The sequence below is a fragment of the Impatiens glandulifera genome, chromosome 6, assembly GCF_907164915.1.
Source record: "Impatiens glandulifera chromosome 6, dImpGla2.1, whole genome shotgun sequence".
Taxonomy (NCBI): Eukaryota; Viridiplantae; Streptophyta; class Magnoliopsida; order Ericales; family Balsaminaceae; genus Impatiens; species Impatiens glandulifera.
Genome location: NC_061867.1, coordinates 49,206,443 through 49,267,390, shown reverse-complemented (window position 1 = coordinate 49,267,390; position 60,948 = coordinate 49,206,443). Strand labels below are relative to the sequence as shown.

At 28.9% G+C, this 60,948-nt stretch overlaps 3 protein-coding genes and 1 pseudogene across 3 annotated transcripts; 2 read left to right on the top strand and 2 right to left on the bottom strand.

The window, feature by feature from the left end:
• Nucleotides 1-8,472: 8,472 nt before the first annotated feature.
• On the top strand, nt 8,473-9,249 carry LOC124943754 (myosin heavy chain, skeletal muscle-like). Its single transcript, XM_047484225.1, has one exon. It carries the CDS (start codon nt 8,473-8,475, stop codon nt 9,247-9,249), a length of 777 nt encoding a protein of 258 aa, XP_047340181.1.
• Nucleotides 9,250-10,411: 1,162 nt separating this feature from the next.
• On the top strand, nt 10,412-12,751 carry LOC124943753. Its single transcript, XM_047484224.1, has 2 exons — nt 10,412-11,870; nt 12,453-12,751. The coding sequence occupies exons 1-2, from the start codon at nt 10,412-10,414 to the stop codon at nt 12,749-12,751; spliced, it is 1,758 nt and encodes a 585-aa protein (XP_047340180.1).
• Nucleotides 12,752-13,734: 983 nt separating this feature from the next.
• On the bottom strand, nt 13,735-16,421 carry LOC124943752 (annotated as a pseudogene).
• Nucleotides 16,422-30,837: 14,416 nt separating this feature from the next.
• LOC124943750 lies at nt 30,838-31,479 on the bottom strand. The gene has a single exon (XM_047484223.1). The coding sequence runs from the start codon at nt 31,477-31,479 to the stop codon at nt 30,838-30,840; it is 642 nt and encodes a 213-aa protein (XP_047340179.1).
• Nucleotides 31,480-60,948: the final 29,469 nt, after the last annotated feature.

The following is a 60,948-nucleotide window of genomic DNA, read 5'->3' as shown; positions in this document are numbered from 1 at the left end:
GTGACATTTAATTGAAAATTTGATTTTATTTAAAATTCGCTGTGGATTCTTGCTTAAATTTTATTAATGTTGCTTATAATTTTCTAATTTTTAATGTTAGTGTTTAATTTAAAATAAAAATATCTCCAAAGCTTAAACTCTTGAAAAGGTAAGAAGAGGAGGTTACGGGTTTAACTATTAATGAAAGAAAAAGTGTGGCATTTTATGGAGGCGTAAATGACGAAACGAAGCAGAACATCTTCAACATTATAGGCATCAATGAAGGAAGTTTTCCCGTAAGGTACTTAAGAATTCCGTTAACCGCGAAGTAGATCGAGATCTCACACTACAAGCTGCTGATTGAAAAGGTAAAAAATACGATATCTGGTTGGGCAGCGAAAAAACTTTCTTATGCAGGGAGGATCAAACTTATCAAAACAGTGGTCATAAGCATAGTTGGCTACTAGGCGCAGCAAATGGTCATTCCGAAGAAGGTAATGAAGGAGCTCGGTACACTGATGAGAAACTTTATCTGGAGCAGTAGCGGAAGAGGAGGAAAAAAGTCAATTGGACCGCTCTCTGCAAACCGAAGGACGGGGGAGGCATCGGCTTGAAGAACTGTATCGAGTGGAACAAGGCTATCACCTTTAAGCATCTGTGGGCTTTAGAGCGCAATTAGGAGTCAATATGGATCAAATGAGTGCATACGAGGTTTATGAAATACGAAACCAGCATCTAGACCTGCAAAATTCATGAAGGTATGAGCTGGTCTCTAAAAAAATTTCTTAAACTAAGAAGCGATATTGCAGATCTTTATGACATCCGACTAAAGGACGGGAAAGGCACTCTATTCTGGCACGACCCCTGGTTCGAAAACCAGCCTATCATCTACAAGGAGGAGTTTCAAAATACCTGCATCAGAAGGGACTACACAGAAGCGAAAATCAGAGACATTAAAGACGAAAATTGAGACTCACTCCTGAGTAAAAATCTAGAAGGACAGAGGATACTTGATCATATAAGTAACATACAACTACACGATAGACCTGATATTCATGAATGGAAAGCTGAGGACAATGGGAAGCTGGTATCGAAGAAAATATGGGAGGTAACCCAAGAAAAAGCACAAAAAGTAGAATGGGCTTCTCTTGTAAGGTCAACGAAGATTATCCCTAGACACCAGTTCATCCTATGGCTCGCCTTCTAGGAAAGACTCAACACTCGTGATCGTATCAGAAAGTATATGAGCATCCCGGATACGAACTGTCTTCTATGTAGAGTAAATGAAGAAACCATATATCACCTATTCGGGAGTTGATGTATTGCTTCAGAGGTTTGGGACAGATTCTATAAAAGCCTAGAGCTGATCAGTTTCTCAAGCGAATGGAATGAAATCAAAGATGCATCACTACTCAAAGCGAAGGGAAATAGATTTGCAACAAGCGTGTTCAAGTGCGGCTTTGGAGTAGTGGTGTATAACATTTGACAAGAACGGAATGCAAGGGTATATGACAGAACCCGCAAAAGCATTGAAGAGTTATGGAAAGATATTGTATCGGATTGCAGCGCCCTCGTAGGAACGTGGATAAGAATTCCAAGCACGGAGAAGAACTGGAATATCTGTAGGAACTAGAATTTACCGTTTTTTAAACTCACTAGAATTTAAAGCATTATAATCAGATAATTCATTTACGTTTTTAGCTTTTTAGCTTTTACTCAGAATGTTACGACTTCAAAATCATTCTAGGCCTGTCTAAAATGATCATTTAAAGCCGTGGGTTTTTTTTTCTCATTTTTTAAAATTTTTAATAAAATGACGATAAGTCGTTTTTCCAAAAATAAAAATATGTCAATAGGATTTTTACTTGTAGCGTAAACTCAATTTATTGAATGATTTTTTAAATTATTTTATTAATTATATGTGACTGTTAAAAAAGTTGATATATATATTTAAAAACTTGATACATGTATTTATTTGTATTAATTATAATTATTTATTCATATCATTAAACTTTAAAAATGAAAAATCATGAATTATAACACATATTAGAATTGTTTCATTGTTCTTAATTCAGTTTAATAAATATATTTGACTTTAATTTAAGCGTAATAATTTATAAAAAAAAGATGAAATATTGAAAATGTAGAAAATGTTTCTGCGGATATAAATCAATACAATTATAAGAAATTTGACTAATAAAATACTCATTTTCTAACTCAAATTGAATTTACTTCAAAATTCATCTATCTTTATGCCTCAGCATCGAAACTTCTCTCCACATTCAATCACACATTGCTCTACTTCATCTACGTCTGTAAATAAAAGTAAAAAAACATATTAATAACAAGTATTTATTTTATCAAATGTTAAATAAGTTTATAATAAACTAATCAATAATATATCGGTAAACGTACCTTCAATAAATTGAACGCATTTATCGACAGAACACTTAATATTGCAACCATCAACTACTTTCATTAGGGTTGGTGGTCTGGCTATCATACATTTGGGAATGCATAATGCACCACAAATAGCCATCTTTCTAGTGTTAGGAGTAACACACCATACTAAATAATTTTCAAGACAGGTACGAAAAGGCATTGCGTTTATAAATTTATCATCGAAATATGTATCAAAGTAAGTACAAGTACAATTCTATTGAACATTGTCATCATATTGGTCCCTCTTCCACTACTCTCACTATGTTGCAATATATGGAACAATTTATATGACTCTATGGGTAAATGACTTGATTATATATAGTAGAATAAATTGTACTTAATTTTTTTTTTAACTCTATGAAAGGTATATAATCATGATATTAATTATATAATTTGACTAATTTTATTATTTTGGGAATTCTTTTATATATTCTTATTGATAAATATTTTTATTCATTAATTAAATAATGATTTTAGTAATATTCATAAAACAATATAAGTTACTTAAAAAATAAAGGTTGAGTCCTTAGATTTAACCATAAAAATCATAATGGTTAATTATAAAGTAAATTTTAGATTGAGTAATATTAATGGTTATGAGATATTATTAATATTTGTAAATTATTAAAATAAATATATGAAATAGATTATTTAGGTCATACATTTTCTAAATTACAGAAATATAACTAATTACGTTGATATTAGCCTAATATTTGTGTACTATGAAATTTATTCTTTATTCAAGCGAATTAGAAAAAATATATATATATAATTTCCGTATCGGTACCACACTTTATAAATTTTTTGGTTTTATTAAAAAATTAAAATTTTCAATAATTTAAGGTACGTTATTTTTAATATACCAAAAATATCGATAATTTTATCAATGTCAAACATATTACCACTTATTAAGGTGGGTAGTTTGAAAAAGTGAATAAAAATGTAAGTTGTTATGGTAAATTGTTATTTGAGTATCAAACCTATGTCATTTTTATAAAATGAGATTTGAAATTTGAATTGTGTTATATATTATTCGAACTATTACAATTACACGGACAAAATGTGTGTATTTATTCTAATGTATCATTTTTTCTAATTAATTTATTATATTTGTAAATAAAATATTTACTCAAGTATTTTTTTAATATTTAATATTCTTTTGAAACTTTTGAATTCTACTTTGTCGAATGTATTTTTGGTGACTAAAAATTTGTGATTTGAAGAAATATTTTTGAAAATTCGAAAATATATGTGTTTTCTATTGATTTTTAAAAATTATAACGATATAAATTCGTTTACCTGTTTCTAATTTTAGACATATTTGTGTTTTAAGATAACTATTTCTTTTAGATACATGCTTTTTAATTTGTCAATTGCAGTTTAAATGTTTATAAAAATAAAAGGAAATTTATCAAATAAATAGAAAAAAAGTTAAATACGAAGTAATTAATATATCTAAATAAATGTCATAAAATAAATGAGAAAACAAATATACCTTTAATGTATAATATGTGCACGTACATTTGTTTGTAAAAAATGACTCAAATAGTTAAAATAGTGAGATTTCAAATCGTATGACACAATTCAAATTACATGCCCGTTTAATAAAAATGATTTAAATTTCGAGTTTAAATAGCCATTGTGACGTTAAATTGCATGTTTGTATGCTCAAACTATTAGTACAAATATGCATTTTTTTAAATCAATTGTAGCATCATTTATTAATTTATTATTGACAATTATTTAATTTACTCATTTTTACAAAGGAGCCTCTTCGTAATAAAACATACTTTAAGCATATTTTTATTGACAAATATTTGTTGTCCAAAGATTATGTTAGATATTCATTTGATTGGAATTCATTATTTGGTTGGAAATTAATACATTTTTAAATTGCTTGATAATATCACATTTAAATCAATTATATTCCGTTTTGTAAAATTGAAACTGATATTTAATACAAATAATAGCATTTCAGGTAAATATAGTATTATGACAAGGGGTGGGTCGGTCCAATATACCTTAATGTTTTATTCTTACAGAAGATTTTAGTATAAAAAAAATTCATACATTTATCTTATCTTGATTTCGGTATACCATAATTTCGGTACGGTATCGATATTATACTTTTGATACCTAAAAAACATATTAACTTAAAAAAATTAAATTTAATATAGTTTTTTTGGGGGGAAAAAGACTTAGGCGTCATTTCATTAAAAATTCCCAAAAATGGAAAAAAAAAAAAAAAAAAAAAAAAAAAACACGAGTTTAAGAGATCATTCTAGACAGGCCTATAATGATTTTGAAGTCGTAACATTCTGAATAAAAGATAAAATGCTAAAAACGTAAATTATATAATATATTAAAATTCAATTTAATATAGTTATTACATACATGATTCACAAAACTAAAAAAAAAGATATTTATCATAAATTAAAATAATCGTTTTAAAATATAACTTGTAAAAACTAACCAAAAAAAATTAAAAATTAAACTTAGTTAAAAAAAATTGTAATTAACAAAAATAAACATATTTATTGTCATCAAGATTAAAATGAATACGATAGAGTGAAATCAAAAAGGTTTTTAATCATATATAAATAATAAATATTGACATAAATTAATACTAAAAACGATTTACTTGCAACAAAATTTCCATGAATATATATAGCAACATATTGAAACTCTTGACTAAATTCTTCATACCATAAAGAAAACATTTTCACTAGATTTTTAGCAACAATAAATATATCAAATGAAAAATATAGTGACATTTAATGAAAAAATGGATTATATTTAAAATTCGATGTAGATTCTTGCTTAAATTTTATAAGTGTTGCTTATAATGTTCTAATTTTTAAAGTTAGTATTTAATTTTAAATAAAAATATGTCAATAGGTATTTTATTTGTAGCGTAAACAAGATTTATTGAATGATTTTTTATTTTATTTTATTAATTATGTGTTATTGTTAAAAATTTGGTATATATATTTAAAACTTGATATATGTATTTTATTTGTATTAATTATAATTATTTATTAATATCATTAAACTTTAAAAATGAAATAATATGAATTATAATACATATTAGAATTGTTTCAATGTTTTAAATCAATTTAATAAATATATTTGACTTTAATTTAAGAGTAACAATTTATAAAAAAGATGAAATATTAAAAATGTAGAAAATAATTCTACGTATATAAATCAATACGATTATAAGAAATTTGACTAATAAAATACTCAATTGCTAACTCAAATTGAATTTACTTCAAAATTCATCCATTTTTATGTCTCAACACTTCTCTCCACATGCAATCACACATTTCTCTACTTCATTCACGTCTGTAAATAAAAGCATAAAAATCATATTAATAACAAGTATTGATTTGATCAAAAGTCATATTAATAACAAGTATTGATTTGATCAAAAGTTAAATAAATTTATAATAAACTAATCAATAATTATAAACATAATTAAGATTTTATGCAACTCTAACACATTAAATAGTAATCAACAATATATAGATCAACGTACCTTCAATGAATTGAACGCATTTATCGACAGTACACTTAATATTGCAACTATCAACTACTTCCATTAGGTTTGGAGGTCTGCCTATAATACATTTTGGAATGCATAATGCACCACAAATAGCCATCTTTCTAGTATTAGGAGTAACACACCCTCCTAAACAATTTTCAAGACAAGTACGAAAAGGCATTGCATTTATAAATTTATCATCGGAAATATGTATCAAAATAAGTACAAGTACAATTCTATTGAACATTGTCATCCTATCTGTCTCTCTTCCACTATTCTCACTATGTCGCAATATATGGAACATTTTATATGACTCTATGGGTAAATGACTTGATTATATATAGTAGAATAAATTGTACTTAATATAATTTTTTTTTAAACTCTGTGAAAGGTATATAACCACGATATTAATTATATAATTTGACTAATTTTGTTATTTTGGGAATTCTTTTATAAATTCTTATTGATAAATATATTTAGTCATTAATTAAATAATCGATTTTAGCAATATTCAAAAAAACAATATAAGTTACTTAAAAATTAATGGTTAACTGCTTAAATTTGACCATAAATATCATAATGGTTAATTATAATCTAAATTTTAGATTGAGTAATATTAATGGTTATGAGATATTATTGATATTTGTAATTAATAAAATAAATATAAGAAATAGATTATTTAGGTCATATATTTTCCAAATTCAAGAAATATAACTAATTATGATGTCAACTATTACAATTACACAGACATAATGAATGTATTTATTCTAATGTATCATTTTTTTTCTAATTAATTTATTATATTTGTAAATAAAATATGCACAAAAGTATTTTTTTAATTTAGTATTCTTTTGAACTTTTGAATTCTAGTTTGTTGAATGTATTTTTGGTAACTATAAATGTGTGATTTGAAGAAATATTTTAGAAAATTCGAAAATAGATAGGTTTTCTATTGATTTTTAAAAAAATATTATAACAGTATAACTTCGTTTACCTGTTTATAAATTTAGACATATTTGTATTTTAAGATAACTTTTTTTTAGATACACGCTTTTTAATTTGTAAATTGCAGTTTAAATATTTTAAAATATATGTAAGGTATTAAATGAATAGAAAAAATTTAATAACGAAATAATTGTTATTTTCTAAATAAATGTCATAAATTAAATAAGAAAACAAATATTACGTTAATGTAAAAAATGTGAACGTACATTTGTTTGTAAAAAAATGATTCAAATAGTTAAAATTGTGAGAGTTCGAACCGTATAGGATACAATTCAAAGTACAATCCCGTTTAATAAAAATGATTTAAATTTCGAATTTAAATAGTCATTGTGTCGTTAAATTGAATGTTTGTATGCTCAAACTATTAGTACATATATGGATTTTTTTTAAACCAATTGCAGCATCATTTATTAAATTATTATTGTTAGTTATTTAATTTACTCATTTTTACAAAGGACCCTCTTCGCAATGAAACATACTTTAAGCATATTTTTATTGACAAATATTTGTTGTTCAAAGATTGTGTTAGATATTCATTTGATTGGAATTCATTATTTGGTTGAAAATTAATACATTTTTAAATTGCGTGATAATATCACATATAAATAAATTATATTCGATTTTGTAAAATTGAAACCGACATTTAATACAAATAATAGCATTTTATGTAGATAAGTATAATGACAAGGGGTGAGTCGGTCCAATATACCTTAATGTTTTATTTTTACCGAAAATTTTAATATACAAAAAAATCATACTACATTTATCTTACCTTAAATTTGATATACAAAAAATTCATACATTTATCTCTTGATTTCGGTATACCATAATTTTGATACGGTATCGATATTATACGTTTAATTACTTAAAAAACATAATAACATAAAAAAATCAATTTAATATAGTTATTACATAAACGATACACAAAATTAAAAAAAAAAAGATATTTATTATAAACTAAAATAATCGTTTTAAAATATAACTTGTAAAAACTATTAAAAAAAATTAAAAATTAAACTTAGTTAAAAAAATTGGAGTTAACAAAAATAAACATATTTATTGTTTTAAAGTTAGATGATTTTATAGTTATTTTTAACATCTAAATAGTTTATTCATTTATAATTATATCATATTTTTTATACAAAGATTGAAATATTATATGTTATAAATTTGATAAGACATATTTTTTTTTTAATAATTTCAAAATAATTGTTGATTATAATTAACCCAAAATAAATATTTGCAAAAGCTCTTCATCTTCTTCTTTATAAGTTACACGGTGACAGCTGGTGATGACTACTGGATTTAAAGCCAATTTATGAATGATTAAGATCACTTGAAAATTCAAAATTGAATTAAATCTCATTCCTAATAAAATATAATAAATAAAAAAAACCTTCAAATTTCCATCACCCCCTTCCAAATTCCAATACTCTTACCACCCTGTATATAAACAAATCCAAACCACAGTTTCTGATACATCTATCTAGCTTAATTCTTCAATGGCTTCCGACAGTGAGAGCATCCTTAAATCACTAAACACCCTCTTCCTCCACGAGTCAGTTGAGCATCGCCGGCAGCTCGATTCTCTCGTGAACTCCAAATCCTGTCTCGAATCGGATCTGAGTCGGGCCCAAAATGTTAATGCCGCCCTAGTGTCTGAGTTGACCAGGTTGCATGTTCTTCTTTCTCGTTCGAAATCGGAGGGGACTGATCGGAAAGAAGCTCGTATGGAGCTGAAAGTAGACCGTTTTATTGTTGAGTTTGAGAAGAAATTAGAAGAATTGAGAAAGATGGTTGTTGAGGCTCAAATGAAGGATTTGAAACTGAAACTAGCTCTGGCGGAGAAGTTGGCTGAAGAAAGGGAATTAAAGCTCATTCAAACGATTGACTCTCTCCTCAAGTCTAAAGCTTCTCTGGAAACTGAGAACTCAACCCTTGTCTTAGAGTTGACCATGTTGCAAGCTGATCGTATCTCAAGGTTGAGTCAGAAGACCGATTTGAAAGAGGAGGAGGAGGAGAAGAAGAATGCCATATTGTATCGGAAAACAGATGAACTAAAACGGGTTGTTGATGATTTGAAATTGAAGCTAGATCAAAAGGAAATATTGGTTAAAGAGAAGGAATGTGAGTTTGAGAAGATGGAGACTCGAATGAAGGAGAAACAATTGTTACACCAGATACGACAATTGGAGTCGAATTTCGCCGATGAGAGTGACTACAGCTCAATGTGTATGATCGGTCTTTGGTTAGCAGTTTTATTAATCACTAGTATTTAGCACGTGCATTTGCACGAGTAATAATATAAAAATCGTAAAAAAAAATTACGGATAACATTTTTTATTTTATTTTTAACCGTTTTAAGTTTATGCTTGAGTCAACCCACAATCCGACCCAATTATCCATTTATTCAACATCATTATATATTAGTTAGTTAAAAAGTTGAACTTATATTAATATTAAAACGTCTCGCGTTTATCAAATTTGGTGTTGAATTTAAAATATAAAGTCTGTATAGCCTAGTTGGTTAAAAAGTTGTACTTGTTTTTGTTAGTTTGCAAGTTCAAAACATACCTCTAGCATTTTTAATTTTATTTTTAACCGTTTTAAATTTAAAAACGGGTCAACCCACAATCCGACCCAAGTATTCAAATTAACCACAGCTCTCGACCCGGAAATCCGGACACTTTAAAAACTAAGCATTATTATATATATATAGATTAGTTAGTTAAAAAGTTGAACTTATATTAATATTAAAACATCTCGCGTTTATCAAATTTGGTGTTGAATTTAAAATATAAAGTCTTTGTAGCCTTGTTGGTTAAAGAGTTGTACTTGTTTTGTTAGGTTGCTAGTTCGAAACATACCTCTAGCATTTTTAATTTTATTTTTAACCGTTTTAAATTTAAAAACGGGTCAACCCACAATCTGACCCAAGTATATCCAAATTAACCACAGCTCTCGACCCGGCAATCCAGACACTTTAAAAATTAAGCATCATTATATATATATATATATATATAGATTAGTTAGTTAAAAAGTTGAACTTATATTAATATTAAAACGTCCCACGTTTATCAAATTTGGTGTTGAATATAAAATATAAAGTCTTTGTAGCCTAGTTGGTTAAAGAGTTGTATTTGTTTTGTTATGTTGCAAGTTAGAAACATACCTCTAGCATTTTTAATTTTATTTTTAATAGTGACGGTGAAGAAGAGAATATTCAGACTAATGACCCAACAAATATGGATGGACATATTCCTAATGTGCCATGGTTTACAACAGAGAAGATCCTCAACAACGTTGCCATGAATAATTCATGTCAAAAATGATTGGAAGTGTTATAAAGCAACAAGTAAGAATATTTTTTATATCTAATATTGTTGATCTTTTATATATTTTGAGTTGTTATTTATTATTTTAAATTTACATATTTAGATAATGGAGGGGCCATACTTGAAAGTGAATAACATAAGGAATCAAATACTGGCAATGTATAAATATCATGTTAGCTACAAGAAGGCTTGGTTGGCAAAACAAAAGGCAATATCGGAGGTGTATGGTGATTGGACGATCTCTTATTCTAAACTTCCTAAATTTTTAAGTGCTTTGATGCATTTTAATCCAGGCACGAGTGTTTCGATTGAAGCTGTGGTCGATGTTACAAAACTCCACACGTCGGTGTTTAAGCGTGCATGGTGGGCATTCAAACCGATAGCTGATGGGTGGCAACATGCTCGGCCAGTTATCAGTATAGATGGTACATTCTTGAAAGGAAGATATAACGGGAAATTATTAATTGCAATGGGATTTGATTCTAATAACCATCAATACCCACTTGCTTATGCTATAGTCAATGAAGAAACAACAGCCAACTGGTCATGGTTTCTACGTCGCCTTCGTAGATTTATATGTCGAAGTAGAACGGGAGTGTGCATAATTTCAGACCGTCATGCTGGAATCATTGAAGCAATGAAGAAAGAACAAAATGGCTTCACTAGAGACATGGGTATACATCGTTTTTGTCTCTACCATGTCCGTAGTAATTTTAGTTCAGCTTATCCTGGATCACATTTGAAGATGTTATGTTGGGTGGCCGGAAATAATAGTCAAGTGAGAAAATTCGAAGATGCGATGAGACAAATCAAAGAGCTTAATCCCGATGCTGAAAAATGGTTACGAAATATTCCATTAGAGATGTGGACTATGTCTCACGATGGAGGATATCGTTACGGTCAAGCAACAACAAATATGGTCGAAAGTTTCAATGGTATCTTAAGGTCTGCTCGTTTTCTTCCGATCACGTCAATGGTGGAATATATATATTATCGCTCTGTAAAACTTGTTGCAGAAAGGCGTACTCAAACTTTGAATGATCTTCAAAATGGGTATACTTATTGCAATATGTCAAGAAAATTATTTGAAAATATCGAAAGCAAGGCATCAGCACACACAGTTATTCCATACAATGAGCAAACTGGAATCTTTGAGGTGACTATTGCACGTTACAGAACTAATAATGGTTTTTGGAAAGGTGGCAACAAACATATCATTGACCTATGTAAAGGTTTTTGTTCTTGTGGAAAATGGTGTCGTTATCACTCTCCATGTTCACATATAGTTGTTGGTTGTATAGTGTGCAATCTCGATTGGGTTAAATACATCGATACATATCACAATCTAACAACACTTTCTGAGATGTGGCAGTATGATTTTCACCCCATACCTAATGAATCATATTGGACGTTCCCAATAGCACATGATTGGGAGAAATATGGTAATCTTGTTCCCAATGAAAATTTGAGAAAGAAGAAAAACCAACGAGGTCAAAGCCAGCGTATTCGAACCGAAATGGATAACCCACGAAGAACCATCATTTGTGGGAGATGTGGCCAAAAAGGTCATACGAGACGTAGCCAACGTTGTCCTGAGCAAAATCGTCAATAATTTAGATAAATGATGATTGTAATAGTTTTTAAGAATATTTAATTATTATGAGCAAAATCGTCAATAATTTAGATAAATGATGATTGTAATAGTTTTTAAGAATATTTAATTATTATATTATTATGGTTAAAATGTTTTAAATTTATTAGTATTTATCAATTATTTATTAGAATACTAAATAAAATATTTATTACACTATATAAATGAGAATTGAAATGTAAATATATATATATATATATATATATATATATTTATATTAAAATATAAGTAATTAAATTTATAAAAAAATAATTTAAATTATATATCAAAATATAAATAATCAAATTTATAAAAATAATAATTTAAAATATAAATAATTTAGTTTATATAAATAATAATTTAAATTTGAAATGTAAAAAAAAAAAAAAATGAGTTTAAATAGTAAACTAGGTTAGTTTGGAAATAAATGAACAAACTAGGTTAGTTTAGGAAAGTGAACGCCAAACAAGGTTAGTTTAGGAAACTGTTCACAAATGGTAACCATATTCACAACCAGCTATCCTATCTAGAATAGTGGGAGATGGGTCCTTTGTTTCCGAAAGTACCCTTGAACCCCTCCTTGAATGTATTGACTATCTCGTCAAATATAAACCTTCATCGTATAACCCAACATGGTCGCCCAGTGGATCGTGTTACTCGCTGAAATTGCTAGAATGGAAAAAGAAAGCTGTTGAGGAGGAGGAGAAGAAGGTCATGGCTCGGAAAATTGAAGAATTGAGACGGGTTGTTGATGATCAAACAGAAGAGACTAATGATTTGAAATTGAAGCTTGATGAGATGGGAAAAGTTGGTTGAAGAGATGGAAGATGAGTTTGTGAAACTTAAGGTTGAGAATAATGATCTGAATCTTCTGATGGAGACTCAAAGTGAGGAGAAACGAGCTCGCCTTGATCAGCTGTTGAAGCATAATAACTATCTCTTAAGTATCATTCAGAAGAAATCTATGGTTTAGAAAATAAGCTTTTCTAAGAATCTAGAATTTAATTATCTTCTTTTGATTATGTTCCTTCACTTTCACTTGTTTCTCTAGTTTTTGCCTGTAAGGTTTGTTCGGTTTGGATTTATGAGTATGAATCTGATATATTTTTAATATTGTTTCACTAGTAAAAATAAGAGAAACAACAACGGTAAACACCGTCGCTAATGGTAATTTCCCATCGCTAAATAGCAACAGCGACAGTAAGGATGCCTGTTGCCAGTCGTAGCTATTGCTGCCGTAGCTAATTTTGGCTACAGGATTCATATACCGTGGCTAATTTTGGCTACAGGAATAATATACAGTCGCTAAATATGCCCTTTATCAATTTAGTATTTTAATTATTATATTTTTTATTACTATACATTATTAATCTTTTTAAAACTATAAAAATATATTATCAAAATTAATTAATAATAGACAATATTATTATTAAGTAATCTAAAGAATAATATACATTAGATTTCATTCACAAATAATTTCTTTAAAAGAATAATATTAGGTGATATTATTTTTGCAAATGATTCTAGAAAATATGAAATTTGACATTATGCCTCCATTCGGACAATATTCTGTGAAGTAGAATGCAAACAAAAATGGAAGAACATAAGCTGGTTATTTCCTCCTGCTCTTCTTCTTGATTCTTCCTCATATTTATCACCTGATATTTATTAATTTTCACTCAATTGATTTTATTTTCAACTGAGAATATAAAAGATTGCAAACTAACTAAGAAACGGAGAGTCAATCTATCAATTCAATCATACCTTATTAGATTCACCCATTGTCTTCTTTATAATTTCTCTCTTTGTAAAAATCAGATAGTATCTCAACATTTGTCACATTATTATGTCTCAACCTGGTCACACTTATATATCAATAAGAACCTTCATCAATTTCATCAATTTCACAACCTGATGACAAGAACAACTACTAAGCAATCATGTACCCTTCTTTTTCATCAATATCACAACCTAGATTATAAGAACAACTACTAAGGAATAAAAACGTGTAACTTTGAAAATCAAAATATATTTAGTACCTTGCAACAAATATACTAAAAAATATATATACATAAATGGACTCTTTTAATCTTCTATACTGAAAAACAAGCAGAAAATAGAGAACAATTAACATAATTTGTTTGCATTAAATCAAAAAATGCATGCTTTTTAAGGGGATCCCACCTGATGATTCATTGGATTCAAAGCACTTAGCATTTCCAATAAAACATATGTCAATCCCTCAACATTTTGAATCTCAGACAAGCTCCATATGAAACAAATATGAAAACTCTAGCCAACAACACAAACAAACTCCATATAAAACAAATATTAAAACTCTAGCCAACAACACAGACAAACTCCATATAAAACAAATATTAAAATTCTAGCCAACAACACAGACAAGCTCCATATGAAATAAATATTAAAACTCTAGCCAACAACACGTACAATAACTAACCCTGAGATAAAAAAAAACTATTCATGGAACTGAGGCATGTAAATCAACCTATCAAATAAAGAATAAATGTACATTATTACTGTTCAACCAGACAACCAGCATGTTACACCTTTTACATGGGTTCTTTAATATGCAATTGGTTGCAGACCTCAAATACTATAACTTTTCATCCACACAAAAATATTCCAAAAAAGTATAAACACATTCTCTAAACTGAGGCTTTAAACCAAGATAAAAATCAGGAGAAGTTTGAATATATAGGGTCCTTTATGGTATGTCAAGTAAAGGACAACCAAATGAAAAAATCAAAAATCAAAAGTGACAAAATATGAAAAATAAATACTGATATAGATGGACATGTCAGTATTACCTCATTGCAACTATATAATCAGTCTCAAGAGAGGCCTGACCAGCCGCTTATTCATATATTGAGTGAGGGTAAGCTGCAGAAGGAGGGTGACTAATTGGTTGGGTCTGTGGTGGAATAAATATCGACATAGTGTTCTCTTCTCGTGGAGGAAATTCCACTCCAGTAGCCTGCAATTCACAAAGTATCCAGTGAGCTTTAAAAGATAACTACATAATCACATATTCACATACAAATTAAATTTTAGATCATGATCCAAATTATAATCTATTTTGTTTTTATTTCATTTGGTATATAGATTTTTTTAACGATCATAATCATATTATTATTTGGAACAAATAAGTGTTAGGATTCGTTTGAAAATTTTGGGAACAAGAATAGTAGGGATTTGACAAGAAACAATATGTGCAAATAAAAGACTCTCATCCAAATCGACAAAGAGCCATTACTCAAGTTTGATACGAAAAGAGAAACTGAATTTTTGTGCACTAAGTCAATATGACAAAAGAAATTTGAAATTCGTGAAAAACATATCAGATGAACCCAAAAAAGGGGTAATTAATGCATTTACTCTCAGTTCAATGAATGCACCGTAATATTGGGGAAATTTCCCTCTTGACCCTCCTAAAGCTTCTTGCTATGTATCAATCAAAATCAATGTATTCTCTCTTATACTTAAATCTAGCTGCATAGTAGAAGATAGTAGCCACAATGTTAGTATCAAAAACATTTTTGCATCTATAGATGAGTTCTAGAGCAGGAGGTGAAAGAGTAGAGAGAAATAAGAAAGTAGAAATTGCACCTTCTTCTTTACTATCTTCACCATCTCATGTAAGATATCTCACTCAACAATTTGCTGAAAAACATGCTCCCCGCAATTTTTACTCAGGTCTCCAATACCTAGTCAAAATATTTAAAATTTTACCACACTAGCTTCCCGTATCTTTATTTAGCAGGGAAAAAATATTATATAAAAGATGCTCACAAAAAGAGCAAGGAGTTGGGTTTTAGGACTCTTACTGCCCAACCATTTCTTTAGCAGCTTCAGGGCATCTTTTGCTTGCCTACAAGCAAGAACAAACAGACAAAGTAACAAAGTACATAAATCGTATCATTTTTACAAATCAAATGAAACCAAGAGAATATATGATGCATAATTAGTGAAAAAAGGAGGCAAAGAAGAGTACCCAGGAATAGGATCAATGTTTATGATGCCACATTGTTCAATGTTGATCGCCAAGTCTGGACCAATCAACATATCACTCGTTACCCTTTCAACACAGGCGAGTGCATTATTAACCACATATGCCCTATCACTGATCTTCCTAAAATTAAGCAAAATCCAATTCACAGCTTAATTCTCTATATTCCGAACTCATAAGCTCATACAAACAACAATTACCAAGGAAAAGGATGATCCACCGGAAGTGCTACGGTTTAACCTAAATTGAACCTAGAATCTAGCAATAACTCAAATCCTAAGTCGATGAAATGATCCTTAACCACACCAATAACAAGAAAGAGGAACTCCTTCGACTAAGCCAATCAATAAAGAAGATGATCAAATCAACAAAGATGATTAGTTATGTCCAAAATGCCAATTGCAGTTTGTAATTTGTGAATATGACCAATAAACCCCCAGCACCCCATGAACACATGTGAAAGTGATCGAAGAATTATGATTTCTTCATTCTTTCTGAAGATATAATTGGATAACCAAATAATTTTCTTATGTGAATAATTAAAGAAGAAGATCACAACCTGAAGACCAGTCAGGGATAAGTTGGAAGTAGTATAATTTGGGGATACTTCTCTTCCAAATACTGCCACAAATTGTTTCGAGATCAGAATTCAATCAAATGATTGAATCTAAAGCAATGAACAAGAAAATTATTAATTACAAACCAGAAAAATTGTAAGAGAGTCAAATGTCCAAGACATCAAATACCATACTTTTAATACTAAGAAAGTAAATATATAAAATTAGTTAAATGAACAAATCCATATAATACCTTTTTCTGTCCATAGAGATTAGTTAAATTAGTTGGATGAACAAAGTCTAAATCAAATGAATTTGACTCGAAAATTTTCCCTTCTTCAAATCCAAGCGAATTCAGCAACTACACAACTAAATAATCGAATATGGGATACCGCACATCAATATATTCATCTAGCTCCACCGTCTTCTATTTCAGTCAAAAACTTCTAAATATTTAGTTGTTTGTAATTGTAGAAAATTTTATTTCTATAAAAACGGAAAAAAACATCAGAAGAACTCCAATATATATATATTATAATTTAGATTAAAAATTATAGTTTATATCACCTCTCAAAGATGGCTAGTATTTGTCGTTCATCGTCATTAAAAAACCCTTATTCCCTCTTCACACTAGAAGAATAAAAAATTAATACAAAACTAATACAATGAGTCTTGTTCTTCTTCATGTTATTACACTTTTGGTTCATTTGTGAAGCATTAATGTACACATAAAACAAGTATCATAATGAACTCAGACGTTTTGATTACTATCACAAGTATCCACAAGTTGAGCAAACTCTTTTATTAATCTAGCATCTTTGTTTTCTAATAACAAATATATACAAAATAAGAAATATTGGAAATGTACTGTATTATTAGTATAGTGGTCTTTTAAAGAGTCTGCACTTAATGTAAGAAGATATTAAAATTTGATTCATTGTGAAGATTTTTCATTATCAAATACATTAAAACCTCTGTTTTCAAAGATATACTATTAACATTGAAATTGATTGAATAGAAAATGAAATATCAATACTTAAGACAACAAAAACATGTGAACAGGAAAGTGTATAAGAAATTATGTGTATTTATAATGACAAATTATCTAAGACTTTTTATCAAACACTTGGCGCACATACTTAAATATTTCAGAAAATTGATATTTGTTACCTAACAAGGAGCAAGCTGGTGCTATGTGATAGAATTTAGAAGGAATATGAAGTCCTCCTCAAACTGAAAATGTGAAAGACCTTAGAAATAAATAGATGAGAAAGATGATTCAAGGAAGAAGAACGTAACTAATGATGGTTGATATGTTCAATAATGTTGCATAACAAGAAGCCGATGTGGTCACCAATGTCGATGAATGTTGTCTAGGGAAGCCGTTCAAGGTCAACGACTGTGGAAGAATCCATTGCGAGTTGCGACAATGAAACATGCGAGAAGAACATTCGATGTGCAAGACAATGTCAATGTGTGAGTCGACGTGGGAAAATACGAGGAGTTCTCCATCACAAGAACAACGATGATGTGGGAGAAGATCAAATTATTTTAAGTAAATTTCCTCTGTAAGTTGTCGCTTGGGAGGAAGCCCTGTATAAATATGAAGTGTCTGTATATATAATTAATATTAAAAAAAGGTATGGTCACAGTATAAAAGTACGGTGGCTATTTAAGTTAGTATTTTTTTTTATTCCAGTTTTCTTTTAATAAATGGCAACGGGTAATAAGAAATTGTCGCCAATTTTGTCGCTATTAAACACTTTTTTACTAGTGTTTCTCTAGTTTTTGCCTGTAAGATTGAGTGTGATTATTTTTATTTTAAATATATATATATATATATATATATATATATATATATTAAAAAAACTTTAAAAAGTATTAATAAATAATAATAAAATATATAAAAAAATTTTAAATAAAATATATTTTAGTATATAAGTATGAACTCAATATTTTGAGCATGTTTTTGTGAACATGTATTCATGAGTCACAAAGACCACTCTATCGTTTTAGTCTAATCAAAATTTGTATTTCGGATTTTTATAATAGAATTATATTTTTATTTTTTTAGTAATTTTTTTGTTTAAATTCTTAAATTGTCTTGGTGATTTTTTTTTAGATGATTAATTTGAAGTTGATGGTTGCGGATGTGAGGACAGTTTTGTGGAATAACTCTTCATGATGTGGAGAAAGATTATCTTTTAATAAAAAAAAATTAAGTTTTCTAAATTGTAAGGTTAGTCTTGGGGAAAGACAACATGGCCGTATCAACTGAATTTGTCAAGAAAAGTGAAATTTTGTATAGTCAAATATGTTTTTGTCCTTAAAAAAATGTAAAAATAAAAAAAAAAAACAATTTAAATCGGTTAATTAGTTAGTTTAAAAACTGCTAATTAATTTTAAAAATTAATGTATTAATTTTTGTTTGTAGAATTTAATTAAGAGATGTATACACTAGCAAATAGCTAGCAAACATAGTGATTGGTATTTAGAACAATCGCTACTACTGTTGGAATGAAATCAAATCGCAACTACTCATGTAATGGCGATTGGTCCTTTAACCAATCGCTACTAACTTAAATGAAATACGATTGGTTATAAAACCAATCGCCATATTTATATATTATTACTTAAAAAAAAAATTGAATAACCAAAGCAAATCCTATTTATTAATTCTAATTGAATTTAGATCTCACCAAAATAGGATTTTTGCAATAAGGAATAAACTAAACAAACCATGGATAAATCTAAGCGACCTTTTCTTAAATCGAAGCGATTTTTTCGGAGACGTTTGCCCCCGATCCAATCGGGAGATCGAATTGATTATAGAAACATGAGTTTAATTAGTCGATTTATTAGTGAACAAGGAAAAATATTATCTAGACGAGTGAATAGATTGACTTTAAAACAACAACGATTAATTACTATTGCTATAAAACAAGCTCGTATTTTATCTTCGTTACCTTTTCTTAATAATGAAAAACAATTTGAAAGAACTGAGTCGACCACTAGAACTCCAGGTCTTAGCGCCCGAAATAGATAGGCTTACTTTTTTTTTCAATTAAATTAATATTCTAATTCGAAATCAAACAGAGATTGGTGTTTTGCCGCGTTTTTGAAGATTAGTAGCGAATGGAAAAGTAACCAATCGCTATGATTTTATTAGTGACGATTGGATAAGTAACTAATCGTCATTTCTTAAATATATGAATGATTGAAACTAGACCGATCGCTATAACATGGAATTGCCTTAAAAAGTTTGAAATGAATGTATACCTATCAATACCGATAATACTAAATGATTTTGAGATTGATTTGAAAAAAAATTACATGGACATACATGTGTATAAAATTTTTATTGATAATATTAAAAAAAATATTTAAATTAACGATCATGGAACTAGAACCCATTAAATTAATATAACATATCGGGGATTGATATATTGCCAATCGCAATTATTAAGTGATAACAACAATTGATAAATTGCCAATCACAATTATTAAGTCATATTGAAATTGATTGTCATGTTATTCTTAATGCTATGAATTAGAAGGTTTTAATGACTTCATAAACCTTTACTGCAATACAATGATTGTATTTTTCTTCATATAAACTGTTGTTTTTAACTGGAAATATGCTTGGACATTATTGTATATATTTGTGTGTTCTTTATTAAATATTAAAAAATGTCTCTTCTAGAGAGAGCTTTTTTTCATGACCAAGCAACCCATTCCATCTCAGAAAGAGTTATACTTTCGATATATAGTTACATTACGTCATTCAAATTTAGTTTCTTCTGTATATAATCTTTGTAATGGTTCCTAATTTGTGTTTTAATTTCATTTCTTTTTGGTTGAGTGCTAGATTAAGAAGTTGTTGAAGACGTGTTTTCTTCGCGTTACCTAAGTTTTTTTTGTTCCACTTGATACCGGAGTTTCCCTTAAATCTAGGTATTTAAATTTAAATTCTTAGGTCATAGTTGAAATTGCTAATAATAGATTAGGCATGATTTGATATTGAATATAAGTTTGGATATATATTGATTTAGGTTTTGATAGATATTGATTTATTTTTTAGATAGATATTGATTTAAGTTTTGACATGATATATTGATTTAGGTTTGACTTATGATAGATATTTTTGATATAAATGACTTTTTGATATATATTGATTTAAGTTTTTATATTGATTTTGAATTCTTGTAAAGTGGGTGGAGTTTCTCGGTGGAAAACTGAAAATCGAGTAGAGAACCTAAGAAGAAAGCGAATGGAAAAACTATCTCCAATAAGGTGTTACGTTACAAGAAAGATGGTTGTTGAGCCTCAAATGAAGGATGTTGAATAAACTTTAATTAATAAGGTATTTAGTTTTTTGATGTTTAATAATCCTAGAGTAATAACTAGGGGTGAGTGGGATAACCAAGAGATTTGGGTGAGAGCTATTTAATATGCAGAATAATTTTGTTTTGTAATTTGAAGAGTCAAGCATATGAAGAGTCTATGCTTTCCTATAAAGAGTTGTAAAAATCTATTTGAGATAATAAGAAAGATATATTTTGGCATCTTGTTATCAACAAATTGGTATCAGAGCTATTGTGTGTGAGGTGAGCGTGAGAAAACCTGTTAGTCTCAAAAGAGAACGTCGCGGTGTGCGCTGGCCGAGAGAGAAAAACAAGAGCGATCGAGAGCCTTGTGAGGTGTGTGTGTTGAGTTTAAACACTTGAGAGGAATGGCAGGTCTAACCAATGGCATCCCGTTACCCAAGTTGACAAAAGGCGTCAACTACGACAACTGGAAGGTGCAGATGAAGGCCCTTTTCGGTTCCCAAGATAACTGGGATGTGGTCGAGACTGGGTATGAGGAACCGGAGAACACGGATGGGTATTCAAATGCCCAGTTGAACGCGTTGAAGGTCGTTCGAGCTAAAGATAGGGCGGCTCTATATCTACTATACCGATCTGTCGACGAATCTGGTTTTGAGAAGATAGCTGACGCAAAATCTTCCAAAGTGGCATGGGATACACTCGAAATAGCAAACAAAGGAGACGAACGGGTGAAGCAAGTCCGGCTTCAAACCCTAAGGGGCGATCTGGAAAACATGAGGATGAAAGAGTCTGAAAGCGTATCTGAGTTCATTACTCGAGTGGAGACCGTGGTGAACAAACTAAATCGGAATGGTGAGAGTCTTTCATCAAACCGAGTTGTTGAAAAGATTCTGAGGTCATTGACAGATAGTTTCGAAAATATTGTGTGCGCAATAGAGGAATCTAAGGATCTATCAACGCTCACCATTGAAGTGCTTGCTGGGTCCTTGGAAGCGCATGAGCAGAGAAGGAAAAACAAGAAGGGGGGATCTCTTGAACAGGCTCTCCAGGCGAAGGCGACAATAAAAGAGGAGAAGGTGTTTTATGCTCAGAGTACCAGAGGCAGAGGAAGAGGCAGAAGCCTAGGTGGTAGAGGAAGAGGTGGACGAGGAAGTGAGCAAGTCGGCCAACAGAACTGGCATGGCAGAGGTCAAGCTCGGGGTGGCCGGACAAACACAAATAATAATATTGAGTGTTATAACTGTGGAAAGAATGGACATGTTGCCAAGGATTGTTACTCGATAAAATTTTACAATTGCGGAAAGTTGGGTCATATTTCCAAAGATTGTAGATCCGAGAAGAAAAAGGAGGAACCAACAAACTTTTTTGCTGAGAAAGAAGATGAAGGGTTGTTGCTGGTGACAAAAATTCCAGAAACTGAGATCAAACCAAGCTGTTCTGATAACTCATTTTGGTACTTGGATACTGGGGCAAGTAACCACATGTGCGGCGACGAGAGCTTATTCAAAATACTCTCAAAGGTGGAGTCCGGATCCATTTCTTTCGGCGATGCTTCAAAAGTAGCCGTCAAAGGTCGAGGAACGATCAGGTATCAACAGAAAAATGGGGGAATCGGAGAAATCAGAGATGTTTACTACGTACCTGATCTCAAAAGCAACATACTGAGCATGGGACAGTTGATGGAGAAAGGATACTCGGCTATAATGAAGGACCGAGAAATGCAACTGAAGGATAAACTTGGGAGACTCATTGCCCAGGTAGAAATGAAGAAAAACCGTATGTACAAACTTGAGCTTAAAATAGTTCAAGATAAATGTATGCAACTTGATCTAGAGGATGAGGCCATGAAGTGGCATTATCGGTTCGGTCATCTTCAGTTCGGAGGGTTGAACGAGCTGGTGAAAAAGGAGATGGTGGTTGGACTGCCTAACATTATATTCGAAAAGAGGTTCTGTGAAGAATGTGTGATCGGGAAACAAGCGAGGACTTCTTTCCCAAACAGTTCTGAATACAGAGCAAAGGAGCAACTCGGACTGATTCACACAGATTTATGTGGGCCAATAACTCCAGAATCATTTAGTGGTAAAAGATACTTCCTTTCTTTAATTGATGATTTTTCGAGAAAGACGTGGGTTTATTTTCTGAAGGAGAAGTCAGAAGTGTTTGAAAACTTCAAGAAATTTAAAGTGATGGTGGAGAAAGAAACAAACAAAGTTATCAAAGCAGTCCGATCTGACAGAGGAGGTGAGTTCACTTCTAACGAGTTCAACAAATACTGCGAAGAACATGGAATCAAGCGTTTCTTGACTGCTCCATATTCTCCGCGGCAAAACGGTGTAGCAGAACGAAAGAATCGAACTATACTCGATATGGTTCGATCTATGTTGAAAGGAAAGAATATGCCGAAACAGTTTTGGGCAGAGGCAGTGCAGTGCGCAGTTTATGTGCAAAATAGATGTCCACATGCCAAGCTAGGAGAGAAGACACCTCAAGAGATTTGGAGTGGTATGAAGCCGAGTGTCTTTCATCTCAAGGTATTCGGTAGTGTGGCTTATGGGCAAGTACCAAGTCAGAACAGGACAAAGTTAGAAGATCGAAGCAAGAAGTACATATTTATCGGGTATGATGAAAAATCTAAGGCATATAAATTGTTTGATCCTATTAATAAGAAATTGGTGGTGAGTCGAGATGTTCACGTGGAGGAATCAATGACATGGAACTGGAGTAACCTGATTGAGGAAGAAACTAGTTCAGAGACTGTTATGCCTACGATATCAACAACCACCGAACTTTCAGAAGATGAATCTGAGCCTCTACAGCCCAGAATGAGAAGTCTACGGGAGATATATGACACTACAAATGAAGTCCACATTGTATGTCTTCTCGCCGACTCAGAAGATTTGAATTTTGAGAAAGCTGTACAAGACGAGAAATGGAGATCGGCTATGGATGAAGAAATTGGGGCAATTGAACGCAATAAAACCTGGGAGCTAACCGACCTTCCTGAAGGAACTCGACCCATTGGAGTAAAATGGGTGTACAAAAAAAAGATGAATGTCGAAGGAGAGGTTGAGCGTTATAAGGCTCGACTTGTGGTGAAGGGCTATAGACAAAAGGAGGGAATCGATTATGATGAAGTTTTTGCTCCTGTCACGAGAATGGAGTCAATCCGACTTCTGATCTCGTTAGCTGCTCAAAACCAATGGCCAATTCTACAGATGGATGTGAAATCAGCATTTCTAAATGGAGTGTTGAAGGAGGAGGTGTACGTCGAGCAACCACTTGGGTATATGAAGAGAGGTGATGAGAAGAAGGTGTTGAGATTGAGAAAAGCCCTCTATGGGCTGAAGCAGGCTCCTCGTGCTTGGAATGAGAGAATTGACGAGTATTTCAAGAAAAATGGGTACCAGCAATGTCCGTACGAGCATGCCTTGTACACAAAGAAATCAGAAAATGATATGATGGTAGTCGCTCTTTATGTCGACGACCTCATATTCACCGGAAGCAACACAAAACTGATTGAGGAGTTCAAGGAGGTAATGAAGAAGGAGTTCGAGATGACAGACTTAGGTTTGATGAAATATTTTCTTGGCCTAGAAGTGAAGCAGTCAGAGGAAGGGATTTTTATATCCCAAGAGAGGTATGCGCTTGAAATTTTAAAGAAGTTTAAAATGAAGGACTGCAACCCAGTTTCAACTCCAATGGAACCAGGCACTAAACTCTCAAAGTTTGATGGAGGAGAACGGGCTGATGCTGGGAGATATCGAAGCTTAATCGGAAGTCTAAGGTATCTTACAAGCACGAGACCCGACCTAATGTTGAGTGTTGGGATAACAAGCAGATTCATGGAGGATCCAAGCTATACACATTGGAAGGCCTTGAAGAGAATTCTGAGATATGTTCGAGGAACTCTTTCACTTGGTATCTTCTATTCAAAATCAGATAACTACCGATTAGTGAGTTACTCTGATAGTGATTGGTGTGGTGATGTTGATGACCGGAAAAGTACTTCGGGTTATGTATTCCTACTCGGAAATTCAGCTTTTACTTGGTTGTCAAAGAAGCAGCCTATTGTAGCTTTGTCGACCTGCGAGGCAGAGTATGTGGCGGCCTCTTGGAGTGTGTGTCATGCAGTATGGCTTTCAAATTTACTAAAGCATTTGGGAGTGACCCGAGACGAAGGGACTGTGATTCGAGTTGATAACAAGTCAGCGATCGAGTTGGCAAAGAATCCAGTTAATCACGGAAGGAGCAAGCACATTGACGTCCGATTTCATTTCATTCGAGAACAAATCAAAGAAGGAAAGGTTGAGTTGGAGCATGTTGAAAGTCGAGCTCAAGCCGCTGACATATTCACCAAGCCATTACCGACCACACTGCTGGAGAGTTGTAAAAGGCTGATTGGAATGAGAGATGGGAAGAATATTTAAGTTTAAGGGGGAAATTTGTTGAATAAACTTTAATTAATAAGGTATTTAGTTTTTTGATGTTTAATAATCCTAGAGTAATAACTAGGGGTGAGTGGGATAACCAAGAGATTTGGGTGGGAGCTATTTAATATGCAGAATAATTTTGTTTTGTAATTTGAAGAGTTAAGCATATGAAGAGTCTATGCTTTCCTATAAAGAGTTGTAAAAATCTATTTGAGATAATAAGAAAGATATATTTTGGCATCTTGTTATCAACAAAGGATTTGAAACTGAAACTGTCTCTGGCTGAAGACAAGGAATTAAGGCTCCTTCAAACGATTGAGTCTCTCCTCAAGTCTAAAGCTTCTCTGGTAACAGACAACTCAACCCTTGTCTCAGAGTTGACCAAGTTGCAAGCTGATCATCTCTCAAGATTGAGTCAGAATACAACATTGGATCGGAAAATAGAAGAACTAAAACGGGTTGTTGATGATCAAACAGTGGGGACCAATGATTTGAAATTGAAGCTAGATCAAAAGGGAATATTGGTTAAAGAGAAGGAATGTGAGTTTGAGAAGATGGAGACTCTAATGAAGGAGAAACAAGTACACAATGAACAACTGATACAGGAGAAAAATCTATTGAATGATATGTTACTTGAACATGAGTATTTGCATATGAGTATTATGCAAGGTTTTAAAATAGGCAGTCCCGGTTCCAACAGGTATTATGAATAAAAGTATAATGTTTCATTCAAAATATTTTGTTAGTAATATTATTAATCATTATCTATGAGAGTTTTGAATATTTCTATTCATTATGTTTGGATTTATTATAAAGAAATTATTAATATTATTTTGTAAAAATTTAGTATTAATATTTTTATTATATTTTTTATTATATTTTATTTATTTAAAAATATAAAGTATTATTTTTTTTTATGTTTAAAATTTATAAGATATTTAAGTGTATTATATTTTGATAAAATATAAATATTTAGTATCTTATCGTACTAATTATATATTTTTCTAATTATAAATATTTAATATATAATCACTAATTTTTCATCCATAATTAATTTATTAATATTGGAATGATTCAAATATTTTTTAATTATTAATTAAAATTTATCTATCCAACATAAATAATATAATATAAAATCATTAAAATATTATATATTAATAATTGATTCAATTAAATATAACTATTTTACTTAATAACATATATTATAACATGATATTATATTTAAAGACATTTTGTATTAAAATATTTAATATTTATTTTTTTTAATATATTTTTATATAAAATTATTATTTTATTTTTAAATTTTAATTTATTTATTATAATTTTATTATTATAATATAATATTTAAAATTAATTATATAAAAATGATTATATTATTATTAGTTATTGTAATTATATTTATCTTTGCTACATTCATTTTTTCACTTTTATAATATTAGTTCAGATTTTGTTTTTAATATTAATAAAATCTTTGTCATTTAAAAATATTTAAATTTAAATAAATATATTTTAATATTATGATATTATTCTACTAAATAAAAATAAAATTCATATATTTTAAATAATAATATATTATAAATAGATATATTAAAAATAAAATTATTAAACTTATTAAAAAAATATTCTAAAAATATCAATATTTAAGTAATTTTTATTTTATTTATTTTAAATAAAATGCATTATATATATATATATTATTTTAAAAAATATTGTTTGAAAATATCTTCAATTGATTTTACAAGTTATAAATATTATATATATATATATATATATATATATATATATATATATATATATATATATATATATATATATATATATATATATATATATATATATATATATATATATATATATATATATATATATATATATATATATATATATATTAAAATTATTAATCTTTTAAAAATTTAATAAAAATAATAATTTCAATATATTTAATTATTTATTAAATGTTTAAATTGAATAAGTATATAGTTTAAACAAATATAATTAACAATATAATTATTTAGTGCAGCAGTTTCTTAGACTAACTTTAATTTTTGTATGTGAGGATAGTGTTCAAATCTTGCTGATGCATATTTTTATTTTCTTTGAATTTGAATGTCATGTCTACATGTTTAGATGAAAATTATAATAATAAAAATATTTAATGACGAAACTCACATGTAAAAAAAAGTTAACTCTATTAACATGTAAAAAAGTTAACTCCATTACATTTTTTCTGGCTAATTTTTAAATATGACATGACAAGTTCATATGTTTAAATATTGTAGATAAATATGGTATTATTTTTTTTTGTTCCTCGGTTTCCAGCAGAAATAATATCATAGTGAGAAGATCATTAAACTTTTTCTTCTTCTTGAAATTTAATAAAAATAAAATAAAAAGTAAAACCTTTCAAATTCCATATAACGGCCCTCTATTTAATGGTCATCGGCCTTGTTTATTTTTTTTTTTTTATTTAAACAAAATCTAAAATAACACATTAACTAATATATCAATCAAAACCCTCTATTTTTTATATGTTTTTTCAATTAAAAAACCCTAAATAACCTATTTTCATAATTAATTAACCAAGACCAACAAGTTTGATAATAACTCGATATGAAATAACCATATAATGTAACAAGGCCTAAATCTCATCTCAATAGCCAACAAAACTCTAAATCTAACAATTTGATACAACTAAACCATATAAACAAAAGAAAATTTTATATTATAATTTAAATTCATTTTTCCAATAAGAAATAAAAAACAATATTCAAATAAATTTATAAATAACTTTTTGGAACCGGCTCCTCGTTCCTAGAGTAATTTTCATTTTCTTCCATGCACGATAGTAAATAGCATTAAATATTAATTAATAAATAAATGAAAACTAAAAAGCTTATTGAACATATTTAAGGAAATCAATCAAACCAATGTTTGGCCAAACCTAATCGCAATGGACGATCTTAAATCTCTCATTATCAAGTCCAAAGCATCTCTTGAATCGTACCTAGCAAACCTCCAAACCTACTCTTCTTCTTCTTCTTCTAATAACGTTCTTCAGACCGATTTGATCCTTTTGCGATATGCCAAGGCACGATTGGATTCATTAAGTTGCGTCTTCTCTCTATTTGCAGATCAAAAATTTCAGGACGTAAACGCGAATCTGCAGTTGAACGATGAGATGGTATTAATAAACAAGACATTAAGAGAGAGTGAAGATTGCATGGAGAAGAGAATAGAACAGGCGATCAAACGGGCTTCCATTTTTAATGATCAATCAGAGGTGATAAATGGTTTGAAACTGAAGCTAGCTGAGAAGGAAGTAGAAGTTGAGGAGTTGAATGACAAGATGAATGCTCTCTTTAAGTTCATTTTTCAAATGATTAGAGGCCAGTGATTATGAGTGTGGTTCTATGGGAATCTTTTATTTCGATCTCAATATTTATTCTACTTTTCCTTTGTTTTTAATCTTCAAAATTCAATCAAGAATAATTAGAACAAGAACACTATAAAGGAACCAATTATAAATTGGTTGATTTTTTTTTTTTTTTTTTTTTAAGACTTATATTAAAACTCAAAAAAGGAAAAAATTGAAATGAATCATTTGTATCAAGCTAGACAAACCTTTAAAAGAAACAACAACACAACGTGAATAAAGACATAATCCAAACACTTATCATGAATATAAACACAAACGCAATTGATTGATTTTTATTGATAACTAGTCTAGAAGTGCTTAATTATTTGCTATTTTTTAAGGATAAAATTTATTCAAATGACTTAATTAATCACAGTAAGAACTCAAAAAATAAGTAAACATCAATGTCAATATACTCTCTTCTTTTATGATAATAGGTTTTTCAGAAATATGTAAAGGACTTTTATTATCACAATATAATGCGCGCTATTGTTAATTAAGAATGTAAGATCCATCTCAGTTTCAAAATAGCAGGAAGATAAAATATTCAGATTTTATATAGATCTAGAAATAATTTTTTAATTTTTGGCTTTTTAAGATATTATTTATTTATCAAAACATATTAAATAACATGTTAAAGACTTTCTGATTTCACAATAACCCAAATTAGAATATGTAGTTATGGGTAAAGGGATATCCTAAGATGTATTAACTAATTAAGTACAAAGTGCATGCATTTCAATGACCAAAAAGAAAATTTTCCATAATTAATTGAGATAATGATTTAAAAATATGCCCAAGGTCGACTCAATGGTGGTGCAATATATACATCTGCAAAAACATATTTAAAAAGTTTGAACAATAAACTTATAGTCTTTACACAAATAAAAATAATAATTAATCAACTAAGTTAAAGTTTAATTTATTAATTCTTACATTAAACTATCTATTAAAAAAACAAAAGTTGTAGGCCTAGCTACATGAATATGCATTTTTTAGAGTAGGACCTACTATTCAATATCTAGTTTAGTATAATTTAAATATAAAAATCTCTCAAGTATTATTTTTATACATGTAACATACTTAGAAGGATAGATAAAGGATCTTGAGATTAATCTTCAAAATAGTCTCTTAAAGCATCATTTCATTTGTGAATTTACAATGTATCATGAAGTAGATCTAATGTATTTCTATGGTTTACATAAATATTAAGATTATTTTGCACAATTTAAAGACTCATAAAGAACTTTTCATTTCCAATATTTTTTTGATAGGAGTGCAATGAGAGCATCAGCGGTGCACAAGACCTCTGTCCTCTTATTTTGTCACCGCCCTCTTATCTAAATAATTTAAAAAATACTTCAATGCTTCTCCGTTCTCTTATTTGAATAATTCACCCTTAATACTTAAAACATTTTAATGTAATTATAACTTAAAATATTTTTATAATTTGAAATATATAATAATATTTTTATAATTAAATATATAATTAATATTCTTATATTATAGTAAAATTTTAGAATATATATTTATTTAATGTTATTATAATGTTACTTAAAAGTAAAAAATAGTATAATTAAATATATAACTAATATTCTATATAATAATGAAAGGCATGACCGGTATAGCGGCATAGAGGGCACTGCCCTTTTTTTTTTTTTTGGGAAAACAACTTAGTGTCATTTTATTAAAATCCCAAAACGGGAAAGAAAACGGACATAGTTTCCTCTAACTTTCTAACAAACCTAAAAAGTTAGAATAAAGTTCAAGAACCAAACAATTTTAACAAAGCAACATACATGACTTACAAACAAAACATAAAGAACTAGCTAGCCTTAAAACATTTAAAAGATGTGACTTCATTATAATTGACTTTCCATTCGTGACAAAGGACCCATTCCCGCTCGCCTTTAGGCACCCGTCTCCACGTTCTATGTAGTGCACCACACTCAAATACAATATCGCTCCACACATGATCAACGTTTCAACGAACTCTACCAAAGACTCTAGCATTTCTCTCAGCCCAAAAATGATAAACGATGGCAGCAAACCCACACTTAAAAACGTTAGCATGAAATTTACTACCTTTAGATAAGACTTGGGCAGCAACTTTTATATCCTCCCAGGACCCCGGCAAGCTCACAATTCCCATGAATAAAGTAAAAAGATTCCAAATAGACCTAGCGCAAAAAAACAGCCACCCAAAAGATGATCAATGGACTCCGCAAACCCACTAGAAAGAACACAATTGGCGTCCGGAATATCCATATAAGCAAGAATACGATCACGGGTACTAAGTCTACCACGAAAAGCCAACCAAAGAATAAATCGGTGTCTCGGAATGATTTTCAAGGACCACACAAGTGAAGCCCAACTTACAATTTGACCTCTTTCCCTAATAACATTCCAAATTGCACTTGACTTAATTTTCCCATTTTCTTCCGCTTTCCACAAGTACACATCAGCCATATTACAAATGTTGAGACCGTTCAAATGACCAATAGCTCTTTTGCCTTCCAAGACTCTAGTAATAACCGAAACCCAAAGTCCGTTATGAATGTTATGAACCGTGGCAGCCGCACAATCCCTCCGGATCTTTAGGCCTCGGAATTCGTCTCTACTAATCAATGGTTTGTTTTCGAACCATGGGTCGTGCCAAAACAGAGTGCCACGCCCATCACCAATTCGGATGTCAAATATCGAACAAATGCTGTTTTTGAGCTTCAATATCTTTTTAATGACCAAGCCATATCGTCGGTAATTTTGCACGTCCATACTCATTTCACGTTTCATAAACCGGGAGTACACCCATTTGACCCATAAGGAATCCTACTTAGATTGTAAGGCCCATAAATGCTTGTAAGTAACGGCACGATTCCATTCGACACAATTCTTCAAACCCACACCTCCTTCGTCTTTGGGTTTACACACATCAGTCCACTTGACTTTTTTTCCCCCACGACCATGAGTGCCCCAAATGAAGTCCCGTAATAATGTATCAAGCTCCCGCATCACCTTCTTAGGAAGAACAATTTGTTGAGACCAATACCCAATAAGCCCCATTACCACGCTGCCCGCCAATTCAATCCTTCCCGCATAAGATAACTTCTTAGCTGCCCAACCCATAATCACATTTTTGACCTTCTCAATAAGAGGCCTGCAATGTACTACATGAATCTGCCTTGCCGTGAGCGGAATCCCCAAGTAACGGACCGGAAACGACCCTTCGGAGATGCCCATGATGTCTTGTATACTTGCCTTTGTCTCGTCATTAACACCGCCATAGAACGTTGCACTTTTTTCCTCATTAATTAATAAACCTGTAACATCATAGAAGAAGTTAAGAGCATCTTTTATAGTTTTAACGGTATCAACATCGGTGTGTGCAAGAACAAATAGGTCGTCGGCAAAACAAAGGTGAGTAATCTTCTCCTCCTCGCAGAAAGGGTGGAAAGTGTAATGACGGTTCTTTCGGAATGTCGTTAAGACACTCTCAAAGACCTCCATGATCAACACAAAGATAAAAGAAGAGAGAGGGTCACCCTGCCTCACACCACTTTCGCCTTTGAAGTAGCCACCATGCACTCCATTGACACAGACAACGAAACGAGAGGTAGAAACGCACTGCATAATCCATTCAATGAAGATTCTAAGGAAGCCCGAGATGACAAGAAAATCATTGATAGTTTCCCACTTGACGGAATCAAAAGCCTTGCGAATGTCAATTTTAAACACGACCTGAGGCGATATCCTCTTTTTCCCATAACCCTTAAGAATGTTCTGCATTAAGAGAATGTTATGCGATATAGACCTACCGGGTATGAATGCAGATTGACCTAGACTAACAATGCTAGAAATCACTTTTTGAAATCGTTTTGCAAGTATTTTCGAAATGATTTTATAAACAACGTTACCACATGAAATGGGTCGGAAGTCTTGTATTTTTTTAGGCATGAAACTTTTGGGAATGAGGTTTAAAACAGTTAGATTCCATTGCTTGAGCATTTTACGATTCCTAAAAAATTCTAAAACCCCCTCTGTAATGTCATGGCTGTTAGGATTTGTATCTCCCAAATCCGAACTGTTTGAAAACAATCTGTAAAAACACAAGAAAGAAGAACACAAGAACACACAGATTTATAGTGGTTCACTCAAATTGAGCTACATCCACTTCAGCCACCACCAGATCTACTATGAAAAGAAGAAGGCATACAAAGTTTTTGCCTCACACTTTATCTCTCTAGAATTCTATCTTTCAATGTAAACCCTTAATAATCACATATTTATAGGGTAAACATTCAGGTAATAAACATAAATAACTTTAGTCAGGCCCAAGCCCAAAACCAAAAAAAGAAAACCCAATAAACTCTAATTAACAATGTAGAATTTATTATAAGTGTAGACTCCATAACTCAACAATCTCCCACTTGGAGACTAACTTCATCATCTCTCGATCGGTAGTGGCTTTCCATTCGGTGTCTTAACGAAGAAGACCAACTGAAGTTGCACACAACTTCAGTTTCTCATTTGTCACAGCTTTCGTCAACATATCAGCTGGATTCTCACTCCCGAGAATCTTCTCAAGAGCTAATACTCCATCTTTCTAAAGCTGACCGGATGAAATGATAACGAACCTGTATATTCTTCGTCCTGCCATGATAAACAGGATTTTTTGCCAAATGAATGACACTATGATTGTCGCATCGCAACACACTTCCCTCGTAGTCTTGACCCAATTCTCGCAAAAATGGTTGTAACCACATAATCTCCTTAGCAGCTTTTGTCACAGCAACATACTCTGCCTCACAACTAGAAAGAGCAACAATCTTCTGCAATTTTGAAACCCAACTGATTGCAGTACCTCCCAGAGTATAAATGTACCCTGTTGTGCTCTTCTTACTATCAACATCACCACCATTGTCAGCATCAACATATCCTTCCAAACCCATATTAGACTTTCGAAAACACAAAGTGAGACTCGTACTTTCTCTTAAGTATCGTAGTATCCACTTTACTGCTTCCCAATGTTGTCTACCCGGGTTGCTCATGAACCTGCTAACAACTCCTACTGCATGTGCTATGTCTGTTCTTGTGCAAACCATCGCATACATAATACAACCAATGACAGAGGCATACAGAACAGTGGCCATGTAATTTTTCTCCTCCTCTGTTGAAGGCGACTGATCTTTAGATAGTATGAAGTGACTAACTAAGGGGGTAGTAACTGGTTTTGCATCATACAAGTTAAACATACTAAGAACTTTCTTCACATATTCTTCTTGTGAAAGTTTGAGAACTTCTTCATCCCTGAAAATTCTCATCCCAAGCTTCTTCAGGAATTCTGAATTCAAGAGGAACAGATGGTCCCCTGTTTATCAAATAAGCAGCAGTATTTATAGCTTCTGCCCAAAAGGTTTTAGATAGCCCTACATACAATCTCATGCTTCTAGCACGCTCGTTCAATGTTCGATTCATTCGTTCAGCTACTACATTCTCTTGAGGCGTTCGGGGTACAGTCTTCACCATACTGATCCCATTCACAACACAATACTCTTTGAAATCTGAATTGATATATTCACCTCCGTTGTCGGATCTCAAGCATTTAATTTTCTGATTTGTTTCATTTTCAACCAAAGCCTTCCACTTCTTGAAAATAACAAATACTTCAGACCTGTGCTTCATAAAATAAACTCATACTTTTCTTGTTGAATCATCTATAAAAGTCACATAGTAGTATGATCCGCCAATAGAAGAAACATGTGCAGGTCCCCACACACCAGTGTGTACCAACTCTAGTTTTTCTTTCTTAAGCTTTTCCCAATCTTTAAGAAACTCACCCGTTTCTGTTTTCCAAGAATGCAATTTTCACATAACTGATGTTCAACAGACTTCAGTTCTGGAATCTGTCCATTCTTCAAAAGAATTTTCATCCCTTTTTCGCTCATATGGCCCAACCTGCAATGCCACAATTCACTGTTCTTCGAGTCATCAACTACAGCAGCAATTGTTTCTCTGCAAGTTGAAGTCGTGTATAACGTTCCAGTTTTGTGACCTCGAGTAACAACAATTACTCCTTTAGTCACCTTCCATGCACCATTTCCACAACTGAAATTGTGACCTTCTTCATCAAGTTGTGTAACAGAAATCAAATTGCGCATTAAACCTGGAATGTGTCTCACCTTATTAATCTTCCAAACAGAACCATTTGTCATCTTCAATTTGATGTCCCCCATGCCAACAATATTCAGTGGCTCATCATCTGCAAGATATACTTTCCCACAGTTTTCAGTCACATAATTCTCCATTAATTCTTTGTGAGCAGTGGTGTGGAAAGACGCTCCTGAGTCTAAAACCCATTAATCTATCGGACTATCAATAGACAGAAGTAACGCATCAGTGACTGATTCTGAAACAACGTTGGCTGCATCATTTTTATCATTACCATTTTTCTTCGGTGCTTTGCAGTTCCTCTTTAAATGACCCTGTTTATCACAATTCCAGCACTCAAATGTCCGCCCAGACTTGGACTGACTTCTCCTGCTCCTTGACATAGATCTGCTCTTACCTTGGTTGAAATTTCTATCATTACCTCTACCCCTGTTTTCCACATTCAGAGCAGAACCTTTGAATGTTTTACCAGAATCAATTTTACGAACCTCTTCAGCAAAAATACGATCTCTAACTTTAACAAATTTCAGTTTAGCAATTCCAACTGAATTACTAATTGCTGCCCTCATAGGTTCTCAACTATTTGGTAGAGATGCTAACAAAATCAGGGCACTAACTTCATCCCCAAAATCAATCTCAACAGATAACAATTGATTCACAATAGTATTGAATTCATTCAAATGACTAGTGACAGAAGTACCGTCAACCATTCTTAAGTAAAAGAGTCTTTTCATTAAGTGTACCTTATTGTTAGCAGATGGTTTCTCATACATATCAGAAAGAGCTTTCATTAGACCAATGGTGGTCTTCTCCTTTGCTACATTATGAGCAACCGTCTTGCCTAGCGTCAATCGGACAACTCCCAAAACTTGTCTATCAAGGAGTTTCCATTCAGCTTCATCCATCTTCTCTGGTCTCTCACTCAAAGGAACATGAAGCTTCTTTCTATAAAGATAATCTTCAATCTGCATTCTCTAGAAGGCATAATCTGTCCCATCAAATCTTCCAATTCCATGTCCTATACTGTTCTCACTTGCCATTGTTTCCAATGCTCAGATCTAGACCAGCTGCTCTGATACCAGTTGTTAATTTGTATCTCCCAAATCCGACCAGCTTAAAACAATCTGTAAAAAACACAAGAAAGAAGAACACAAGAACACACAGATTTATGGTGGTTCACTCAAATTGAGCTACATCCACTTCATCCACCACAAGATTTCACTAAAGAAGGAATACCGAGTTTTTGTCTCACACTTTATCTCTTTAGAATTTTGTCTTCTCAATGTAAACCCTTAATGATTACATATTTATAATGTAATATTCAGATAATAAACCTAAATAACTTTTGTCAGGTCCAAGCCCAAAACCAAAAGAGATAAACCCAATAAACTCTAATTAAACAATATAGAATTTATTATAACTCAACAAATATGAGTATTATGAACAAAAGTATAATGTTTCATTCAAAATATTTAGTTAGTAATATTATTAATCATTATCTACGACAGTTTGAAAATTTCTATTCATTATATTTGGATTTATTATAAAGAAATTATTAATATTATTTTGTAATAAAATTAGTACTAATATTTTTATTATATTTTATTTAATTAAAAATATAAAGTATTATTATTTTTTATCATAATTGTTTAAAATATATAAAATATTTAAGTGTATTATATTTTGATAAAATATAAATATTTAGTATCTTATCGTACTAATTATATATTTTTCTAATTATATATATTTAATATCTAATCACTAATTTTTCATCCATAATTAATTTATTAATATTAGAATGATTAAAATATTTTTTAATTATTAATTAAAATTTATCTATCCAACATAAATAATATAAGATAAAATCATTAAAATATTATATATTAATAATTAATTATAACTATTTTACTTAATAACATATATTATAACATATCGATATGATATTTAAAGACATTTTTTAATAAAATATTTTATATTTAATTTTTTAAATATATTTTTATATAAAATTATTATTTTATTTTTTAGTTTTTATATTTTAATTAATTTATTATAATTTTATTATTATAATATAATATTTAAAATTAATTATATAAAAATATTATATTATTATTAGTTATTGTAATTATATTTATCTTTGATACATTTATTTTTTCACTTTATAATATTAGGTCAGATTTATTTTTTTTAATATTAATAAAATCTTTGTCATTTAAAAATATTTAAATTTAAATAAATATATTTTAATATTATGATATTATTCTACTAAATAAAAATAAAATTCATATATTTTAAATAATAATATATTATAAATAGATATATTAAAAATAAAATTATTAATCTTATTAAAAAGAAATATTCTAAAAATATCAATATTTAAGTAAATTTTATTTTATTTATTTTAAATAAAATGCATTATATATATATATATATATATATTATTTTAAAAAATATTGTTTGAAAATATCTTCAATTGATTTTACAAGTTATAAATATTATATATATATATTAAAATTATTAATCTTTTAAAATTTTAATAAAAATAATAATTTCAAAATATTTAATTATTTATTAAAAGTTTAAATTGAATAAGTATATAGTTTAAACAAATATAATTAACAATATAATTATTTAGTGCAGCAGTTTCTTAGACTAAGTTTAATTTTTGTATGTGAGGATAGTGTTCAAATCTTGCTAATGCATATTTTTATTTTCTTTGAATTTGAATGTCATGTCTACATGTTTAGATGAAAATTATAATAATAAAAATATTTAATGACGAAACTCACATGTAAAAAAAAAAAAGTTAACTCTATTAACATGTAAAAACGTTAACTCCATTACATTTTTTCTGGCTAATTTTTAAATATGACATGACAAGTTCATATGTTTAAATATTGTAGATAAATATGGTATTATTTTTTTTTATATATGCATTCCATAATAATTAAAAAAAAAAACTGCTGGTTCCTCGGTTTCTAGCATAAATAATATCATAGTGAGAAGATCATTAGACTTTTTCTTCTTCTTGAAATTTAATAAAAAAATAAAATAAAAAGTAAAACCTTTCAAATTCCATATAACGGCCCTCTATTTAATGGTCATCGGCCTTGTTTATTTTTTTATTATTTAAAAAAAATCTAAAATAACACATTAACTAATATATCAATCAAAACCCTCTATTTTTTTTGTATATGTTTTTTCAGTTAAAAAACCCTAAATAACCTATTTTCATAATTAAACCAATACCAACAAGTTTGATAATAACTCGATCTGAAATAACCATATAATGTAACAAGGCCTAAAAATCTCATTTGAATAACCAACAAAATTCTGAATCTCACAATTTGATACAACTAAACCATATAAACAAAAGAAAATTTTATATTCTAATTTAAATTCATTTTCCAATCAGAAATAAATAAAAAAAATATTCAAATAAATTTATAAATAACTTTTTGGAACCCGGCTCCTCTTTCCTAGAGTCTTTTTCATTTTCTTCCATGCACAATAGTAAATAGCAATAAATAGTAATAAATAAATGAAAACTAAAAAGCTTATTGAAATCGCATATTTAAGGAAATCAATCAAAGTTATATGAAGCCAAACCTAATCCCAAATGGACGTCGAACTTAAATCTGTGATATCTCTCATCATCAATTCCAAAGCGTCTCTTGAATCGTACCTATCAGGCCTATGCACGTTTGGATTCCTTTAGTTGCTTCTTCAATCTGTTTGTAGATCAGAAGGTGGTTCAGGACGTAAACGCAAACACAAACGCAAATATGCAGTTGAATGATGAAATGGTAATAGAAAATGCATTAAGAAAGAGTGAAGATCGCATGGAGAAGAAAATAGAAGAAGCGATCAGACGGGTTGCTGATGATCAATCGGAGGTGTTGAATCGTTTGAAACTGAAGCTTGGTGAGACGGAAGTAGACTATGAGAAGTTGAAGGTGGAGAAGGATAAGATTGCTATTCAAATTGAGAAAATGGATGAAGAAATTAAGGAATTAAGGAAGGAGAAAGAGTTAATTGAGGAGATTAGAAATAAGGAATTGATTGAGAAAAACAAGTTGCATAGCATGGTGAATGAGATGAAAGTTGCATATAATGGTTTTAATATCAAATGTACTCCATATTATTTTAATTCCTACATAAGGGATTTGATTGATATGGTTTAACCATCAGATGATTAGGGAGTGATATGTTGTCTAAGGGGATCTTTTATTTCTCACTATTTCTTCTCCTTTTCTCTTTTATCATTTCTTTATTTTGTTTTATTTAAATGATTTTGTTTTTACTCCAATCAAATTAATTAATTAATTTAGTTATAAAAATCTCATTGTTTTCGTTACCCACAATTTTTTTTTAACAAAAACACATCAAGGAGAATTTTATATTAATAATATCATGAATTACATGATCTACTCAATTACAAAAAAGTTCTCTAAACACAACTGTATTATACAAAGATTTCTATTTTATTAATCATTAAATTAATTATGAATCAGTTATTTAACCAGTTTTAACAATTTTGAAATTAAGTTTATCTAATACTTATATTATTAACTAATAAAATATTATATTTCTCTCTTTCTACAGGTAGAGATTCTTCAACAACCTGCAATTTATACTATATAATAACAATTTTCTGCAATTTATACTATATAATAACAATTTTCTTTCTAAACTACTTTCATCAGGTTACTTAATTACATGATAATTAACAACAATTTAATTTTACTCTCTACACATTATATATACACATTATATATACACATTATATACGTATGAAGAATGTCAATTTTACACACCAACTTATAAAAAGTGTCAAATTTACTTATTAAGTATCAAAATTCTATTTATATATAGTAATTTGTCAAAAAGGGTCAAATTTATTTAAAATAACGGAAAAATTAAACGGAGTTAAAAATTTTCCACATGTAATATCCACTTATTTTTTATTTATTTTTAATTTACATTACTTTAATTTTTTTTTTCATTCAAACAAAACATTACTTGACTTTCTTAAATTATATACTCTTAAATTACTTTGTACTTCTTTCTCATCGTCATGATAAATCTTCTCAACTTCTTCATCAGTTTAACTACACTGATATTCTTTTTTCATAATAGTTTTTCACCTTATCTTCTTATTCAACATGTAACATTTGGAAGTTTACGATCTGGTTTTTATTGAAAAAAATATGTTCATCTTTCTTCTAGATGGAGACCGATCGGTTTACAACACCATGGACCATGAATTCATGCAGAACAGTAGTCGCTTAGATTTGAAAACCTTGTAATCTTTGAGAAACATTCATTTATAAGATTCATCATGTGTACTTTGTATTTTCTCTTAATGTTATATAGTTTATTTTGTCACAAATATTATTTAATACATTTATTCTAATTATTTTTATATTGTTTTTTAACTGAATTTTGTTAAAATTTAGTTGTTAATTTATTTAATTTCATATTATTTAAGTTATATTTTTATTTCACAAAATTTAACCATTATTAATTGATGTTGTATTATTTACGATAAAATAAATTAAACAACTATAATGACATTAAATTAATATAATGAATATATGTAGCAACTAGGTGCCTAAAAGACAAAGATACTATACATTCTCACATATATTACATTATAAGTTGAATGCTCATTCTTAAAAGGGCACCTCTTATATTTGGGCTGCCTTAAATCAAAATAAATAAAATTCGAAGGGAGGAGGTAGAGGAAAATAGTTTCTTTTTTAATTTAGGTAATTGGGTAATCTATTGCCGGAGAGTTTTTCTGTTCTACTCATGTTTCAAATTATACTATCCACTTTTTCATTCATTTTCCAAATGACCCAGCTTCCATCTTTATATTACTAATTAACTTATTAATTATTTTTCTCTCCCCTAACTATTAATTAATATCCTCTTTTTCTAAATTAATATTTATTAATTAATTTATTTATTAATTAACCATTCTTTTTTAATCAACTAATTAAAATATATTATATAAATATTAAAATAAAAAAAACACATATATTTTATTTTTACTTAAATTTATAAATATAATATATATAGTTAAAATTAAATACACTAAATTAAATAATTTAAATAACTATTATAAATTAAAATATATTAAACTAGATACACTAAATTAAATAATTAAAATAATATTCATTTTCTTTTTTATACCAATTATTTAATTTTGGAATTGTTGAACATGCATAATATTGATTTCTTAATTATAGATTATTAGCCTTAGTTTCAACGTATATTATAAATTTATTTTAATAAAATAATTAATATAAAAATTTAAATAAATAATTTCTTAATTTAATTTATATTAAAATAAATTTTATAACCTAAATATAATAAATATTATATATATTAATATTAACTTTTATTAACATAAAATAAAATATAAAAGTAAATGGTAATTCTAGTATTTTAATTTATCCATTGTCTATAATTTTATTGTTATTATTTTCTTAATTTATATTTTTTATTTAATTATATTAATTTTATTAATTTTATTTTTTATTATAATTATTTATTTAATTGAATTATTTAAAATTTATGTATTATATTTTTTAATATGTTATATAATAGTTGAATTTATATGTGTTTTAATTTTTATTTAAAATAATTAATAAAAATAATATTACATTTAATTTAAGAGGTAATTTTTATTTAAATGATAAAATTAATTAATTAAATAATTAAATAATTAATACTATGTTTTTGAGTTTTGAAATAAAAATTTAGTTTTATTCTAATAATTTATTCATCAAACAAACAAGACTTTAGGATCTTTGTCAAATTGGTTTGAGATGTCACTTCATCCCTGCTATTATCTTTCAAATTAATCAACTCATTAACTAAAATATTAAAATATTTTATATTTTCAATTATAATTATTTGTTTTATTTATATACATCAATACTTTTTAAATCTTTTTACTAAAAAAACATTATAATTTTCTCAAAATTGTAATTCATCATTATCAATAATCATTTTTATCTCTTTTCAAATTATTTAAATAACCTACACCGAACAAGCTATATTACAAATCAAAAAAAAGTAAGTGCTAAGTTGATTTATCTTCTCCACGTGATTCTCGAAAAATAAAAAAGAAGATGTAAAAGTCATAATTACAATGAAGTGAAAGGGTAAAGGAAAATAATAATGACAAATGGAATTGATGTGTGATTAACCTCTCATCTGTCAACCCACTTCTGTCATCCTTCTCTCCTCATTCCAAAATTATTCATTACATCTGCCACCTTTATATTTATTTTTCTTATTTACTTTTTTTTATTTAAATTAATTTTATTTATCTAATTTTATTTATTATATTTTTCTTATCAATTAAATTTAATTAATTAATTATTTTATAATATTTTTTTTTTTACTTTATTTGGATGTATTTTTTTTTCTATTATTATATTTTTTTTCTAAACATGACCAAAAAAATATATTAAAATTTAATTAATTTAAGTTTTTTTAATAAAAATATTAATGATATTCTTAACTTAATTAAGCAATTATGTTTAATGATAAAAAAATTAATATTTAAATAAAATAAAATAAGTAATTAAGAAATTGGATAAAAAAATAAATTAAGAACGAGAGGAGGTGCTATTTTGTCTGTGAGGGATAAGAAAAAAATTATCATAACAAATCAAAACAAAGTAAATTTGGTTCAATTTGAATTTTTAAAAAAATTCAACTAAAATTAATATTTTAATAAATTACTTTTCGACAATTACATAACTTAATTTATTAATCAAAATAATAAAATAATATTTATTTTAAATTATTTATTATTTATTTTATTTATATATATTAATATCATTTAAATCTTTTTAAATAATTATTATTTTCTCAAAATCATTACAAATTATTATTTTTTTTTTTTATCTAAATTTCTTAAAAACTCTAATCCTAACACAGACCATTTTGTGGACCAATTATTTGCCCATGTTTTAAACAATTTTTCCTAATATACTTACCTTTTTATTTTTATTCTCAAAATACCCAACTTTCTTTCTCTAAATCAATAATTAACATATTAATTACACATCTCCCTACTAAACTAATTAATACTTTACTTTTAAAATATAAATATGTATAATTAAAATTAATAATATATATTAAATAAAATATATTATATAAATATTAAAATAAAAGATATATTTTATTTTTACTTAATTTTATAAATATAATATTAATTAAAATAAAACATTTAAATTAAATAATTAAAATAAATATTATAAATTAAAATAAAATATTATACATACATTACATAAAATTTTATATTATATATTAAAATAAAATAAATTATATTATATAAATATTAAAATAATACATATATTAGATAAAAGAGTAAAATATTATAAATATTGTAAGATTGATGTAATTTATTTTATATTAAGGTTGGTTTAATTAATAGTTTTATAAATATTTTAAGATTTATGTAATTTATTTTAAGGTTTATTTTAAGGTTTATTTTAAGTTTATGTTATTTATTTTATTTTAGTTTATAATATTTATTAAAATTATTTAATTTAATATGTTTAGTTTTAATTATATATATTATATAATTTATATTTATAAAATTAAATAAAAAAAATATATTATTTTAATATATGTGTTATTTTAATATAATATAGTATATTTTATTTTAATATATAATATATTTTATTTAATATATGTATTATTAATTTTAATTCTATATGTTTATATTTGTAAAAACTTGTTTGAAAGATTGTTAAGACATGACTCGTTCACATTTGGTTTTATCAACTGACATGAATCGGAATTGAAAGTAATGATATTAATTACAATGAAATGAAAGGTGATGGAAAATAATGATGACAATGAAATGAAAGGTGAAGGAAAATAATGATGACAAATCGAGATGAAGCGACCGATGATACAGGTAATGATAGTTTCTTAATATAAATAATAAAAGTTACAAGGATAATACTTATTTATATTAATAATTGATCTAATTTAATACGATGCCTCGCTTATTAAAAAAAAAGACAATTCAAAATCAAATATCCCTTCATTCCATTTTATCCATCACATTATTTCAATCATTAACCAATATACTTAAATACTTACTATTTTAAATTATTATTTTATATTTTATTTATATTTATCAACAGTTCAACACCATCTAAGTTTTTTTATCAAAAATAATAATTACCTTCTCAAAATTATCACCATTATTTAAATTTTTTTTCTCTTAGTTTTTTAAAAAATCCACAATCAAACAACCCTAAGTGGTGTTTGGACTTTTTGTGAGAAGTTGTTATATTTTAATACAGTCTAACCAGATATATTTTGCGTTTAAACTGAATTTTTTTCTATATTTTAAATTTATAATTTCAGTATTATTCTCATTCATCATATTTAAATATTTTTTAATCATTCTTTCATTTATTTTATTAATTTCTAATCATTTTATTTATTCTAATTTCTTTTTTTTAATATTTTATTCATTTTTCCTTATTCATTCCAATATTTTTAATATTATATATATATATATAATTATTATAATAACAAATCATATATTTAAATATATTTTTACTTATTATTTAAAATATTTTTATTTTAAAATATAAATAATTAAACAAAATATAAAATATAAATACTGTAATTATTTTATTTATAATTATAATTTTAAAAATAAATTAGTCTTTAATTAATTATCTACAAGCATATATTTATTACAGATGAATCTGTAGATAATAATAATACAAAGACAGTGAAAGAGCCCAAAAATGAATTGAAAATTAAAAGATTAAGTAAGAAAAGAAAAATATATAAATATGAAAAGATATATAATAATAATAAATTATTTTTATTATGGACTATAATCCATTTATATAACTATAGAATAATAGATAAAAATAATGAATAAATTATCTAAATATTTAAAATAAAAATAGAAATACAATGGAAATAAAGAAAATTGAAGTTTTCAAATGAGAGAGATAGGGAGGAGATAAGATTTTTAAAATATTATTAAATATTATATATATATATTTTCTATATCATATTTATATTAAATATATTTAAAATTATATATTTATAAAAAAAATAAAATATTTATATAATTTATTTTAAAATATATTATTTTTTAATTAAAGTTATTAATTAATATTTAAAATTTTATATATTAACATTTCAGGTTAATTTTCCGTGTTTCTGTCGTTTCATGCTGAAATAGAAGAATGTTTTAGAGTTTCAGCGTTTAGAGTTTAAGGTTTAAGTTAGGTGGTGGCTGAATGGTTTTAGAGCGTGGTTGATTGATTTTACGGTAGAATATACATTTAACGAAGGCGAAGATACATCTGTCGCAGACGAATATGCATTATTCGTCTGCGACATATGCATCTTCCGTCTACGACAAATGTATTTTCCGCCTGCGACAGATGCAATTTCCGTCTGCGACAGATGCATCGTCGCTTGCGATAGATTGCATTTTGCACAATTAACATTGACTTCTGTGATTTTTTATCAATTGCAGATCATATGTATGTGAGTGTTTTTCTCCTTTTTGATGGAGACTGGAAAACTGATGAGGGTTGTGTTAGTTCTTTTGTCTCAAGTTCATGTCGCGGTGTGAATGTACCCCGAAATGCTACATATGACGAATTAACTGCCATTGTCTATGATGCTATTGGTGTAGATAAATTAAGATATGACTTAATGTTCAAAGTGAAGTATAATATGTTTATGATGAATTCTCCTCCTTCAACAATCGTTCGAGATAGCGATGTGACGTTCTATTTTCAAGAACTTTCGTCTTCACTGCCCAATCATCGCACCCCACTATGTGTCTCTTTATTAGAGAAGTCAATACCTTTAACTCAACAAAGTGAAAGACCTATTAATGACATACTTGAGCAGCAAGATATCTTCCCAAGGCAGCGAGATGTATGTGAGCAGCAAGATGTCTTCCGAAGGCAACAAGATGTATCTAAGCAGCAAGATGTTTTTGAGTTGAGCAGCGAGATGTTTTTGAGCAGCAATATATTTTTGAGCAGCAAAATATATCTGAGCAACAAGATGTTTTCCTAAGTCAAAACCATGCAAAAGAAGTACTTTGAGAACCAAGCACTTCCCATGCTAAGAAAACTCCAGCCATACTAAGGGAACCAAACACTACTTCTCATATGAACCACTCAATATCGAAACACCTGCTCCATTAATTGAAAACGGATTGGAAGTGGGTACGTTTTTTGATAACAAAAAAAAATACAATTGAAGTTGCATAGACATGTGATGTCTAATCATTTTATCCTTAAAGTGGTGAAGTGAACAAAAAAATTTTGGTTTGTAAAATGTATGGCTGAGAACTGCAAGTGGAAATTGCGTGCTAAGAAAAGAAAATTCTCGGAGATGTTTAAGATTAGAAAATTTGTAAAAGAACACACATGCTCAATTTTGACGAGACAAGACAATGTGAGACAAACACCATCATGGGTAATTGCGGAGTGCATCAAACGTAAATACATGGACCATCACCATGACAACATGCCTAAGAAAATAATGGAAGACATGCATACAAGCTATGGGTTAACTCTGACATATAATAAGGCTTGGAGGTACAGGGAAAAGACCTTAATGGCGGTGCGAGGAACTATGGAGGATTCTATGGTAAATTGTCATCATACCTATTCATGTTGCAGAAGAAGAACCCATGTACCATAACTGACATCTAGACGGATGAGCAAAACCACTTTAGGTATATGTTCATGTCCCTAGGGGTCTCAACTGTATTGTGCGTCGATGCCAGCAACCTTAAGCACAAGGTTGGAGGTCAACTACTGGTTGCGATAGCATTAAATGCGAATGAACAACTATATCTCGTTGCTTTTGGTGTTGTTGATTCGGAGAATAATAACTCTTGGACATATTTCATGCAACAACTAAGGTTGACAGTTGGATCAGTCCCGGATTTCGTCTTCGTATCCGATAGACACCCAAGTATTGCCAACGCCTTGTCACAGTTTTTCGAGAAGCACATCATGGTGTATGCATATACCACATCAAAATGAATATTATGGCCAAATTTAAAACTGATAACTGTCATGTTGAGTTTGATTTGGCTTCTCGCGCATACACCAATTCCACGTTTCATCAGCATTTTGACAAGATCAGAACTAAAGACCCTCGGATTGCTGAATATTTGGAACAAATTGGAGTGGAGAGACGAAGTCGTGCTTTTATTCCCGGTTCGCGATACAATCAAATGACAAGCAATTACGCGGAGAGTTTTAATAGTCAGAGCAGGGAAGCTAGGAAATATCCCATAACAACATTAACTAACTATTTAAGATTCACAATACAAGATTGGTTTATTCATAGAAGAGAAAAATCAACCAACCACAACGAACATTTATCTCCATATTATGAAAAGTTCTTACGTGAGCAAGGCGAAAATGCTAGATTCTATAGCGTTTATCCACTTAATCGATTCCAGTTCCATGTGCATGACGGTGAATTTGTTTTTCAAGTTGACTTCAAAGACCGAACTTGTACTTGTAGGGTATTTGATGTGTCCAATCTTCCTTGTACGCATGCCCTAGCGGCTACGGGTTTCTAGAAATTGGATTTCTATGAGTTTTGCGCAAGGTTAGAGAATTTAACCAATTGCATGTTCAATTTATGTTGAATTTATGTATAATTTTTCAGGTTTTACTCAACTGAATCGTGGTGCATGGCATATACGGAGACATGTTATCCAGTTTTTAATCATAATGAAGCATATGACATTCCCGAACATATCAAGAAACGAGTCTGCCTAAAACTCCTGTGAAGATTAAGAAAAGACGACCAACAACAAAGCGTAGATATCACAAGGTGAGCCTCGTAAGGAACGGAGACGGTGCAGCTCATGTGGCGGTCTAGGTCATAACAGGGAAACATGCTCAGCAGTGATGCCTACACCATCTACTGCAAGACCAAACAACTTTCACAAACTAATGCCTAATCTTTGGCATGATCAAACTGTTGTTTATTTTCAAACCGCTGTACTAACTTTTTTTTTATCAAACTGCTATTTTTTTGTCAAACACTACTGTACTAACTTTTTTTTGATCAAATTGCTGTTTTTTTTTGTCAAACACTGTTTTACTAACTTTTTTTTGATCAAACTCATGTTTTTTTTTTATCAAACTGATGTAATTTTAAGTGTTGTCATTTGAAGTGTGTTGTCATTTACACAGCCAACAATTCTATTAACAACAGGACATCGAAATATAGCAGGCGACAGATGTATTGTCGCCTGCGACAAATGTATATTCGTAGACGACAATGCAGTTTTTTGAATGCAGTATTTGACAGATGCAATTCTTATTAATTATACTACATTATATACTCAATCGAAAGTAAACATAGACTAAATTATATATATACTCAATCAAAAGTAAACATAGACTACATTATATAACCATTTGCATTCAAAATATACAACCATTGTAGCATTATCAAATAATACAACTGCCCATTTGCATTCAAAATTGTCCATTTCTTATGAGTCTATTATATGGTGGAATAACCTTACTGTCCATTTTTTTCTCCAAAAATCCATGTTTTCTGTGATCACAGCTGATATATCCAATTTGGCAATAAGGTACTCCAAAATACATGATTGTAAAAACACCACAGTCCCCACTCTTGATGCACTTGGGGACTCTTGAGTGTGGTATTACAACATATGACATACTTTCCAAACTGAAGTTAGGATACCTGCTCCTGTCAAAAGGGGTCGTTCCATGTCGAAACAAATATGGAATCATTTCACATAGTGGTTTCATGAACTTGTCATAATGATCATTTTTGATAAATCCTTGTTCACAGTCATAAACATTGATGCACTAATTTTGTAGTTGCACCTCACATAGAACCCAATGCTTCAGCTTCAGATTCATAGGGAAATATACGATATCTATAGTGCTCCAACAAGACAGGAAATTTTCTTCATCACCCATGAAATATTCCATCAAGTCACTGTCGAAGATGTATTTTTCTAGATTTTTGGAGAACTTTGAATAACGAAACGCCAACCTCGTAGCCATATGTCAGTCCCATATTGAGAAATTTATTGGATGATAAATCTTGGGGAAATTGGCAACCCTTTTTACAAGAAGGTAACATGTTGCATCTATCTCATGTGAATGGAGAAAATGAATTAAGCATAGAACATAAATTAAGCACAAAACATAAATATATCCTCCCATTTTTCAAAGTCTTCCCCACAGTATTTCCTCTTCTCCTCCTTAGACTCATCAATCTTGTTAAATATATTACATTTTAGGAGGGCAGTGGATACCTCTTGGACAGTGTTGGTGTTGCTTCTCGAGGCTATAAAGAGTAATATCCTTGGGCATATAGGTTGTTCCTTGGTCATATCCGCAAATTTGGGGACAAATGTCTTCATAACCAAATATGTCCAAACTTGGAAGACTATTGCGAACCCACTAATAGTATAAGCGACATCACAGTACCCCTTGCAAGTTTCCTTTTGTCCAGATATAGTTACCGAAGATGTTTCATGTCTTTGTCAATACCCTTCAGGGTTGAATTGAAGGACACCTTTCCCCATGGAAATTGAAGGAACATCTCCATGTCCTCCACCATGTTGAAGATTTTCAAATTTACCCTCCTCCTATTATCATATCCAAAAAGACACTGGTAAATAAGGTTGATGAGACCAAACTTCCATGCATCCTCCTTATTAGAGTATTAGAGGAAAATTATTTGAACCTCATTCACTCTAACAATTTTTTTGCCCCTAAAATATTTATGGACTAGGGATGGACATTCTTCAACGTGCCAGTTTTCGATTACAGAAAATCTTCCAAAATTTAGGTCTGTCACCAAGGCATATTCATTCATGTCCTAGTACAGCTCCTGACCATTGACCAGGAAACTTATTCCCTTCAAATTGGAGTTGCTTTTCCTCATCAACATCTGATGGATTATTGTTCCTGAAAAAATTACAGTCGGGACTTTCAATAGATGCTGGAATTGAGTCTGCAAAACCCTATCCATAAGACCAAAGTGATTAAACTTGTCATTCGTCTTTAACAAGCAGGTACAAGTGGATTTCCATGAAACACGTCCATGAAAGTTCTCAATAACGAATTTGGTTTGGTATTGCTTTTGGTTGGTGCCATCTGCAAAAAAGACATTATGTCAGACTAATGAAAACAAATACCACTTTTTTAAAGAAACAAATAAGACATCTGTCGATGGCGACAATGCATCTGTCACATGCAAAAATGCATCCGTCGCAGACAAAAATGCATCCGTCACAGGCAAAAATGCATCCGTCGCAGACAACAATGCATCCGTCGCAGGAGAATAATACTTATTCGCCTGCGACAGATACATTTTCGCATGCAACGCCTGCGACAGATGCATTTTAAACCCAAAACGATTCAGTCAGCTCATAAAACCCTAAACCTAAACCTAAACTCTAAACACTAAAATCTTAAACCATTATTCCATTTCAGCATGCATGGAAGGTAAACGACAGAAAACGGGAAAAATTCACATTCAATGTTGCGGCGTTGCCTCGGGAGTTCGTTGCCTCAGAGAAAACTCACATTCAACCTTCTTTCATCCGGCTTGGATCGTCGTCGGAGGAGAGGAGAAGAAGAAGAGTGGGTTTCGGGGGAAGAGGCCGTTTTGAAAATATGAAAAGAAGAGAGGGAGGAAAAAGGGGAGACAAGAAACTGAAAGGGTCTCATTTTTTATTTTATTTTTTAATTTGAAAGCAAAAAACTCTTTTTTCATAAGCAAAATGTTAAATTTAAAAAAATTATAATACCTATGCTCAATTTAGAAATAAACCTAAAAATACTTAAGCCTTGTTCTCCTTGGGTTATTTAAAAAACCCAAACCAAATCAATTTTCCAATCAATTACTTCTCAACAATCACATCACTCGTTTCATTAACTAAAATACTAAAATACCCTCTAATTTAAATTATTATTTTATATTTTATTTATATATATCAATACCCTTTTAAGTCTTTTTATCAAAAATAATCATTACCTCCTCAAAATCATCAACCATTAATCAATTTTTCTCTCTCTTGATTTTTTAAAAAATCCCTAACCGAACAAGGACTTAGAGTTGAATATTGTTGAAAAATTTAAAAAAAAAAAAAAAAAAAAAATGTTCATTGAAACTGTCTCCTCGTTGCCAGAGCCTTCTTAACTTGCTTCCATAGATAGCCATAAAAATTAATAAAAAATGGAAAGTAAAATGCCAATTGAAATAATATTATTTAAGGAAATCATTGAAAGTGATGAAAAGCCAAACCTAATCACAATGGACAATCTTAAATCTGTGATCTCTCTCATCTTCAAGTCGAAAGCATCTCTTGAATCGTACCTATCAGATGTTCATCCAATAGACTCTGATTCATCTAACGCCCTTCAGACCGAGTTGATCCTTTTGCGACATGCCTATGCACGTTTGGATTCATTAGGTTGCGTCTTCTCTCTATTTGCAGATCAGCAGGTCAAGGTCGACGTGAACGAAAACTCAAACGCTAATCTGCAGCTGAAGGATGATGAGATGGTACAAATGAACAAGGCATTAAGAGAGAGTGAAGATCGCACGGAGAAGAAGATAAAACAAGCGATCAAACGATTCAAACGGGTTGCTATTTCTAATGATCAAACGAAGGTGATTAAATGTTTGAAGCGTAAACTAAATGAGACCAAAGTGGACTTTGAGAAGTTGAAGGTGCAGAACAATGCTCTCATTGAAGAGAAAGATAAGATTGATCTTCAAATGGTTGAAATGAAACAAGAAAATGAGGAATTCAGGAAAGAGAAAAACCAGTTGTGTGACTTGGTGAATGAGATGGATGTTGCATATCATGATCAACAATATTGTATTCCAGTTCCGCTTCGATATCACATAACGAGGTTGATTGATATGGTTAGATTATCAAAATCGCCTTCAAATGATTCACAATCAACAAGTTCGGGGTCTTTAGAGGTTTTCGAATCTTCAAGTTCCTATTAATTAAGTTATCATGAATATGAATGTGTTGTCTAAAAATATCTTTTATTTATCCATCTTTCTTCTCCTTTTATCATTCATGCATAACATCCTGATTTTCATATGAATATGAATGTAGTTACAAAATCCTGATTTTCATTGTACTAACAACATAAAATAAAATACTTTATCAATGTAAACACATAAAAACACTGCTATAAAAAAAAATAATGAAAATAATATTTTATTTATGAAGTTGTATTTTATCAAATTTATAATTAACTATATTGATAATTTAACCTTTTTTTTTCAATTATATTCTATTTTTTCTCTAGTCTAATTTATTTTTCTCAATATGAATGTAAGTAATTATTTTATTTGTATTTTTAACTTTTTTGTAAAATGATTAAAATTTATGTTTTTTTCTTCGGGTTTTATATTCTTATAAGTTTTTGAATCGGGTAATAGGTACCCGTCGGGGATCGGGTACCCGATGAATTAGGGACGGAGAAAGAAGTATACATATCAATCGGGTTCGAAGTGAAGTCGGGTAGTATAATGATAGTCAGATTCGTGAATGAGTATTTTATTATCCGTCGAGTAAGGTACTCGTTGTCATCCCTAACTAGTTTCATCCCATCAAAACTTATTTAATTAAATAATATAACAAAATTATATTTACATATTAGTTTAGAGTGTAAAAAGTTCAAATTTAAGGAAAAAAATATAAACATTTTAAATTTTATAAAATATAATGAAGTCCACAAACCAATTCGACTGAAAAAGTTGGGCAATTACCATTATTACTAAAAAAGGAATCTTATTTTTAATATATATTTTTTATTTTAATTTAATTATAAAATAATAAAATATTTTAAATTATGATTTTTTTTATAAAAAAAATAATTTTAATTTTAATATATATTATATCAATTAAATAATTTTAAATTATTATATTATTTTATAATATAATAATTTTAAATTATTATATCATTTTATAATATAATAATTATTTTCTAGCATTTCATATCTAATACATTCCTTCTTCTTGAGCTAATTGAAAACTAGGAAGGAAAAGAGGGTTCTTATAGGGAAGGAGATGATTATCAAATATTTATTAATTTTTCATAAAACTTTAAACTAAAGTATATTTAAATTAAAAATCTAAAATAATTATATTAGTTTTTTGAAATTTTAAAATACTTTCACACAAAATAAAACTAAATTATTCATAGATTGTTTGATATTATTTTAAAAAAAATATCCACTGAAAACTAAAATCTAAACATAGTGTTTAGTAAAATTGATGTTTTTTGGGTGTAAAAAACATAAAATTTAAAATATATAAAACAAAACGTAAATAAATTGTTTTAAGACTTTAAAAAGCAATAAAATAACTAAAATTAAAAATATAACATGAATTAAATTAAAACTAAATATACTCATGTGATCTCCAATTTGAATTGTCGGTTTTTTTTATATATATTTGTTGAACGAAAATGACCTTAATCCAAATATTAATAAACACAACTAAATATATAAAATCACAAATATATTTATTATTTATATTTATAAGAATTGTGAATTTATAATATAGAAAATAAATATTTTAAAAAATGAATATAAACAGTTATGTACACTAAAATTGAACGGGACAAAAATTGTAAAACAAATCTCCAAAGTGGTACTAACAAAAATAATAAAAATTTGATAATAATTACAAAGAAAGTAGCGGGGCATATCATAATCATAATCAGTCATAAGAAAAAATTTGATAATAATCTCGTTTCTAGAATATTTAATAATGGATGATAAAAAATTAAAATAAAAACCTTTCAAATCCCATCTAACCTCTCGTGTATGTAGCTGCATTAATAGTGGGTCTTGTTTGTTTGTTTATTATTATTAAAAAATATCTCAAATAACATGTTAATTAATATATCAATTATATTTATATTTTTCTAAAAAATATAATTTGTATCTTGTCTTTTCCCTAAATAACAAGGTCTAAATCTCAACTCAATAAAAAAACAAAACTTTAAATCTCACATTTTGACACAAACAAATACAATGATTGTCCTCGTTTAAAAATTTAGGCCTGGTTCTGGGTTTTTTAAAAAACTCATCCCAAATTAATTTTCCAATTAATCACTTTTTAACAATCACATCACTCATTTCATTAACCAAAATACTAAAATACCCTATATTTTAAATTATTATTTTTTATTTTATTCATATATATCAATACCCTTTAAGTCTTTTTACCAAAAGTAATCATCACCTCCTCAAAATCATCACCAATCATTACCTTTTTCCCTCTATAAGTTTTTTCAAAAACCCCAATCCAATCAAGGCCTTATATTATAATCTAAATTAATATTTAAATAAGAAATAAAAAAAATAAAAAATGGAAACCTGCTCCTCATTCCCAGAGCCTTCTTTAACTTGCTTTCATATACAAATTAAATAGATAGCCATAAATATTAATAAATAAATGAAAACTAAAACGTATTTAAAACAATATCAATCCAAACCTAATCGCAATGGAGGAGCATGGTAATAGACAAAGCATTAAGAGAGAGTGAAGATCGCATGGAGAAGAAAATAGAAGAAGCAATCAAAAGGGTTGCTATTGTCAATGATCAGTCAAAGGTGATGAATCATTTGAAGCTTAAGGTATATAGCTGATACAGAAGTAGATTTTGAGAAGTTGAAGCTACAGAACAATGCTCTACTTGAAGAGAAAGCTAAGATTGATCTTGAAATGGTTGAAATGAAACGAGAAATTGTGGAATTGAGGAAGGAGAAAGATTTAATTGAAGAGAGTAGAAATAAGGAATTGATAGAGAAAAACCAGTTGCTTAAAATGTTGAATGAGATGAAGGATGCATATCATAAATTTGATGCACAATGTATTCCATATTATTTTCGTTATCATATATATAGGTTGATCAATATGGTTACACCATCAAAATAATGTTGAGTTTTGGCAGGGTTGGATCTATATTAGGGGTTCGGGGAGGTTGAAGTCAATCCTGAAATTATTATTATTTTTTTTACGCTTAAAATTTGATATTCCCCCTATTTTTTTAAATTTTAATTTTTTTTAATATAATTCACTATTTTGTTTAATAAATTATAAAAAAAGGTAAAACTATGAATGATCACGAGAGTTGTTTCTAATAAAATCTTTTATTAATGAATTATATTATTGTTAATAAACAAAATTAATTAAATTATACTTCTAAAAATTAGTTTTTTCATTAAAAAATAAAAAATCAACATGGCTTAAACTAAAATAATATTAAAATATATATTTAGAGCTTTCTCCTTCACTTGAATGTTCAAGTGGGCGAGATTTAATACAGAAAATCTTTCAATTAATCCAATATAACCTATATACTGCATTAATGGTTTGAGATTGATTTTGTTTGTTTTTATTATAAAAAATGTCAAATAACACATTAATTAATATATCAATCAAAATTCTCTATTTTTTTTCTCAATTAAAAATCCCTCATTAAACTATTTTTTTTAATTAAGAAAAACTTGCGCCTGTAATACTCTCGTGACTTTCGTGAAAATGTGGTTTCTTAAGTTGAACATATTATCATTATTAACCAAGAAGACAAGTTATTTGATAATAACTCTCAAATAACCATAATTAAAAAAAGGTCTAAATCTCATCACACTAACAAACAAAATTTCAAAGAGATTGTTTATCAAAAACATTCTTAAACAATACATTTTATTTAATATATAATATATATGATTATATGTTGATAACTTATAATATTTTTTAATATGATTTAACAATTTTAAGTTATATATATAATTTTATTTAATATACAATATTATATAAGTATATATAAAAATTAAAATGGACACATATACCTTCTCATTTATATAGCATAATAATATATAATCATTAAAACTTCTCATCTTCTTCAATGATTAATATATAAAAATCCATTCGAATTCCAAGAAATCCTTCCAAATTCTCAAATGGGACTTAAACATGTAGATGGAATCATAAATGAACATATTGAAATATACAAATACTACTAGATTTTGACACTTTAGTAAACTTATTATCATCTTCCTGTGCAAGAGGATAGTAATTATAAAAGAAAACCTCATTAATAATGAGGAGATGAAAGAGTCTTCTCTTCTTCATGATTTGAATTGTAAGAGATGGGATGATAATGAAGGAAATTTGACGAAATGACCCTAATGATTCATTTATTTGCATTCGTGGTCACCCGATCATTTTCTTTTATCTGGTGACCACTTTATTTTTTTGGGACGAAAATACATTTATCGCGTAACGGGAAGGTCCTTCGCGTTTCGCGAAGGAAATAAGGTTTTATATAGGAAAAAAGCTCACTTAGACGTATGTACTTGTACAACTAGTTCATTTAAACGTATATACTAATAAAAAGTTATTTAAACGTACTATTAAAAATTGGTTCATTTAGCCTCTTTTAATAACCATGGTTAACTTTTATTTTTAAATTTATATATTTATTAATTAAATATTAATATATTTTCTCTCTCTTTCTTTTTCATTTATTATTTCATTTATTACTAATAAATGAACTCTCTATTTTTATCTTTTTTTTATAATTTTTTATTATTTTTATATGAGCATTTATGATTGATTATTTTAATTTTATTTTATATATATGAGCATTCATCATTAATTATTTTAACTATATATTTCTTCTTCTTTTTTATATATATAATTTTTTATATTCACATTAATTATTAATTATTTTAAAATATTTGATCCCAATAATTGAATATAACAATGCAAATTCTTTCAACAATAAAAATCCTTTAACACAAAAATAAATTAATTAATAATTAAGAATTGAATAATAATAAAAACTTATTCATCAAACACCAAAAGAATAATAATCAAATATTAGACAAAACAATTCATTTACAACTAATATAAGTCGTGAATAAAAATTAAACAAAAAATTATTAATTTCATTTTTATTTATATTAAACTAAATAAGAAAAAACCTTTTTCATTTTTATTATATTAAATTAAATAAGAAAAAACTCTTCAAAAATTATTACAATAAAACATAAAATTCATAAATAAATTGTTAAATTTTTAAAAAAAAATGAGAATTTAAAAAATATGAGAAATAAAAACTAATAAAAAAAAGAAGATGAAATATAAAAGAGAAATTAATATTAAAATAATAAAAAATTTAAGAATAAAATAAATTATCTAGTTTAATTAATGAAAAAGAAGGAGAGAGAAAATATATTGATATTTAATTAATAAATATATAAATTTAAAAATAAAAATTAATCATAGTTACTAAAAGAGACTAAATGAGCTATTTTTTTTTTTTATAGTACATATGTTTAAATGACCTTTTATTAGTACATACGTCTAAGTGAGCTAGTTGTACAAGTACATACGTTTAAGTGAGCTTTTTTCCTTTTATATAAATACTCTAATTTTTTTCATTTCGTTATTTTTCTTTCTCTCTCTTCTCTCTCTACTCCGCGTTCTCTCTCGCGACGGTCACCTACCACGACGATGGTGGAACCCTAAACGAACACATCATACAGGTCGATAACCAAAATCCATTCTAATATCATTTGTTCATCTTATTATTCCAAGTAAATTTGGAAGTATCAAAAAACTATTTGAATAAGTTTAAAAAATATATACTGTGATCGAGTTTTTACGTCTTGAAATTTTTTCAGGGATCTCTATTTTATAAATTTTAGTTTTGAAAATAAAGTCAAATGTGATGGGAATTAATTTTAAGGTTGAAAATTTTAAGTTTATATAAAAATGACTTTGTAAACACTCCATAACTTACCATCCATCGAATCTAGAAAAGATTGGAAGTTTTTTAATGGGAATAAGAGATTCGGCACCTAATTTTAAACCTAATTTTAAAAATTAGGAAATTAATTAAGAGATTAAGTTTGACGTTTAATTACGCGTGAGAATAACTTTTTAGATGTAATGTCACTCAACGTCACTATGGTCTCTACTAATTAGTTTTGACCGTTTTTAAAATCAATTACGTTTTACAATACGCTAACTTAAAATCACATAAACTACAAACTTACATAAAAAAATAAATCAACATAACCCAAAATGAAAAATCAAATGAAGAAGCAAAAATCGGTAAAAATAAAATATGCACAAGCACTATGGTTAGCCTCCACGGTCCCATAACATGCATTTTAGCCAAGTATGGACCTAGCTCAATCGGAATTTGTACCATTGGTCGAACAGATCAGCAGCATCGATCCTAGGTGTAACAGACAACGTTGATCTTAGGTGCATAACATGTTTAGATTCTCAGTCGGAACGTGCAGTAATATCGGTCACTAGTCATCAGTAGCGGTCTTAGGTGCAATAAAAAGAATGGTCGGTCACAGGTGCACAATAGGCAAATTCTCGGTCGTAGGTTAGCATCAGTAGCGATCCTCGGTCTTCGATCCTCGATCGGTCCTCGGTCCTCGGTCCTCGATCTCGATCTTCGGTCTCGGTCATCGGTCTCGGTCCTTGGAGAAAAGAGAGAAGAAATATAAATTAATTTATTTTTTCGAGTAATTAGATTGCACCACGTCATTCCATTTTTTATTCTCTTTTTTAAATTTTCTCTCCATATATTTCTCTTAAATAAGTGTTTTGATAGTTATAATAATAATAACATGACAGAGAGAATATTTAAAAAAAAAAAATAGGATACCCTAAATAAATCCTAAAAAACTTACATCAAACGAGCTATACCTCTTATCATTTATAAAATGTATTAAAAAAACAAAAGTTGTACAAGCCTATTATCCAATATTTAGTAGGGCCTATTATCCAATATTTAGTATAGTATAATTTAAATATAAAAGTCTCTAAATTTTTATTTATACATACGAAGGATCAGATAAAATATCTTGAGATTAATCTTCAAAATAATGTCTTAAAGCATCATTACCTTAGTGAATTTACAAGGTATCATGAAGTAGATCTAATGTATTCCTATGGTTTACATATTATTAGATCATTTTGCACAATTTCAATACTCATGAAGAACTTTCCTTTTCCAAGATTTTTTTGATAGGGAATTTATTACTATGTTCCTCTTGCAAAGAGGGTAATAAGTACAAAAGAGATTCTTCTTCTTGATTTGAATTGTAAGAGGTGGGATGATAATGAATGGTCCCTTCCTATTCCCAACAAAGAATAAAAAACCCTTTCCAATTCTACAAACCCCTGTCTCTCTGTCATATTTAAACTACACAAATGGTAGCCAGATTCACAACCAGCTATCCTATCTACAATGTTGGAATATGGGTCCTGCGTTTCCGATATCATTGCACCCCTCCTTCAAACGATTGACTCTCTTCTCAAATCAAAAGCTTCTCTTGAATCGGAGAACTCAACCCTTGTCTTAGAGTTGACCAGGTTGCACGCTGATCTTGCTCGTTTGGAAATAGAAAGCTGTTTGGCCGGGACTTGGTTGATTCAGAAGGCCGTTTTGAAAGAGGAGGAGAAGAAGACAGTGGATCTTAAAATAGAGGAGACCAATGGATTGAAATTGAAGCTTGCTGAAAAGGAAAAGTTGGTTGAAGAGATGCTAGTTGAGTTTGAGAAACTTAAGGTTGAGAATAATCTTCTGATGGATACTCAAATGGAGGAGAAACAAGTCCGCATTGATCAGCTTGAAGAGAAAGATAAGATTGCAATTCAAATCGAGAAAATGGAAGAAGAAATTAAGGAGTTAAGGAAGAGTTAGTTGAGGAGATTAGAAATAAGGAATTGATTTAGAAAAACAAGTTGCATAACATGGTGAATGAGATGAAAGTTGCATATCATAAATATAATACAAAATGTCCTCCATATCATTTTCATTGCCATATAGTGAGGTTGCAACCATCAAATGATTGGTTAATTCGATGCTATCACTACAGACACTACCTGTATCTCACTCATAAAGTGACACATATACACAAAAGTGAAGTATTACCTCTCTCATTTGTTGGTGTTTTTCTCTTTGTACATGTGACACTTTCTTAATGGATACATGCACTATATTGGTAGCATCAACTCACCCAAATGATTAGGGGTGATGTGGTGTTTAAGGCAATCTTTTATTTGTCACTATTTCTTCTCCTTTTCTTTTATCATTTATTTATTTTGTTTTATTTAAATGATTTTGTTTTTACTCCAATCAAATAGATTAATTATTTAGTTATAAAAATCTCATTGTTATCATTACTCACATAAACACATTTTGAAGGAAAAAATTATATTAATAATATCATGAATTACAAGATCTACTCAATTAAAAATAAGGTTCTAAACACAACTGTATTATACAAAGATTTCTATTTGATTAAACATTAAATTATTTAAGGACCATTTAACAATTTTAAAATTAAATTGATCTAATACTTATATTATTAGTTCATTAGCAGCCGTGAGCTTTTTTTTAAGAGTTGTTGATATTCCAACTAATAAAATATAATATTTTTCTCTCTACATTAAAAAGAATAAAAACTCTTCAATATCTTGCAATTTAATAACATATAATAATAAAGTTTTTCCCAAAACAAATAATAATGTTTCTCTCTTTATACATTAATTAGAGACTCTTCAATATCCCGAAATTGAATAACACATAATAACAAAGTACTTTTAAAATTGTGAAAGTTCGACCCGAATATGACACAATTCAAATAGTTAAAATTGTGAAAGTTCGACCCCAATATGACACAATTTAAAGTACAAACCGTTTAATAATATATATATATATATATATATATTTAGTTCAAATAGTTTGTCTTATATCATTACAAAAAAAGCAAACAACCTTAGTTTTTTTTAGTTACTTAATTTACTCATTCTTACATAGGACCATATCGCTAAAGCATACATTAAACATATTTTTGTTTACGATGATTTGTTGTTCAAAGATTGTGTTAGATAATTATTCGAGAGGAATTAATTAGTTGACAAGAAATTAATACATTTTTAGTTTTTTTGATCATATCACA

What these genes read in the sequence shown, in the direction of transcription:
- LOC124943754 (XM_047484225.1), top strand. Translation starts at nt 8,473, where the DNA reads ATGGCTTCCGACAGTGAGAGCATCCTTAAATCACTAAACACCCTCTTC.
- LOC124943753 (XM_047484224.1), top strand. Translation starts at nt 10,412, where the DNA reads ATGGAGGGGCCATACTTGAAAGTGAATAACATAAGGAATCAAATACTG. An exon ending in TGGGAGATGTGGCCAAAAAG is followed by an intron (nt 11,871 to 12,452) that starts GTCATACGAGAC and finishes ATTCACAACCAG; the next exon opens with CTATCCTATCTAGAATAGTG.
- LOC124943750 (XM_047484223.1), bottom strand. Translation starts at nt 31,479, where the DNA reads ATGAGTATGGACGTGCAAAATTACCGACGATATGGCTTGGTCATTAAA.